The sequence below is a fragment of the Corylus avellana genome, chromosome ca8 (assembly GCF_901000735.1).
Source record: "Corylus avellana chromosome ca8, CavTom2PMs-1.0".
Taxonomy (NCBI): domain Eukaryota; kingdom Viridiplantae; phylum Streptophyta; class Magnoliopsida; order Fagales; family Betulaceae; genus Corylus; species Corylus avellana.
The window spans coordinates 7,331,296-7,383,996 of record NC_081548.1 but is presented as its reverse complement, the minus strand read 5'-3'; the positions used below and the strand labels follow the sequence as shown (position 1 = coordinate 7,383,996).

The following is a 52,701-nucleotide window of genomic DNA, read 5'->3' as shown; positions in this document are numbered from 1 at the left end:
GGAGACATGAAAACTTGATGTTTTACACCGAATTGATGGAGACCTTCTCTGAAGGGAAGGGCATCGAAAACCTTGATGGAGGCGCTGGCGGAAAAACGAAGAGACTCGCCTCCGTGGTCGTCCGAGACCCAAGTCTTGCCACCTTAGGTTTTCCGGCAGCAAACACTCGAGGAGCTACTCCCCGAAAATCTCGTCTTGACAAAGGCAAGGGCAAAATGGTTGAACAGCCTAAGCAGAAGAATATCCCTCTTCAAACCGGCGGGGCCTTAAAAATACGTGGTGGTCCAGCCCCACCTATGGTCCCTCAGTTTCGGACTACTAGCCCCCTAAAAATGGATGCCAAGGCCAAAAATCCTAGCACTCCTCCTCGGCCAGCCAGAGTTTTGAGGTTGGTTGACGAGCCTGAGGACCTCGAGGTCCCTCAACCGAGAAAAAAGAAATCGAAGAAGGTGGCTGAAGTAAAAGCGCAAGACCAACTTGCTAACTTTCTTGCTGCTAGGAGAAAGGCGGGTCCTGAGCCCGTGGTGAGATCTGCTGCGGAAGTCGAGGCCTTCCTTGCAAACGAGCCCATCTCAGCTCGGCCGCTGAACGCTACACCTCTCGGCTCAGCGGGAGCTGTTGCAGGTAATGCTATCCCCATTGGGTCCCTGTTGTTCCAACCTCTTGGTTCGAACATCCAATATATTTTGGATGACATAGAGCTAGAAGAGAATTTCGAGGCCTCAGTAGGGATGGTACAGGAGGGAACCAAGGAGCATACCGTCGCGGCCGCAGAGGAAGGAGTAAGGCCGTTATCACCCATCGCTGAAGGTGAGCGTATGGTTCAGGCTCCGAAGCCTGTCGAGGCCTGTCAGCCGACACCTTCAAATGCCGAAAAGGCCTCTGCTGCCAAGATGGCTCCTGGTGCTGAGAAGGCCTCTGCAGCTAAGGCTCCTGCGGCGGAGACCTCCTCTTCTTCCGAGGCTCTTGTGAGACCGGAAGGTGTGGATTGGACAGTCGGCAGACCCCTTGCTACGTTCGGTGGCGACCTGAGGGGCAATCCTTTCCAGGCACTAGTGGATTTGATTCCTCATAAGGGTCTCATTATGGAACGTGACACCACTGCTCAAGGCATGACTGAGAAGATGCTCTTCTACCAACTTGTCGTAAGTTCTCTGATTTTTGCCTTGATTTGCTTTTCCTTCCCTACACAGGCTAACTGAATTTTTGTTGCAGAGTTTCATGAAGTCGTTGATACTGTACTGTTATTTTCGGAAGACGGCACAGGGCTCGGCTACTGAGACAAGTCGCCTTAAAGACAAGGTCACTGAACTGGAAGCCAAGAATGCAGAACTAACGAAAATTATTGTGGCGCAAGACGAGGAGCTGCTAATCTCGGGTCAGGAGCAGTCTAAATTGCTGGGCGAGACTTCCAGGCCGCCGCGGCTCGGGCGAAGGCTGAATCAAAGGTTAATAATCTACTGACTGAAATTGAAAGCCTCCGAGCTGAAGTGAACCGCCTGCAAGAGGATAACTCTATTATTAAGGAGGACTTCAATCAGCTGGAAGAAACATATGCAGGGGTCTCGGACCAGCTAAAATTGGCTCAAGATGAGGTCTCGGATTTGAAGGCTTTGGTGACCAAGCCAAATGAAGCCAAAGTGGTAGCCGAGGAAAAGCTCAAATTCTTTAAGGGAAAGTACGCCCAAGGAAGGGCTCAGCTAAAGGAAGCTAAAACCCGAGTTGCCGATTATTTACGTCAGCTGTCCTTTGCCTTATGGGTTCGGAATTCTGCCTGGGCCGACGGGCTCATCCTTGGCTTCGAAACTTTTCGAGCATGGGCTAAGGACTCGACTCGGAGGATAGATCTTGACAAGGTGAAAGTCGAGGACATCCCCTGTTCGGATGCAACTATGGCACAACTGGTAAACCTAGGCCAAGAACAAATGCCTGATGCAGCAGGAATAAAAAATGTTTCTACAATCCTTTTTTGGATCGACAGCACCAAGGCACCGAGTCCGATCCTGATGATGCCCGCTCTACCGAGGCCGACACTGCCGAGTCTGCATCTGCCGAAGCCCCTGATGTTACTCCCGTTTTTGCTCCCAAGGCAAAATGATGTATCATTTTTTAATGGTTCCTTGTATATATTTCAAGTTTCTTTTTTAATGAAATGAGTTTTCGTGTTTATACGAATCTTGAGATAATAACTTTTTTATTGCTTATGGTAGTCAGAAATTTTATAATTATATTTCTCCAAGTTAGGTCTCGGAGATTTCGACTTATCCTTTAGCTGTACTACCCCGAGTTTGGTCTCGGAGATTTTGATTGTTACCCCGAGTTAGGCCTCAGGGAATTTAATTGCTACCTCGAGTTAAGTCTCGGGGAGTTTGGTTGCTACCCCGAGTTAGGTCTCGGGGAGTTTGGCTGCCACCTCGAGTTAAGTCTCGGGGAGTTTGATTAGGTTTTTTGATCTATCCTCATACTTGCCCATAGTTATGCTATTCCGAGTTAGGTCTCGGGTAGTTCTATTAGGTTTTTCGAGTCTGGGTTATGTTATGTTAAGAGAATGCTCCTTTCGGTTGCATCATTTTAGGGCTCGGAAGAGCCTTTTCAGCCGTCTTCTCCGAGACTAATAATTTAATTTGTACATATGAACTTTATATGCTGCATAACTCCGAGATACTTTTATTCATGAAAATAATGAAATGACAAATAAATCACATATCACTGCATTTAGACATAGTACTTTTTAAGGTGCTCAGCGTTCCAAGGCCTCGGAAGAGCCTTACCTTTGGAATCTTCCAAGTGGTATGCTCCTGCTCGTTTGCACTCAACCACCTTATAAGGTCCTTCCCAATTAGGAGCCAGTTTTCCCTCAGCTGGGTCCTTGGTTGAGAGAGTAGCTTTACGTAGGACCATATCTCCAACTTTGAAGCTTCGAGGCTTGACCTTTTTGTTGAAATACCGAGTCACTCTTGCCTGATATGCTGCCATAGCCACCTGGGCTTGATCCCACTTCTCTTGTAGCAAGTCCAAGTGCAGCTGTAAAGCCTCGTTATTAATCTCGGATTGGAAGGTCTCTACACGATAGCTGCCTGAGCCTACCTCGGCTGGAATGACTGCCTCAGTTCCGAATGCTAAGGCATATGGTGTCTCTTCGGTTGGAATTCTCTTGGTTGTTCGGTATGCCCATAATACTTCTGGAAGGTCTTCTGCCCAGTTTCCTTTCCGATCATCCAGCTTCTTCTTCAAGATCTTGAAAATTGTTTTGTTGGTAGCCTCTACCTGCCCATTTGCTTGGGAGTGCCCTGGAGACGAGTAATAGTTCCTTATTCGCAGCTGGGCGCACCAGGCCCGGAATGAGTCGCAGTCACACTGCTTGCCATTATCTGTGATAAAAGCATGGGGAATGCCATACCGGCATATGACGTTCTTCCATAAAAATCGCTATATTGCCTTAGCTGTGATATTCACTAAGGCTTCAACCTCTACCCACTTGGTGAAATAATCCACAGCAACAACGGCAAACCGTAGACCTCCCCTGCTCCGAGGCAATAGTCCAACTATATCTACCCCCTTTTGAGAGAAGGGCCAAGGTGAAGAGATTGCACTCAGGTCTTCAGGAGGTTGATGAGTTATATTAGCGAACCGCTGGCACTTGTCACAATTTCTGACTAATCCTGCCGAGTCCCGATTCATGTTGTGCCAATAGAAACCCGCTCAGACTACTTTATGTGCCAGAATTCTGGCTCCAGAATGGCTTCCACAAATCCCTTCATGGATTTCGCTAAGGATATAATTTCCTTATTCCTTCGAAACACACTTTAAGAGTGGCAACATGAAACCCCGCTTGTATAGGATTTCATTTACCATTGTAAACCTTTATGCTCTTACCTTCAACCAGGTAGCCAGCCTTTTATCTGAGGGAAGTACTCCTCTTTCCAGGTATTCCACGATTTCTAGTTGCCAATCAGGTATGGTCTCGGCTATCGAGACCGACACCGTCTTGGTAACTGATGATTGTGGAAAAATTTGGATAGGAGTCTCGGCTTCAATCTCTCCAGTGGCTGTTGAGGCTATTCGGGCCAACTGGTCTGCTCTCTCATTTTCTGGCCTCGGAATTTTCACAATGCTAAACTTATTGAATAAACTTTTCATTTCTTGCACTTTAGTTAAGTATAACTTCATTTTTTCTCCTTTGGCTTCAAATTCACCTCGGATGTGCCCCACGACCACCTGGGAGTCACTCCGCATTTTCACAAATTTGTCTCCCATTTCGAGAGCTAAATCGAGTCCTGCTAGGACCGCCTCGTACTCGGCCTCGTTATTTGTGGTTTTAAATTTTAACTTCAAGGAACTACACAATTTTTCTCCATCGGGAGTAATCATTACTATCCTAGCTCCACCATGCTTCTTCGTAGATGATCCATCCACATAAATTACCCAAGTCTCATCACCCGGCCAACTGGTAACTTCTGGCAGATTAGTGAATTCTGCCAGAAAATTAGCCAGTGTCTGGCCCTTTAGAGAACTTCGACGGAGAAATTCAATGTCGAACTCTCCCAGCTCAATCGCCCAGTTAGCTAATCTTCCTGACAGATCTAGCTTTCTTAGTACTTTCTTCAAAGGGTATTCAGTTAACACCCTGATAATATGAGCTTGGAAATAAGGTCGGAGTTTTCTGGATGCTATGACCAAGGCAAAAGCCAATTTCTCCATCTGACGATATCTTTCTTCAGCGCCTCTCAAAGCTCTACTTATGAAGTATACAGGCTTTTGAATTCCTTCTTCTTCTCGGATTAATGCAGCGCTGATAGCCGTTGGAGATACAGCTAAATACAAATACAGTACTTCTTCGGGTATTGTCTGGCTTAGCAAAGGCGGGCTCACCAGATACTCTTTTAGCTGCTCGAAGGCTTCTTCACATTCGTCCGTCCATTCAAAAGCCTTTCGCAAGACTTTAAAAAATGGAAGACATTTATCGGTTGATCGTGAAACAAACCGATTTAGTGCCGCTATTATCCCTGTCAATTGCTGAAGCTGCTTCAAGTTTCTTGGAGACTGCATATCCAAGACAGCTTGTATCTTCTCAGGATTGGCTTCTATTCCTCGGCTTGATACCATGTAACCGAGGAACTTTTCTGATGAGACTCCAAACGCACACTTTGAGGGATTCAACTTCATCCCGTATTTCTTCAAGGTTGTAAACGTCTCTTGCAAATCGAGTACATGGTCCTGCGGTAGCACACTCTTGACTAGCATGTCATCGACGTACACCTCCATACTGCGTCCGATCTGGTCTTGGAACATCTTGTTTACCAGCCTTTGGTATGTTGCTCTTGCATTCTTCAAACCGAAGGGCATGACTTTATAACAGTACAGGCCTCGGTCAGTTATGAACGCAGTTTTCTCACGATCTTCTGGATGCATGTATATCTGGTTGTAACCAGAGAAAGCGTTCATGAAGCTGAGTAAGCCATACCCAGCTGTTGAGTCCATCAATACATCGATGCGGGGTAGTGGAAAGCTATCTTTCGGACAAGCTTTGTTGAGGTCGGTAAAATCCACGCACATCTTCCATTTCCCATTGGATTTTTTAACCAATACTACATTGGCTAACCAATCAGGATAATATACTTCTTCAATGAAACGAGCCTTGAGAAGCTTCTCCACCTCCTCAGATATAGCCATATTCCGTTCAGGAGCAAATTTCCTTATCTTTTGTTTCACCGGTTTCACACTCGGATCCACATTTAGTTGGTGGAGGATGTTTTCAGGAGCGATTCCTGGCATATCCTCATGGGTCCATGCGAAGACTTCTAAGTTTCCCCACAGGAAGATGACGAGAACGTCTCGAATTATGGGATTGAGCTGTGTCCCAATTTTCAAAACCTTGTCTTCTGCAACTATCACATCTTCCAAAGGTTCAGTTGGCTCTCCCTTCAGATCATTCCTACTATTACCACCTACTGTACCAACGACAATAGGAGTCGGATCTGAGACCCTCTTGAGAGACGTATTGTAACATCTTCTCGCCTGGGTTTGATCTCCCTTCACTTCTCCGACTCCTTCTTCTATCGGGAACTTCATCGTTAGGTGGTACGTCGAAGTTATGGCCTTCAACTTATTCAAAGCGGGTCTACCAAGGATGACATTGTAGGCACTTGGTCGGTCAATAACCAGGAAATCTACCATGACGGTCTTTTGTTTGGACGCCGTTCCTGCCATTACAGGGAGTGAAATAAGGCCAATCGGCTGGACTTGCTCTCCTGTAAATCCAACTAGGGGAGAGCTAAACAGTTCGATCCTCTCACAATCAATACCCATTTGCTTAAAGACTGGCCAATATAAAACATCAGCCGAGCTCCCATTGTCCACCAAAATTCGATGGATCATGTGATTAGCCACCGTCACTGTTACAACTAGCGGGTCATCATGTGGCTGCATTACCCCCCTAGCATCTTCTTCGGAGAAAGAAAGGACCACTGAATCCTTTTTTGCAACTTTGGAGGGTCTTTGTACTGTAAAGACTTCCTCGGCCTGCGTTTTTCTAGCGTAGGCTTTTCTGGCCGAGTTAGACTGTCCTCCACTAGCTATTCCCCCAGCGATGGTGTGGATTTCACCTACCACTCCTTGATCCCTAGAGGGTCTCGGATCTTTTCTGGGACCATCATCCCGATCACGTCTCGGCTCTCGTCCCCCTTCAGCTCGGTTTGCATCCAACAGGAGGGGCTGCTGGTGAACTGGGTCTCGATTCCTTTCTCATGCTAGGAATCTTACTAACCTTCCATTTCTAATGAAAGTTTTGATTTCCTGTCGCAAGGTTATACAGTCTTCCGTTAAATGCCCGTGATCATTATGGTACTCACAGAACTTCGTCCGATCTCGCTTCCTCGGATCACCCCGCAACTTACTCGGCCACCTGAAAGATGGGTCTCTTCTGATCTCCATAAACACTTCGTTGACCCTAGTATTCAAAGGTGTGAACGTTCGATCTTCACGTCGCCAGGGTTCTATCTTTGGGAATGATGGTACAGCCTTCTTCACTACTTTCTTCTGAAACTTCTCTTCCTTCGGAGCAGATGCTATAGGTAGCTCCTTTTTGGCGTCCTCCTTTTCTTGGTCTTCTTCCTCCTGACCTTTCGTGAGAGCCTTAATCATTTCCTCCTGATTAATATACTCCTCCGTCTTGGCTATAAACTCGGGAAGAGTTATCTCTGTCGAATTCTTTGATACTTCAGCCATTAGAGGCCCGTTTGGCCTGACTCCGTGCCATAATGCGGATAATACCGTTTGATCCCCCGGGTTATCTACCAACAATTTTTCTTTATTGAACCTATGCATGAAATCTTTCAGGCTTTCTTCTTTCCCTTGACGCAATGACAGTAAACAAGCCGAGTGCTTCCTCCTCTTCTTGGTAGCCAAGAATTGGCTTAAAAAGAGGCATCCAAGTTCTTTGAAACTGTTTATTGACTTGGCAAGCAATCTGGCGAACCAGTCCTGAGCGACTCCTTCCAAAGTGAGAGGAAAGATCCTGCATGCTATTTCATCTGGAAACCTATGAAGGGAAAAGTGAACACGAACGCTTTCCATATGTTAAGAAGGGTCGCCACTACCGTTGAACTCCTTGACGCGAGGCATCTTGAAGTTGTCAGGTGAAGGGAAACCTAACACTATATCGGTGAAAGGCAGGTCGGTGTTATCCATAAACCCCACAGCAAGGGTTTTTTCATCCTTTGCAGCCAACTTGCGAGTTAGCTCTTCGTACTTCTTCTTCAGATCTTCCATGTCAGCACTCATCTGGCCTTCATTCCGGTCGTGGAATTGTTCCCGTCGAGGCCTCGTATGATGAGACCTTTCTGGGTTCTGCTGCTCATGATGCTCCTCATTCTGGACAGTAGTATGATGGCTAGCTTGGACTGAACTTGCTTCTTCATCGCGATGCGAACCTGCAGTTCGCTTCCCATCGCAAATCTCCCTTCATCTTTCCCTCTCACACCGTTCTCCACGCCTTCTTGCTCGGTCTTGGTCCCTCTGGCTATTACGGCCCTCAGCGGCTGTGAGCCTTACAGCCAGGTCTTCATTCTGCTTCTTCAGAGCCTTCATGGATTCAGACATCTGCTTCATGAATTCGGCTAGGTCGGATGGTGGCGGTGCGTTGGAGGCTATAGCAGTGGAACGGGTAGTCACCATTTTGGATTAGTAGAGAACTGATGAAAATCGAAGTTCCCACAGACGGCGCCAAACTGTTGATGCACAGTTTTCCAAATGATGACGTGGCACGCCTGCCGAGCTTGAGTTGACCAACACACGAACTATTTGACTGCACAACAAATAAGAAAGAAGGATCGAAGTGACCGGGGGTGAGCCGGCGGGAACACTCCGATGCCTAAGTCAGAATGAGAAAGAGAAAGGATATTGTCAACAACTACGGAGCTCAGATAACGAGAGTTGTGATTACCTTTGCTTTGATAATATGACTTATATTTATAGGCAAGGGGAGAATTTGATTTCCCACACATTCAGGAATCTTATCCCTTGATATCGGCTGATCAAACATTTGAATGAGAGACATGTTTGTTAGTTGCTCCATGATTTCAGTGGCTTGAGATCAGAGAATCAGCTTTGTAATCTTTTAGGCCATGCTAAATTAGAGCGTCCGCGTAGGACTCAATCGCTTTTGTGATCTTAGATATCAACTGACATATCTTCATTGATATATGCAGGATCTAGATTGTAAACAGATATGATAACAAGATTACTTATTTATTAAAAGTAGCATCTTTCAAGATATCGGAGTTATCCCCTTTACCGAGACTTGCGTGTCCTGAGTTAATCTCAGACTTTATGGTCTCGGCTAGAGGGGGTCTCAGATTTCATGGTCTCAGACTCGCGGTCTCGGACTCTCGGACTCGGATAAGCAGGTCTCAGATTCATGGTCTTGGATAAGCAGGTCTCGGGTTTGGGCCTTTTCAGGCTGGGCCTGGGGACTGCTGAATAAATAGTGGGCTAGTCCATGACCCAACAGAATACAAAAAAAAACAAAAAATGGTTAAAGGTGTGGATGGCCGGCCGGCCATAGCAGGCACTATGGTGTTGTGCCAACCCCAGTGCCATTGGGGGTGGCCAAGACCACCCCCTGTAAGACTCCGGGTAGCCGCGCCACCCCTAGAGGGCCTCGCCTATCCACCACTAGGCCCTCCAAGGGTGGCACAACCACCCACAAGATTTTTATTTTATTTCATTCTATTTTGTTTTTTGTTTTTTGTTTTTTAATTTGTAAGTTTGATAGAAAAAAAAATTTAAGAAAAAAAAAGTGGTCTTTTTGGAAAACCTTGTCAATTCTCTCAAGAATAGCTATTTCTCTATATAAGAGATTAGTTATTTTCATGGAAGTAACTATTCATTGGAATAGGACCCTACCAAAGAAAATTATTATTATTCCATAAGAATAACCATTCTATTCCATGAGTCTATTCCGCAAACCAAATGAAGCCTTAGAGTTTTATTGAATAAATTGTGCTCACTAATCACTCACTAAAAAAAATTGGGAAAACTTTATAAAACTCGCATGAACTTTCACTCGTTTTGACATTACTCCCAAAGTTTAAAAACTCTCAATTAAGGGTATCGACTTTCAATTTTTCTCAATCACCCCATTCTATTAGGATTTTTTATTAAATTTTATCAAAATTTTCAAAATGCCCATATATATATATAGTAAAAAATATTTAAAAAGAATTTTTTTTTTATAAAAAATAAAAATAAAAATAAAAAGTAAAGAAAAAACCTAGATCTTTATAATTTTTTTATAGAATGGTTTTGGAAGTTTTTTTTTTTTAATAATAATAATAACACAGCTATCGTCGAGCTCCGTAACTTGAGCTTGTAACCAAGTAGTGGGACATTAAAAGTGGGTGGAGGTATTGGGTGGACTCGGGTGAGGGTGCTCTGGTGTCCAAATGGTTTGTTGACATTCGTGAAGTCATTGGTGGCACGCACACCCCAACGCTTGGGTCAAAGGCCCCCATCCACTCTGGGTTGGGTAGCTTCTCTTTTTTTTGACATGTCCACACAAGATGGGGAAGGAGGACTCAAACTAAAGATCTCCACTTCATTAGATGTGATCCCAGCTAATTGAGCTACCTCTTAAGACCCATGGGTAGGGTAGCTATCCTTCAGGCTTATTCAAATAAAGACCACCGATTGGTGTGGCCTGCTAATGAATTGATACCCATCCCAACGTGCTGCCTGGGTTTCCCCCCGGTACTAACAACCACTTTTTGAGATGAATCGGATTTATTTGTTTATAGTTTAGAGAGTTTTTTATTTGTTAATGCAAAAATGGGAAAAATGTTTCCTACTAGCAGATATCTCGGCAACCAAACACCTTTTTGTTTTTTTGCTTTCTTCAACTTTCTTCCCTATGTGACCGAGACAACACCATTCAGGCGGTATTGCCGTTGAAATGGATAAAATAAAAAATAAAATAAAAAAAACACCGAGATAAATGCTTTTTTTGTCCATGTAATTTGGGTTTTTGACAAATAGGTTCTTGAGTTTTAAAAAATTATTAACACTCTTTGGGATAAGAAAAAACAACAAATTAGTTTAAGTTGTTAAAAAAGTAGACGGAATCCATTAATGTTACACATCAACACAAATCATGAGCAACCAAAATGAGTAGTTTGATCACCCTCAAATATGCTCAGAGAAGATGGTCAAACCACTCCCAAGGCCATAGGATAGCTCAACCACCCCTACCATTTAGCATATTAATGGATTTTGCCGACTTTTCTAATGGTTGAATTAATTTGTTCATTTTTGCTTAGCTTAGTAAATGATTAATCACTTTTTAAAACCCATGGATTTATTTGTCAAAAACTTCGAAAAAAAACCTTTACCAAAAATGTATCTTAAAAAAATGAGAGAAGGTGATGTGACACGATTGTCCAAAATCCTAAAAACAGACATGTGCTGATCCATTTAAAAAAAGAAAGAAAAAAAAATCGAAGCAATTAATCTCATTTCTGTATATTTCACTTTAAATAAAAATGAGTAATTTCATGGTCAGAATTAAATATTATTGTATCACCATGTAATAAATATGTTAGCACGCTATTAAAAAAAAAAAAAGTAATGACATCATTTACACCGCCACTATATTATGAAAACCAGTGTTTTATCCGCTCACTTTCTTTCATGTTGCATCCCGCTAGCCTTGCCAACTGGTGTTTTTGACTTTGGAGGAAAAACGCTTAATGGCACACCATAACATGGAAAACCAGCGGCTACCCTATCATTTTCAATTTTCATTTGTGTTTGGGACTTCAAAAGAAGATTCACTCAAAATATCAGATTTTCCTTCATGAGGGGGCATCTTAGCTTGTGAACTAAACGAAAACATTGATTGAACAAAAGCATTCTTTGCATGTTGTTGCAAGTACACCACACTAGGGTTAATATCTTACAAAATAGAGGACAGAAGGCATTTTAACACGTCACCTATAAATCATACTCTGCACAAATCGCATTTCCTAGTGTTCTTACACCCAATTATTCCCAATTTTTGGAACCCTGGCTAATTGGGACCTAATCTCAGAAGCTGGAAAAATACAAAAAATAAAATAAAATAAAATCTTAGAAGCTGTAAAAAACAAAAAAAAAGGGAAAAAAGAGATCCTGCCTAGTTGTCAATTTCATAACTTACATATGCTGCCTTAGCCGTGGCACTATCCTCAATTTCCTAGGCTAGTTTACAGTTAAATATACAGTACAAGAGGAGAATCTGGAATCATTTACCCCTAACCCTACTCCTGCCCCTCCTATTGTATCCGCTCATTTTCTTTCCCCGTCGGTTCTCAACAATCCTGCTAGTCTGGTCTTCCACAGTGTGTTTTGAATTTGGCTGAGAGAGGTCCTCTGATAACTCTTCATATTGCATATTAGAACTGTCCGGACGGCCCTCCGCTACGCTATCGACATTTGGGACCTCCATAGAAGATTCTGTCAAAAGCTCACAGGTTTCTTCCATAAGGACATCTGCTGCAGCTATCGTATCATGGCTGGAACTATTGGGATTGTGTTCCGCATCACCCGGCACAGGATTTTGTTCTGTATCCCGTCCTGCAAGCAAGCTGAACAAGAGAAAGCCCGTTTTAGTAAAAATGGTTTAAAATAATGTAGCATTAGAAAAGAATGGGCCAACCACGCTTTCACCTGTATCCTGAAGAAGGGAAACCATTAGCAGCAATAGCACCTCCTGTTCCAGCAATTTCTTTTGATGTTAAGCATTCAATGTCATGTAATGCTGAATCTGAAATTGCATTCAGCAGTAGGAGAATTAACAGCAAGGAACACAAATTGACTAATTTTACAAAAGCACAACCCCATGTCAGGTGAATAAACAAATAAAGATATTAAGTACACCAGGAAATCAAAATCTACATGGGAGTCATTCAGAAACACTCTGATCTAACCAAGGAATCTAGGAAGGAGAAACTACACTAGACCGAGCAAACATAATCTAACTGACCTTTCCCACCCCGTTCAAAATGTGAAAAATAAGACACCAGCTAAAACAAACACTCAATATATTGTCAAGTCAGATTCAATAATCAGAGTCCAAGATTTATAAACAATATTCAGTATCTAGTGTTATAGCCTCAGTTCAAACTACATGTGACTAGTTAAACAAACATGTAGAACTAATTATTTATCCAGAAAAGAGAAAGATTAGATTCAAACCTTCTATTCTACCCACAACATCAGGACCCTTTCGACGTTGCACAAAAGCCATTGCTTTATGTTCAGCTAGCACTAAAAAGGCTACTCCTAGTATAAGAGGTATAATTATTCCAAGTGCTTCAGCTGGAATAGCTATGTACGGCTTAGATTTTATTCATTAATGATCTGACCTGGTCGACCCAAGCATGATATTTCACTAATGATCTGGCCCGGTCGACCCAATCATGATATTTCACTAATGATCTGGCCTGGTCAACCCAATCATGATATTAACGATGGGACCTTTTCTCAAAAAAACTCCAGATCCTTAGAAGAGTTGAAGATAGTGCAACATTGAATCCTCTTATGTTACTTTGAATGGAATCTTAGCCTGCCTTGCTTTCTTTACTCCATAAGGGCATAAACGAAGTCAGGGATTTGCTTCTATTAATCCAGAATAGGATTGTAAGTGAATAGAGCAGCTCGTGAACAAGCTTGGCTTAGAATCGGTTCATTTATTAAATGAATAGAGCTTGAATAGATTTTCAGGCTCATTTACTAAATGAGCTGAACATGCCAAAGCTCAGCTTGAGTCAGATTAGGCTCACGAACAAAGCTTATATATATATTATCAGTATAGTTATGTTAATATTATAATTTATATCTCTAATAGACTAGCAGTATAGTAAATATTTTTTTTAGAATATTAATGTGTCATATATTCAATTAGTTTAGTTGGATCCCAAGTATCCTCTTTCCCATAGGTAACCCATATTATATACCCATTTCACTTGTTGAACAATGCTAGTATCTTCCTTCATCAACCTCTTTGAAATCAAAGGTTGCAGAAATGAACACCTCGGAATAATTCTCTTCTCCAAGCTAAGCAGTAAAAGATTAGGATTCTTGGAAATTAGTGAAGGCTTCATCTTCAGTTTGCTCACAAAGAAACCCATCAATTTCTTGATCTTCTTCTCTGAAGCAATCATACACATGGTTTGCCCTTTAAATGCTTGATAGATCTCATCCTTTAACAAACCAAAACTTCTATAGGCTTCCACCTTTTGTTCCCACTGTTTTACTCATTACTGCCAAAGAACAGAAGGCTACACCAAAAGCGGCTTATTTGGATCAAAACCCAATTTCATAGGTTCACTAACAATCTCACGAAACCAACAGCGACTTCGGTAGCAACAATTTGGGTTGAGAGAAAACATTATGTAGCAATTACAGGTCAGCGCCCATCAGTGGGCAGGACCTCAATTGTTTACAGACAATCCATATCAGAAGCTCCCCACTCACAAAAAATGAGAACCCAAATATGAAATGGGTATTCTTGTCTTTGTTGAGAATTCTTGTTCTGTCTGTTGCATAGGAGTGTTGTGTATGCCTGTTTCTGTACTGTTTTCTCAACGAGTGTCTGTGAGTTCGTGTTGGTGTTAGTAGTGGTGGTGTTGAGAGAGGTTAATTGCATCTCTAGTTGGTAAGGGACAGACTTAGGTGGTCGCTGGTCAGTGTATGGCACTGTTAATCGATCCATGGATTCCCTTTCCTTCTACAAAAGGAATTTAGGAAGCATTTAAAGAAAAACGCAGACTCCCATCTATTATCTCACTCTCTCTGCACTGCGGCCATGCCTCCCCTGCACCGCAATGCTCCCCAATTTAAGTCTCCAAACACAATTGCTTGACAGTGAAGAGCAATTGGACTTGAGAGTTGAGGGTGCTCATTAGGAGTCCCACACAAGAGAAAAAGATTAAAAATCCCCACAAGTGAACACTTACAAAACAGCAAGGTGCTTTCTTTTTCTTTTTGAGTCCCGCATCAATAAGAGACCACAAGAGAATGTCTATAAAGAGGGAGGCTAATAGGGGATTTGAAAAGGAGTTGCTGAAGCGTTCAAATCACGCTGAGCTCACTCCCATTAATATTAACATTGCTTATGAATAAAATATATTTGTTCTTTTTTTTATTTTTTTTTTTCTAAAACCATCAAATTTTATGGTTTAGAATCAGAATTTATTAAAACAATTAGTCAAGCTTGGCTCGGGCTCAAGCTTAACTCGTTTGAATTTTTCTTTCGAGTTCGAGCTCAAGCTCATATAAACATTCAACAAGCCAAGTTCAAACAGGCCAACCTCGGCTCGGCTCAGCTTAATTACAGTCATTAGTCCAGAAAATAGACATACTATATCAACAAACTAAAGCATGCAACCCCAGGACGAATCTACAGTATGAAGCAAATAAGCCACATAGTTCAGAAAATCAAGAATGAGAAAAACAAGTACAATAATCTGCAAAGTTAGAGAAAAAGAGAAGGGCGTTAGTAGAGATCCGGGCTCATTCTCTCGCAATCCTCTAAGCTTTGAGCATTCCTTTCTCTCTGAATGCACCACATTGAGAATTAAGGAATTACATCCCAAACAATATGAATATCATTCCAACCAACCCTTCTTTTTCAACATGGCATAACCCACCATACTCCAAACATTTGAAATACCATATTTCACAAATCTCTCACGACATCACAATGAAGAAGAAGATCCGGGGTTTTCCCGCTCTTTTTACACACACCACCAATCCATCACTAGGATGTGATGCTTGCGGAGATTGACTAAAGTGAGAACTTTTCCTAGGGATGCTATCCAAGTGAAAAAAGCAAACCCCAATTAGACCTCCAAATGCTCTTCCAAAGGAGGAGTCAATAGTGGGAAGAACTTTGTAAAAAGATTTAACCTCAAAAGTTCTTTTTGAGGGCATCCCAACATAGCTTATCATCTCCTCCCCAACCCACCCTAGCCGAATACAAGACATTGAAGAAAGAGGAGATTGAGTCCACCTCCCAATCATGCACCAACTTGATGAAACTAATGTCCCAATGAACCACATTATTACTAACAACCCTAAGGTCAACCACTGGAGCATCCCTATTCCTAGCAAAACAAAATAATGAAAGGATTCCTTCAAAGGACGATATTTACACCACAAATCATACTAGAACCAAGTACGAGAGCATCACCCGCCTCAACACTAGCATAACTAGAGAAGGTGTCCCACCCCCTCCTAATTTGTTTCCAAAGACTCACCCCATAGGGTCCAGTGACAGTTTTTGTGCACCATCCACCCACCAAACTCCCCATATATATATCCACTAACTGCGCCAAAACGCCTCTCTCCACAGATAACCTCCCTAGCCACTTTCCCAATAGAACCTGATTAAATGTGGTCAAACTCCTAATCCCCAGACCTCCAACCTAAATAGGAGTACAAACCTTCCAACTAACAAGATGGAGTTTTGACTCATTATCCAAACCACTGCACAAAAACTCCCTCAGTAATTTTTCTAACCAATTAGCAACACCAATTGGGATAGAGAAGAGGGAAAGGAAATATATGGGAAGGTTGGAGAGTGTGGTCTTAATAACGTTACTTGACCACTTGTCTCTCGACCGCTCTTAGCCAAGTAAACTCTTTTTCTTCTAGCTAATATTCTCTCCATGTTCTCAATGAGAGTATCCCAAATAAATTTAGCCTTTGACGAAGCACCTAACAGGAGACCCAAATCTTTCATCGGCAAAGACGAGACTCTGTAACCCAAAATACGAGCCAGCCCACTCACATTCAGCACATTACCCACAAGAACCAATTCAGATTTAGCCAGATTAATCTTCCACCCTGAAGCAGCTTCAAAACAAAGGAGAACACATCTCAGGTATCAAACATGGTATGGAGCAACCCGACAGACAATGAAGGTAGACCCCTAGAACTATTGAAGAAACCACTAGGCGTACCTTAATCAGAATGGAGAACCGAACTGTGGACATGCGGTGCGCGATCCACTTATGCCATTTCCCCCCAAAGCCACATCTCCTTAACACGTAAAGCGAAAGGTCCCAGCAAACGTGATCATAAGCCTTCTCTAAATCAAATTTACACAAAACTCCCGTCTTGCCTAATTTGATATGGCTATTTTCAAGAGAATTTCAGGAAAAATAATTTTGATTTCTATAAAACAATTTTTGGAAAAGGAAAATTTACCAACAAGCCAAACATAGTAAATTTTGTAAGCTAAACAGCTACAAGACTTTACTTTTTCTTGTCAAAGCTTATATGCAAGCCCCCAAACCAACAGCTAGACCATGAAGGAAAATAAAAAGGGGAGCAAAAAGAAGATGATATTCGTGACCCATGCAACTTTTGATTGGGAGACGAAACTCATTATGCAGAAACCGATATTCGTGACTCATATAAAATCAGTGTAACTGCATCAATCATTTATATTCGTGACCCATATAAAATCAGCGTAGCTGCATCAATCATTTATAATAAATAGGTACCTCAATAAGTAAATGAGAGACGAAACTCATCATGCAGAAACTGATATTCATACAAATAAATGGAAGTCATTTAATGAAATCGGCAGAACTTATTAAGACATTGGGGCTTAAGTAGAAATTATTCAACATTTGCTTCAGGAAAGAAGTGCATGTATAATAAATACAATGATACATAAATAACAAAGCAAAAGAACATATAACTCCCTGTACCCTATTCATTTCAGAAAATTTCAGAAAAATTAAAATTAAAAAGACAGTAAACAGCTCATAGGTCTAGCACAAAAAGAAGAGCTATAAAGCTAGAACTGTATGATATTAAGCACAAGTTCTGCACATCGTCAACACATAATGTAAAGACAATTTTATTTGTTTTTATTCTACCTTTCCTATAGGATGTAAACATACAATTTAAAGAGATTTCTATTTTAATTTTATTCTATCTTTCCTGGTTAAATGTTAGCATATATGTGGCGTTAGGTTCGGGGAGTTTAGTATTCCCCCTCATGTGAACTAGGATTCTCGGAAATGTGACTAAACCAGCATTTAAAAAAGATCATCTGATAGGATTCCCTGGAATATAAGATTCTCATGTTTGGTTTACTCCTAGACATCCTGTAGGATTTATTTATGTTTCCCTATTGTTATGTTTCTTTCTTTAAGTGCATAAAGTTTTTTGATACAAAAGTACTAAAAATTACATCGAAGAAAAACTCTATATAAACCGTGATTTTTGTCTTATTTTCCAATATATAAACTGTTTATACTGTTTGATTTATTTTCGTTATTTTTCATCAATGACTAATAAAACTTGTCCATTTCTTTATTTTTCATCAATAATTAAATATAACATGATCATTTCGTTTTTGTAGGATAAAATAGTTCCTCACTTTTATATACATTTTTTTATTTCTTTTCTTTATTTTTCATCTATATCCAAATAAAACCTGTTCATTTCCTTTTTTTTGTGAAATAAAATAGTTCCTTACTTTTTTATACATGATCACAATCAAACCCATAAAAGTAGCATTAAAAAATAATCATAACAAAATTCTCGCAAAGAACTTTTCTTGTATAACCACGACAATATCCAATAAAAAAAGAAAACCAAATAGTAGCATCAAAAAGTTAAAACGTTTTGTAAGATTGGGGATTGAGAATGCGAGAGAATGTTTAGCACGCGCACAAGGTGTTTACAGCAACTTATTAATAATAAATATGGGGATTTTCGTCCTTCAGAAGAAAAAAAAAATTCTCAACATCGAGGGAATGTGAATTCCCATCTATTTAGAAGCAAAAGGCAATTAGGTTGGGAATCCTGATTCTATGCAACCAAACAGGGTACTCTTAGGATTCCTGGGAATCTTAAAAAATTACACCCATCCAAACACCAGAGTAATGTAAAGACAATCTCTAGTCTTTTTTTTTTTTTTTTTTTCTTTCCTGCAAGGCAATTGATTGGTCTAGAAGTCTCACCTTGTATGGTTCCTCCCACCATAGAGTTACGTTGCTCATTTGTCACAATAGCATCTTTTTTTCCATCAACATTGACAGGACCAGCATCACTATGATACACAGCAACATAAAGTTACAAAACCAGAAATGACAATTACCTTACCAAGAAAAAGAAAGGGGGTGGGGGGGTGGGGGTATTAAAGAGAGTATCTATATTAAAAAGCTTCCAAACCACATAGGTATAGCATTTGTCCTAGGCCCTTGTATGCTAAGCTACAGTAGCAACAAGCAAGATTCTTGCTAGAAAATGCAACTCTAATTAATATGACGCCATTCCATTTTTCATTTGAATTAGTAAGATCCTTCATAAGGAGGCCATATTTATTTTGAGACAATATAAAGGAAGTATTGATGCACTTTTAGAAGCTGATATATATATATCCACTTCATGTAATATAGATTTTGTCTAAGGGGGGTGGCTAAAAGTTCTTCATATCTCTGCAGGTAGAATTCAAGGGGTCCTGCTTTGTCTAGACATACAAGGTGAGTAATTTAAGATTTAAGACAAGATATAGGAGTTTGGCTCATGGGGCTACTGCTGGATTTAAGGGTCTCCACTTTCCCCCATCTTCGCTTTACAAATCAACTTATTTTGTTGTGTGAAAGCCTCTCACATTCAGATTGACGATCTCCCTTCCCTACAAATGACTTTAGCTAATACTCACGAAGCCAAAATTTTTGGTATGTTGAGTGAAAAAGAACATACTACTACAATTATAAAGCATCATGCATTAACTATGAAGTCAAACTCATGGCATATACATTACAATTTTAAAGCTTAAAATGTAAGACCGTATATGAAAAAAAATTACAATTAAAAAATAATGGATGGCAGCAGCTTCCTAAGAATAATAACCACAAACCAAAACACCCAACTAACCAGTGTGATACGGTATTCATATCTTCTGATGATTGAATTCCTTCTCCCTGGCTCACCATCCCTTCTGTGCCATCCCGTGAGCCTACATTAGATGGTTTTTAATTAGTTAGGGAAAAAAAAGCTCACATTAAGGATGAAAGAGAATCAACACACTTTGTACTCATGCATATGAACTATCTGACGGATCATATCAAGGCAACAAGTACAACAAAACAAGACAAAAAGCTTGTAAAATCATCCAAAACAGAATGAAAGTGTTAGCATGCTTGTGAACCTGATTGCATTGTTGGTGCACTTCCAATTAGTTTAGGCTTTTGGGTTGGAAATTCTAACATGTAACAGCCTGGTTGTTCATGAGGTTGGTTCAAGTATTCGTGACCCCCATTCTTTAATTTCAGTTTTCATCTCAGTGTTTGTTTGTGTATCTGCAGGCATATTGAAGGCCTGCATGCGGTTCAATGAATAGGTGGGCCTGACGTGAGGGGGCATGTTTTGGTGTTGGCGACCTTGACATACATTGCTCGCCGACTTCCTATTAACTTAAACTTTTGGTTTGAAAGCTTTAACAAAAAGCAAATATGTTCCTCACAGTTGTCAATAAAAGCCAAATAGATAGCAAATGATCACAAATTGCAATACGTTTGTACAAAGAAAAATTTCATACTGAAAGCAACCACTCACCAAGATGGAACCACTCAGAATTGATTAGTCCATGAAAAGGTCCTCTAACATCCTCTATATCATTTTTAGTAAAATACAAAACGTATGCAATTTCAGGTTTTACATGCTTTAATTGGTGGATAACATCCTGTATTACAGCCTGAGGAGAAGCCTCACTGAAAACTTAGTCAAAGATAGCCACTATCGATAGCTATTTTAAGGTTCCAAACATGTCAATCTCCCACAAGGATATATCCATTTGGAATAAGACATCAAGTGGTTCTACTTCATTTATCTACAATCGCCTATTTACTGGAACAGAACTGGGAACCACACCCTACTACAACTACAACCAAAAATTTGGGCGTTGAGAGGAGGAGGGGTTGGGTTTACAATTACTGCCTCCAATCTATAATTTAAAATGGTAAGAAAATCCAGGAATCAATGAATAATCAGTACTGCCTCAGACAATCATGCAATGATATAACAATCTTACATGCATGGACTTAAGGGTATTCACAGAAAACTTAAGATCCTTAGAGGTCCAATTGTTTCTTTCAATCTTCAATTTAATAGGTACTAGCTCTAAAGGAGTTTGGAATGGAGATAAAGCCAACTTTGAATTCTCCAGAACCTTCCAGCTTTATCCAGCTAAGGCATCAATCTTTTTTTTTTTCTTTATTTCTTTTAGACTAAATAAATAGTAGTGAGCAGGATGGGGCTTTTGTTTGGGAGTGTCTTTCGGGGGTGACGATAAAAGATTTAGGGATCTTTTGTCGGATATTGAAAAGGATTGGCTTATTGAAGATGGGGCTTCTGTTTCACATACTAAGGGGAAGAGGGAGCTCAAAAATTTGGAATGCTCCATTAAATTTGACGCTAGAGGCAGTGGCCCTAGTCCGAGCCTAGATAGGACTATGTTGCGAGTCTAGGGTTTCTTTGGGGGGCTAGAGGCTTTGGCTCTAGTCAGGTTATAGGGTTTCTATGGGTTTGAGGTTTCTCTTTTGGGGTACTTATCAAAAAGGATTCTCTCTTCAGGGTCTCTTGTGGGCTAGCTTTGCTTTTCCCGTATATACTTTTTGTATACTTAGGGTGGCCTTACGTTTTTTTTATAAATTCTTGTTACTTATAAATAAACAAATAGTAGTGAGCAGCGTTCTCTCTCTCTACCCTAGCCGTGGAGCGCGTAGGTGCATCACGCTAGGGCTTTGCTACATTTTACCATATCGGAGCTCGGCCAGCTTCAGGGTACGAGATTTTGTCAAGTTGGAGCGTTTACAAGCAGTTATAGTTTAGATCTTGAAAGTGGTTTTGCTTATGGGGGTCAAGTTGCTTCTCTTCTCTGGCGATGGTGCGATTATCTTCTAAGGAGGCCACGTGAGGTGGGATATGGAGTAATGGAGAGCAATTTCTTCGTGAAGGACAAATCTTTCTCCTTTTTAGAGGAAAAAGGTAAGCCAAAGCTCCAACTAGAGGAAAGGAGAAAAGGCTATGATGGGATTGTCTCCTTGGGCCAACGGTGTGTCGCTTGGTTGATCGTGACGGTAGAAGAGGTGCTGCAGAGTTCTGAAGGCGAGGAGTTCATCAAAACCATTCGGGAGGCTTCAAATGTCATCACTATCCAAAGGCATGGTAATAGGGCCAGTCACTTTTTGGAGCTAGTGGCTTAAGTTGTGGGGTGCCAGAGAGGGTTTATTTGCTGCCGAAAATTCGTGAATGGTGGGGATAGAGTATATTCTTTGGGGAACTGAGCAAAGTAATGGCATTCTTTGAAGCCATGAGAGAGCTTCCACTTTCTATTGACTCTCCTTCAGATGGGATGAAGAATGAGAAGAATCCAGGTCCAAGGCCGAGGGTGCTTCTTGAGCCATCGGGGGAGGAGGAACCTCCGAAGACATGGGATTATCCTGTGGGTAAGAACTGAGCTGTTTCAAATTCGTGTGGTGGTGCAGTCAATGGAGTTGGGCCTACTCATGCCGCAGATGTTTCATCACGTGATGCTACAATTGAGGGTAGAGTTGTGCAAAGCAAAAAGGAGGATCTGTTTTCTCTCCTTTGGGCGTGGAAGGGCAGTTTCAAGAAGGTGCTAGGAGATTTGGACCAGGTGATGGCCTCAATTTTGGTTGGGCAGGTGAAGGTTGGGTTGGGTCGTAAGCCCGTAGGGCGCAAGAAGGGTCCTTGGGCCTTTAGGCGAGCGCAAAAGTCCAAACTCCAGTTTTATTCCAAAGGGCCTCTTAAGCCCAATTCCAATATTAAGTCCAGGTTCGACCCAGTTCCAAGACGTCAGAGACTTCGATGAAGGATATGCCGGATGTTCCTCCAACGGTTAGTCTAGTCCCATGGAGGTTGAAGACTTTGATGAAGGATGTGATGAAGGCTCCTCCGATGGTTGGTTTAGTCCCGAAGATTTCGGCAAGGGTCTCTACTGGATCTACTCCGATGAGTTCTAGTGTCGCCGATGTTTCTTGGACAACAAGCTCGTCGTCAGCGCTCACTTAGATAATTCCGATCAGATTTTGACATTTTATACAACAAAGGCTCAACCCAGGGATGGAGGGAACCATAAACCGGTGAAGAGTCTTCTTCGGCGTGGCTTTCTCAACCCTCTGTCCCTACCAGTTTCTATGAGTCCCAAGCAAGGAAGCTTCAGGTATGCCCTCCACCCCATCCACTCCAACGGTTTGGGTCTCTGGTGTAGTCTTGAATAATGGGTTGGCTCAAGGAGGGCTTCCTAGGACGGAGGATTCGCCAAGTGTTGTGGTTGAAGGGCCTCGGGCTTGGTCCAATCCCAAAAGTAGCCGATTGGATTCAGTCCATCTTCAGAGTTGGTGGATAGTGAAGAGGACGACATAGATTTCTGCGGTGGGGAAGACGGAGATTTTCCTTACCATTTGGGTGATTTCCCTCTGCCACTCATTTGGACTGGGCTTTGATGGGGGATCCATGTGGGGGAATTCCCCAAGTGTTGTGGTTGAAGGGCTTCAGGCTTGGTCCAATCCCAAAAGTGGCCGGTTGGATTCAATTCATCTTCAAAGTTGGTGGATAGTGAAGAGGACGACAAAGATTTCTGGGGTGGGGAAGACGGAGATTTTCCTTACCATTTGGGTGATTTCCCATCTGCCACTCATTTGGACTGGGCTTTGATGGGGATTCCATGTGGGGGGATCGATGTCACCTTAAAGGCTACCCCTCGAAAGGTGAAGGGTAGATTTGTGGGTTTTCTTGTTGTATCGGTTTCTTCTACTCCTTTTGGAGCCTCTTGTGTATACTGCTTGTGTACTTAGGAATGCCTTATGCTTTTTAATAAACAATACATTACTCATAAAATTTATAATCAATCTTTCTTATCTCCACTGAAACCTCTAATAGCTCCCAGCCATATGAGTCTATAGAGAGTTTATTGATACACATCCAATAGAACAAGCACATTCTTCCAATTCAACTTACTACATTAGAACTTTTCTCCAATCTGCTTCCTCCACCTATAAGCTGCTCATACCTATAGGCTTTCCAAAAACCAGCAGATAACTTCTTTTTTTTTTTTTTTTTGGGATGATTAATGTGAATATTATTGAAAAAGTGCAGAGAGGCGCAACCCTAATGCAAAGATATATACAAGAGAAACCCCTACGGAATATACAAAGAGCACATATTCAAGAACTCTTCTATAGTCGGGACAACAATACGGTGGTGAGCCAACGCCTACAAGTGTAGCATAGAGATCATATTCTTCCTCATCCCATCCACCGAACACTCCTTATCCTCAAACGTTCGGGCATTCCTCTCCCACCAAATACACCAAGTGATGCACAAAGGAACCATCCTCCAAATGACTTTAGAGATATCCCTACCCCCCCACCCGATTCCAGCAAGCAAGCAAGTCGAGGAAACTTTACGCCATGACCCACTCAATACCGAACAAAGTAATGACATAGTTCCATAACCAAGTAGCCACTTCACAATGAATCAACAAATAATCTAAGGATTCCCCATTCTTCTTACACATACAACACCATTCCACTACCACAACACTTTTTTTATTTCCCCTAAAATCATAAAGTAATTTTTGCATGTAGGATCCTAACTGTATAAAGATTCTAAAATCCTAAGGGCTATCTCAGCTCAACTGATTTCAAATCTCCATACTGCCAGATAGAGTACTCATACTTCCAATTAACAAATTATGGTGTGCTGTGTAAAAATCAATTACTGATAAGAGGTAGTGTTTCACTTGTAGCCTATAAAAATTAACAAAAAGATAAAATGAATAAACACAGTTTAACAGCAATTTGTAACAAATAAATTAACAGAAGTACTAGCAAAGAGTCATTATGTTGCTTTGAGGCAAAACTTAAATGATCGTGATAGAAGATTACAAAGATCACCTTCTTTTTCCTCAATGATCCGAGTGGCTTCCAAATCCTTAACAACAAAATGGTAAACTATGTTAGATATTCTACAACTTGACCCTTATTAGCCTTGAACTATAGAAAACAATTCTAACATTTGGTATCCACTAGTTGCAACAAATTTGGAAAAATGAATATGAACAAATGAATTAAATTTCTTGTATGAGCCTAAGAAATGAACATGCATCCAAGTAATAAATAACAATTTAAACTACTAATCCACTGCTCAGGTACCTGATTTTGTTCAGAAGCAATTACAGCTGGATTAGGTGACAAAGCCTCCTTCTGCATCCCATCTTGTGTTGTCAAAACTGAAGGGGCAGAAAATGACATTCCCATGTCTTAGACTAATTTAATTTCTTTATGTTCTCCAAACTTAAGATAATTTTGACAATTAGGCAATCTATTCTGTGATTTATGACAGTAAATTACTGGAATAAGCCAAATAATTTCCTTCCAACCAGTAATTAAACGCATACCAGGGAAGCCATGGGATGTCGTTCGTTCTATGGCCAAGTTCAAAGATGCATCTACTGGTTGTGTAGAGGTCAGCATTTTATCTCCCATACTATCATCTAGTTTTTCAGTCACTAAAGAATTAGGGCTACTTTTATGTTCTAAAGAAAATGCAGACCGATCAATTTTGGAGGAAGGCAGCGTCCTTAGCATCTCCTCTGTTGCCTTTGATCGCACTCTTCGTATTTCCTCCTGGATATTCCATGAGCCAGTGCCTGGAGATTCCCTTTTCAGCTGCATTCAATTTTAAGCACATGAACCACAATAAATTGAATCAGCAGAACGCAGAAAAGATAATACATCTAAATATCATTTTCTTTCTTGTGTTTTTTTTCCTTCTTTTAATCTATTAGGACTACAAACACAAGGGGAAAACTAGCACAAGATTGTTCCTTCTTACCAAAAAGTATGATGCCATTGTTCCCATGAATATATGTGATTTAACTTACCATTAACTCTAAAGTGCAAGGATGATTACCAGATAAAGAAAGAAAACAGAATAATTTGCTTCCTTTCTTTCATAGATGCTTTACAAGTAGAAAAATTAAAGGAGCAATTCCAGCTTAAAGGATGAACTCCATTTTGCAGACAAATATATATATATACTCTAAAAGCCAACAGGGCATTCTCAACCTAAAGCTCACCCACAAATCTATGTATAAACACGCATATAGATGTATGTACATACTCATGTATGCTTGGCGTGAGTTTTGGTATTCATAAGTTCATTTAATGAATATGCTCTCGTCAGTGCATGTAAGCGTGTCCCGACATTCCTAGACTGTCAGTTGGCTTCTTAGGCATCGACCTTAGTTTTTTTCTTTTCTTTTTGGTGTTCTACAATGCGTTTATCTAGACAGTTCATAGTGGAAGCTAAATGGTTTGAATTCACAATGGAAGAGGGGTTTTAACATTTCGCGTTTTGAGAGTAAGGGCATTGAGCAATCGGTATCCATGGGTAGAGTCTTGCTACCATGGAGTAGTTGCTTAAAGCACAGGCCTCGAAGGAGTTACAAAGTCCTCCAAAGCGGGTTCTAAAGCTTTTATTGTCCAGAGGTGTGTGCAAACAAATTCGGACGTTATTTGGCAGTTAAGATATATGCTGGTGGTGGTCAGAGGAACTTCGTGGTTGTTTCTAAAGGTAGAATTTTTCAGACATCCTTCAGTGATGACAGAAAGCTCCTCCGCCTCACTTGAACGAGGTTCCATCAGCGCCAGCGTTGATCAGCCACATTTCTCACTTTCCTGACCCATAATTTAATAAATTCCCCCTTTAAATTACAATCCATCACCCTGGCAGAATTCATTCATAAACTGGGCATATATTTTTTGTAAAGTGTCCACATACTTTCATCATGGAACAAGACCTAGTTTTCACATTGAGAGCATGTTTCTATTATTATCAATTTAAATACCAAAGTCTTAATACTACCCATCATAACAAAAGGAATAGAAGAATCAGCATCAAACACTATAATATACAGAAAATAATTTTGCAAAGGCACCTTCAAAGAGGATGTAGATTTCCCACCAACAGAAAATGGAGTTTCTTCCTTGTAAAGCTGTATCCCTATTGGGGATGGATATTTACATTCAACATGGTTTTCAGAAGGAGAGGCCCATGGAGGACGTCCCTGCATGTACGTTCTGGCCATATCCACTGGTGAACCAACTTCAACTTCAGTAAACTGCATCATTAAGAATCAGTTTTGAGATGCAACCAATAGGGCATTATGCCTACATAAACAAGCTTTTTATGTTTCAATAATTGTACTCCAGTGCCTTTTCTTAGAAAAAAAATTTTAAAAACAAAAAAATTCTAAATCACCAAGATGGTAAATATCAAGAAAAATTGACATATCTAACAATTTTCTAATGTAAACTCCTGGAGGCATCAGCAGTCATAATTGATACATTTTTAGCCTTTAGATTCAATATTTTTCTATGTTTTTAAAGAGCAGGCATAGACATTTATAACCTTCAATTAAAGCATCATTACTTACATCAATGAGAGCTTTCTCTACAAGAAAAAATAGACAAATTATTGTGACATATATAGGCCCATGAATAATACAATTGCTAAACCCGCCCCCGGATTAGAAAAGAAAAAAAAAAAAACTACTACTCTTAACCCCCCTTAACTTTCAACTCCATTGTAATGTCCCCCAAACTAAAACAAGTTCAATTGACCCCTTAACTACTTGCCCCTTTTCACTTGGCCCTTTGACGTTCAAAATCGCAATGAACAAGACAAAGGCATGCCCTCGGTATAGAAAGTGAAACATTCTTTCTTTTCATTCGGCAAGCAGGAAGAGTGAAAGTCAAGTTTAGAGAAAAGCACTTCCACTGTAATGGGTTACAGGTACATGGAACTGGGATTGACTTAGAGAAAACGGATTGTGCCAGTACAGGGCTCGATAGGTAGCCTAAGTAGAATATCTCCTTTGTGTTTGGAGATGGCGAACACTAAAACCCATAATAAGGAGATAGGGTACAACACGAGAGAAATTGACTAGGGGGATGATGAGTACATCACCTATTTCCCTTCCTAAGGGCCATTGGCAAATCAAGATCCAGAAGATTGGAAGGCAAATGCATCATAGGACATCAAATGTCTATTATACCCACCAATGAGATGTATAAAAATACCAATATGCCCTTAGATTAAAAAATCTCTGGCCGTGACCCACGGCTGGTTGTGGGTCTCCAGCGTCTCCTCTTCCATGGAGACCAACAGTTGGGTCTACTTGCCATTTCTTCGTGGAGTTGTATTATTTCCATTTTGCGTCACGAGCAATGTTCCATCGGATTTCACAAAAATTTCTCAATAAATAGAGCTAAGTGAAAGGAGCAAGTAGTTTGGGAGGTCAATTAGAACCTTTTTTTTTAGTTTGGGAGAACATTGCAATTAAGGTGAAAGTTTTTTTTTATATAAATAATTCATTTAATTGAAAAGAGCAGAAGGGCGCAACCCTAGTACACAAGAGGTGAAAGTTTACGGAGATAAGTATTGTTTCCCCAAAAAAAAAAAAAAATGAACCACTGCCTAAGGTGGACAACAAACACCCACCTCACATAAATTAAGCCCACTTATTCTAGGCACTCTTGCAAAATGTCCTTGTGTGTCTCAGTAGTTGAAAATGAGCAAGGGTTTCTCTAGACAACTCAAGGACAAAAAAGCCACACTGGCAACCAAATGGAATGAGATATAAGCAAGAAAAAACTACAAGGAAATAAGTTACTTGGATAAGTAGGCTTACTCAACTTAAAACGTACTGAAATTGACAAGACGATGAAGTTATAATTAATACATTTACCAGAAAGCACCAAGCAAGTAAAAAGAAGGTAAAGAATTGATGACCACTATAGACAAGCTAAAACTCTGATAAAACTAGGGTGGACAGATATAGCTTTCAAAAATGCACTCATATTAAAAACAACAGAATAGTCAATACAAATCAAACTACTAAGAGAACACTGATGGAGGGTTAAAATGAATAAATTATGTGGAAATTCTGGAAAACAAAGAACAAATCAATCCAAGGATTCCCCAGAGAACCACAAGTACAGTAAAGTCCAGAAAGCTTAGTAGAAGTTGTATGAGGTATATAAAAGATATAGACTTGTAGAGAGGAACCCTTGAATCTGCAATATTAAAGAGTGACAATAGAAATCCCCAAGATGCAACTAGTCAATTCATATCATGTAAAAGTTAAAACTACAATCATATATTCCTGATCAAGGCACCAAGATCCAACACAATATAACAGCAATATATGTGTGTGCACAAACACACACGCACACACCCCACTTAAGAGACCATAGGAATGAGAGTTACTAACCGGTGACACCATAATAGAATTTAAAGTGCAGGTTCCATGATCCAACTCTGACTTTGAATTTGTCAACTTCTTCTCCTTTAACCATTTTTTTGCCTCCATAATGGCGGTACTGCAGAGATCAGGCATGTCCGTATCTGAAATATAATTAACACCCTAAGTCATACATGGGTATTCAGCAAGTTAATTTTTTAGCTTTGTACGAAATAACACTGCCAACTTTTCTGTTGAGTATCTCACTCAGTCTCCCATCCTCTGCAACTTCAGTAGAGGGCCAATCCACAACTCTTGATTTAATAATCATTATTAATCGATTGCATTCTTCCCTGGTCAAAGGTGAGAACCCCAAACTTGAAGTCAATTAAGTAAGAAAGATAAAAAAAATAAAAAAATGAATAATCCACAGAACATAATGTTACATGTCAATACCGACATAGCAGAACTACTCCTACCATTTCATGAACACATGGTTCAGGATAATGGCAGTTTAAGGTTGTCAACAAACTGGTGTTCCCTCTATATGTATATGCATAAGTAATTTAATCTAATTAGAAAAGTGCAAAGGAACCCTAACACACATGAAGTATACAAGAGAACCCCCTATTCAAGAGAAAAAGAAGAACAACAAAGTTTAAAAACTCAGAAAAAATAATAAGTAGGCAAATTGGAAATTGTGTTTTTTTTTTTACTTATCAAAGTCAGTCTACCTCCCTTAGATAAATAAAGCATTTTCCATCCAGCCAACAAACATTCCATTTTATCAAATATGTTTTCCAAATAGGTGTAGCCTTGTAAGACGCACCCAATCGCAAACCCACGTTCTTCATCGGCAAAAAAGGTCAACCCTTAGAAAAATATTCATTCATCAACCTTTCAGCCTCAATTACAGGTCGTCACTTTACAATAAAATCCATCTCCCAGATACCATCCAAAAGATCTTTTCTTTTTCTTCCCTACAGTCCCAGACACCTCCTCATGGCTCATTCCATTATCTAAGTCTGATTTCAAGGCTTCCAACTTTCAAGCCAGTACATTGCTAAGAAATACTTGAAAATTATATGACAATCATCATGTTTTCCCCTGCTCGACAAAATCTTTTGATTTTAACCACATTTTCAAATTTAAAATACCTACTACCACCAGCGGATACAGTACAATCCAAAATCAAAGGAAAATGATCTGACAGGATCCATTTTTTTTTTTTTTTTGATAGGCAATATCAATGTATTAAAAGTGCAAGGGGCGCAGTCCATATACATAGGAAGTATACAAAAGAGCCCACATAGACAAGCTTTTAGACTAAAAATGCAGCACATAAATCTAGGAATTCCGCAAGCGTTGAGACTTGAGAAGAATGCCACAATACTTTCCATGAGAAAAGTGTTTGGAGCACCCTTTTCTTCAACTCTATAAGTCCAAGTTCTCGATCCTCAAAACTCCGTACATTCCTTTCTCTCCATAAGCACCACATTACACACAAATGAGTCATTCTCCAGATTTGCAGAACTGTACAATTACCCCTTTGTCCTCTCCAACTTCCCAAGCTTAAAGATGACTTCCCAATGCTTTTTAGTATTGCTCGTGAGAAGGATGCTTCGGTGGCAGCCAACGTGGAGTTACTTGGCGGAGCTTATCAGTGGAATGTAATCTTTTGCAGAGAGGCTCACAATTGGGAGGTAGAAGTCGTTGCTTCCTTTTTCCAAAAGTTGCAGTCAGTCTCAATTCGAATGGGGAGCAAAGACAAATTGTGGTGGATTCCCTCCAAAAAAGGAATGTTTAAGGTCAAAGATTTTTCTGGAGCCCTATCCAAAGTGGAAGGTAACGGTTTTCCGTGGAAGTGTGTGTGGAGGACCAAAGCTCCCCCAAGGGAAGCTTTCTTTGTGTGGTCGGCAGCGCTTGGAAAAATTCTTACTCTAGATAATCTAAGGAAGAGGCAGGTGATTGTCATTAATAGATGCTGCATGTGCAAGAAAGATGGAGAGTTGGTAGATCACTTCCTCATTGCGAGGTTGCCCACGCTCTGTGGAGCAACATCCTTAGCAGGCTTGGTCTGTCTTGGGTCATGCCTAGTTGTGTTTTGGACTTGTGCGCTTGCTGGTGCTCCACTGGAAGGACTAGGAGTGTGGTGGTTTGGAAAATGGTGCCTATTTGTATTTTTTGGACGATTTGGCGGGAGAGAATCAACAGGTATTTCAAGGATTTGGAAAGCTCTATGGATGAAATTTTACCTCCTTGTTTTATTCCTTGTATTTGTGGACTGTGGCATACCTTTCCCCTATGTCTCTTAGCTATGCGGATTTTCTTTCCCGCTTCTCTTTTTTCTAGTTAGGTGCTCCTCTTGTATATATCCAATGTACTTTTGGGGCACCTTACGCTTTTTAATAAAATATTCTTATTACTTATCAAAAAAAAAATATTAAATTATTCAGGATAAAACATGAGCAGTGCCAAAAATCATGAGTACTTACAAACACACATGCACAGGCACTACATACATCAATGTGGCTCTTGCGATTCTTCCACCCTCACAATTACCTTTAAGGGGCGCCTCTTTTAATCCCACAACTAATAACAATTTCCTCCCATATTCTTAGGTATGATGTAAGATATTAAAATTTCAACTACAGCTTAAAGCCAAATACAACTACATACAATATCACCTTTGATCCCCTTAATCATAAATTGATGCGGAAGATTTAGTCTCATATTGTTGCATAAGTACACTGAAGTCCAAGATTCCAAGTGTAGGAGAGAATCATATGTATTTGGAAGGGTCAAAAAGATCTACTATTAGAGTAGTCAAACCGTTAAGAGATGCTATACTATTTTTTGCCATAAATTTTGGGTTCAAAAAACAAGGATATATTTAAAAATGCCTTAAACTACGTATAAATTACAAGCATAGAGTAGATGCTTTTGAAAAAAGAAATCGATAATTCTTTAGGTGAACCTTTTGTATACTTCCTAATGAAAATTCATAAGTGATTGAGACAGGGAATAACCAACTAGAAATCTAAACTTTAAAAAATTTAAAAATAAAAAATAAAAAAGGAAAATCTTAATTACCTTGAGAAGGTCTCCTGCATAAGTAACTGTTCAATTAGACACTTTGTCTCACTCTTGCCAAGTGGGGTCTGGGGCTCCTTCCTAAAGTACTTGATCATCTCTGATGACCCATCCTTCTGATACAAGAATACAAATCACTCAAATGTCTGAAAAAAAAAAACATATTCACCCTTTGTCCTAAATTATTGTCCCACTTGAAAATGTAGAAGTTCGAAGGAAACCAGTAATACATGAGCTTCGCCTGCCTCAAATATTACCCTTTACTTTTACCTTGAAAAGTGAAAATGCAATCGTATTCCCTTCTAAGAAATACAATTAACAAAGGTTATCATAGGAACTGTAAAAAAATAATTCTTACATTTTCTGATAATGACCAAATATTTTGAGACAGCCACAAAAGGAAATGTAGACTATTTATTTAGGAACAGAGGGAGTAGTTGTCTTAATATAGAGCATGATAAAAGGAAAGTAAAGTGTTTGTGTGGTCCAAAAGAGTGTTTTAAGAATACCCGTTATCAAGGTAAACTTTCTGGAAGATATTAGCATCAGCAGAGCTAAACCCAGATTAGAAGTCGATAGGAAAACATGTCAAGAGCAATCTACTAAAAGAAGTCAGCAAAAGCATCAGTCACAGATTTTTTATATTAGCGCTGAATAGATAATTATGTTTAATATAAACATATCAGTTAATGCATTTTTAAGTACACAATACAACCAAAAAAAAAAAAAAAAAAAGAGAGAGATCCTCATTTTAATTTTCCAACAAAAATTATTTTTCTATAGCTCTGATAACAAGTCATATCTTTCCTAAATTGGATGAATGAGGAATTTAGACAGGTATAGACAAAAGATCTGCAAGGTTCAATTGCGTCTTCTAGCAAGCTCATGCTATTTCAATGCACACCAATCAGATTCTCGATCTACTTGGGGTTCATTTAGGTTTGCGATTTCAAAAAATATGATTAAAAATAGCGATTCTAAAATGTACAATTCTTTTGATAAGTAATAATGCATTAAGAGCGCAGAGGGGCGCAACCCTAGTACAAAGGAAGTATACAAGAGAGCGACTAAGTAGGGGAGAAAGAAGAAGAGAACATAAAGAGAAAATCAGAAAAATCAATCACTAAAGGAGCAAGCCATCCTGCTGTCCAAGTGAATAAAGTGTACAAAAAGAAGTGAATAAGGTCCTCTAGGTTCCTCGACAAATCCTCAAAGCATCTCGCATTCCTTTCCTTCCAAAGGCACCATAGGAGACACAAGGGGGCCATCTTCCAAACCACCGCACTACTAGTTCTACCTCCCGCCCACCAACTGGCAAACATCTCCATGACACTTCTAGGCATAACCCAACTCAAGTTAAAGCGAGAGAAGATGACCTCCCACAACTTGCGCGCGACCCCACAATGAAGGAAGAGATGATCCACAGACTCCCCATCCGCCTTACACATGCAACAACGATTAATCACAACAATACCTCTCTTCCGAACATTATCCAGTGTGAGAGATTTCCCAAGAGCGGCCGACCAAGCAAAAAACGCCACTCGCAAAGGAGCCTTAGTACGCCAAATCCTTCTCCAAGGGAACTGGTTAGGCTCCTTAAGGGCAAGCCTCCTGTAGAAAGTGCGGACCTCAAACTTCCCTTTCCTAGAAGGAATCCACCACATCCGGTCAACCCCTTCCCCCCGGATCGGAGACGAATACAAGAGCGAGAAGAAAGAGGTAAGGCCATCTCCTCCCAATCATGGATGCTACGGGTAAAAGTGACGTTCCAGTGCACCATCCCATTTATGCACTCCCGGATATCCGCAATGGAGGCATCCTTGTTGCGGGCTATATTAAAAAGGCCCGGAAAAGCATCTTTGAGGGGCGTCTCGCCACACCAACAATCCTCCCAAAATTTGACCTTCCCCCCCAAACCGGGAACTAATCTGAAGTGGCACCGAAACGACCTCCAAACCCCACAAATGTATTTCCATAGCCCCACCCCATGCGTTCCACGAGGAACATTTGAACGCCAACCACCCCAAACCACCCCATACTTAGCCACCAAGATACTTCTCCACCAAGCTTCTTCTTCATTTGCAAATCTCCATAGCCATTTCCCCAAGAGAGCTTGGTTGAAAAGGCGCAAGCTCCGAATCCCTAGACCTCCCTCAGAAATCGGAGAACAAACCTCGTGCCAACTGACCAAATGGAATTTGGGTTCATCCTTGAAACCTCCCCATAAAAAATCCCGTTGAATCTTCTCAATACGATTCGCCACGGAGATAGGGATGGGAAACAAGGACAGAAGATAGGTGGGCAAGTTGGATAAGGTGCTCTTGATGAGAGTGAGCCTCGCCCCCTTGGACAAATAAGAACGCTTCCACGAGGCCAACCTTCTAGCAATTTTCTCCACCATATCATCCCAAACAGCCACCTGCTTGAAGGAAGCCCCTAGCGGAAGACCCAAATACTTCAAGGGAAGTGAGCTAGTGCCACAACCCAAGACGCCGGCCAGCTCATCCGTCTCAACTGAATCTCCAACTGGGACCAAAACAGACTTGGCCCGATTAATCTTTAGCCCGGAAACCGCCTCAAAGCCTATGCTGAGGGCTTTAATAAATCTAACATGTTCCGGATCTGCCCCACAAAACACCAAAGTATCATCAGCAAAAAGAAGATGGGAGATCGACACCCGCTCATGCTCCCTGGCACCCACATAGAACCCATTGATGAAGCCCCTACTGATGGAGGCATTAATCATCCTACTGAAAGCCTCCATGACCAAGATGAACAAAAAAGGCGAGAGAGGGTCACCTTGTCTAACCCCACGCGAGCTCACAAAGAAACCGGAGGGCGAACCATTGATCAACACCGAGAACCGCACGGACGAGATGCAATGCTCAATCCAAGAGCACCATTTGTCGCCGAATCCACACCTTCTTAATAAATAGAGTAGAAACTTCCAATTCATATGATCGTAAGCCTTCTCCATATCCAACTTACACAAGAGGCCGGGGTCCCTGGATCTGAGACGGCTGTCCAGGCATTCATTGGCAATAAGCACCGAATCCAAAATGTGTCTACCTTTGACAAAAGCATTTTGCGGCTTGGATATGACCCGGTTCATGACTCCCCGCATTCTGTTGGCTAAGACCTTCGCAATGATCTTATAAATCCCTCCCACAAGACTAATAGGACGGAAGTCCTTCAAATCGGAAGCCCCATGTGACTTCGGAATGAGAGCAATGAAAGTAGCATTGAGACTTTTTTCGAATTTACCTCGATCATAGAACTCCCCAAAAACAGCCATGACGTCCTTTTTGATCACCTCCCAACAATCCTGAAAGAAAGCCATAGAGAAACCATCCGGGCCTGGAGCCTTGTCCCTATCCATTTTTTTGATCACCTCCCACACCTCCCTCTCCTCAAAAGAAACTTCAAGGCTAGAAGACTCTTCCTCCTCCAACCTATCGAATTGAAGATTGTCCAACCTTGGTCTCCAACTTAGGGTCTCTGTGAATAGAGTCTCATAAAAGCGAGTAATATGATTACTAATAGCCTCTTGATTAGAGGTAGTAGTTCCATGAATGTTCAATGACTCAATATAGTTCTGTCTACGGTTGGCATTAGCGATCCGATGGAAGAATTTAGTACACTTGTCACCCTCTTTCAACCAACGGATTCTTGATTTTTGTCTCCAACTAATTTCTTCTTGAAGGAGAGAGATTTCTAACTCCCTAGCGAGCACCTTTTTCTTCTCAATCTCTTCCGCGGATAACCCTCTTTCTTCCTCCACCCTATCCATAGCTTTGAGATCTTCCATACGATCCTTAATCCGAACCCCCACATTGCCAAAGTCTTGCGCATTCCATCTCCTTAAATCCCACTTTAGAGCTTGCAACTTCTTTGAAAGGATGAAACTCGGAGTACCCTGAAAATGATACAAGTCCCACCAGCTGCACACTTTGTCCACAAAACCCTCCACTTTAAGCCACATATTCTCAAACTTGAAAGGCCTTTTACCTCCCTCATGAGAGCTACAATCCAAAATGTACAATTTGAATACACAATTTTTAAAAACACAGTCAAGTGTTTGGTAAAATTGCGATTTGGCCTTTAAATAGCAGTTTAGCTTTTAAAATAATGCATTTCTAAAAACACATCTCTTGCCTGAGATTCAAAAACGCAGTTTTTTTTTTTTTTTTTTTTTTTACGTTTTCAAACTGCAATTTTTGAGTGTAGCTAAAAGGCTTGAGAAAGTCCAAAGAGATTTCTTATGGGGAGGGATGGGAGACGAGCCTAAGCTGCATCTTGTAAATTGGAATCAAGTCTGTCGTCCCCTACGATACGGTGGATTGGCATTTGAAAGTTGCATCAGTTTAATCAAGCTCTTTTGGGTAAATGGCTTTGGAGATATGCGAATGAGAGTGAGGCTTTTTGGTATAAGGTTATCAAAGCTAAGTATGAAGACCAGGATGGTGGGTGGTGGACGAAGGACGTTTCGGGTTCTCATGGTGTGGGTTTATGGAAGCATATTCGACAAGGTTGGACCTTTTTTGCCAAAGGTATACGGTTTGAGGTGGGGGTGGGTTCGAAAGTTCGTTTCTGGCATGATACTTGGTGTGGGGAAACCTCTTTGAAGCATGCCTTCCCGTCCTTGTTCAATATCGCTAGACATAAAGAAGCTTGGGTGAAGGATAACTTTATTTGGAGGAATGGGGTTGTCAAGTGGAATGTCATTTTTGTGCGTCCCGTACAGGATTGGGAGATGGATTTGATTTCTCCTTTCTTGGATCGGTTGTACTCTTGCAAGATTTCCATAGGTACTGTGGATCGGATTCGTTGGTCATCGTCTAAGAAGGGCAAGTTCAAGGTTAAGTTGCTCTTCAAGGCCTTGTCCAATTTTGACCATGAGGTGTTTCCTTGGAAGAGCATTTGGCGTACTAAGGTGCCTTTGCGAGTGCCTTTTTCGGGTGGACCGCGGCCCTAGGCAAAATTTTGACTCACGACACTCTGCGTAACAGGAACCTAGTGGTAGTAGAGTGGTATTGTATGTGTAAGAAGACTGGAGAGTCAGTCGATCATCTTCTTCTCCACTGTGAGATCGCAAGTGTTCTTTGGCATACTATTTTTGATCAGTTTGGGTTGCATTGGGTCATGCCTTGCAGGGTGAGGGACTTGTTCGATTGCTGGTGGTCGGGAGGACGTTCTTGAAGCGCGGTAGTGTGGAAGATGATCCCTCTGTGTCTTATGTGGTGTATTTGGAATGAAAGAAACGCTAGATGCTTTGAGAACTCCACTAGGACTATAGAGGAACTGACTCATCTTTTCTTCTTTACTCTTTACTCCTGGACGGCCGCTTGGCTAACTCCTATAGAGATTAGTTTCTCTAATTTCCTATTTCATTTCTCTCCTTCTTAGGCCCTCTCTTTTTATACTTCTCGTGTATGTGGGTTGCGCCCCTCTACGCTTTTGAATATACCATTATTACTTATCAAAAAAAAAAAAAAAAGGCACTCCCAAATAATACACTTTCTGTGATTTGGTTTATAATCTTTTGGTCTACAAAATCGCAATCCCAAACACAATATTAATACATCCCCTCTCTGTATTTCAAACCCCGCTTCTTCCAAAGGCTGGAAACAAAATTTCCAATTTCAGCCTTTGTAAGTGTTTCCATCTGAAATGAGAATTTGCTATCAAAATTTAGCATAATGCCCTTAATATTGGGCTGGTATAACCATATAAAATAAGTTTGCAAAGGCCATGGAAAGGAGGAGTCCAAAGAGAGAGGATTATTTCTTGGAGCAAACTTCATGGGAATAGCAAATAGACCATACTGTTTATGGCCTTCATATAGTCTTGTATCCAATCTAAAATTGTCTGGAGTTACAACTGAGTTTTTGTTGCAAAGGGGAAAAATACAACTTGTCTGACCCAAGCGTTCATTAGCAAAACAGCTCAGCAACTGCTGGAAGAACTACAATAGTTGACTCTCTTTGCATCCTTACTGATTTGTTAACACAAATATACTTATGATTATGTATAAACATCAAAATATTGGGTATACAGGTCAGTCATATACCTATGGTAAAATCAACCAATTCTCAAAACAAAAAAACTATTGCTCTAACACAGAAAAATAATGCAGTTACCTGTGTCAATCCATTAGCCCTCCGAGTAGAGATATCATCATCATCATTCTCAATATCATCCTCTGCAAAAGAAATTAAAAGCAATCCTATAAAAAGGATCAGAAAGGAAAAACCAATTCTTCTTCTTGCCTAACTGAAGTAGAATAACTGCTAAAAATTTATTCCTAATTATTAAAAGAGATATATGAGACATGGATTGATTCATATCAAAAGAATATGCTTCAATCTTGTTGACAAAGTCACATAGCTGAAAACAGAAAAGCTAAAGGGCCTCAAAAATTAGAGTCACTTATGCCTCTTATTGTAAATATCCACAGGAACCAAAGAAGCCCTAAATGAAAACAGCTAACATCTCATAAAGCAACTGTAAATGTTTAATCTAGTTAGTTGGTATGGGATGACAATAAGTGGAAATAAAATCTATATAATATTTATCTCAATCATTGATGAACTAAATTGAAATATTTAGTTTTTCTATGCAATTGGACAACTCAGCAGCAATACGACCCAATTAACTACTGCACTGTACATCTATCAAAATTTTAAAAATGTTGACAGAGCAACTAAAAGGTTCTAGGGAAAATAGTGTCAATAATGACGCAAGAGTTTATTGGACAAGCAAACATGCCTCAGACAGTCAGACTAAAAATATTTTCCAACATCAATGGAATCAAGATAAACTCAAAAAAAAAAAAAAATCATCTCGCCCTCCAATTTTAACACGCTAGGTATAAGACTGAATGTCAAAAAAATTTGCTTCTCCCCAAAATTCAGAAAAATGCAGAAAATTGTACGTCATTGTCCATGTATAAAGGAATTTGGACATAACGCTCTTAAGCTCTACCACCGATATCTCGCAATCTTCAAAGCTTATTACATTCCACTCTCTCCAAATGTACCACATTAAGCACAAATAAGCTATTCTCCAAACTTCTAAGACATTACGGCTTCCAAGCTAACCTCTCCAAGTTGCCAACAACTTTGTTTCCCTTATAATCATGAACCATTATACATCAAAAAGACAAAAATCAAAACCCATAATTCTCTTGCCACTTCACAATGAAGAAGAAGATGATCTATCGGCTCCCCACTTTTCTTGCACATACAACACCAATCCACCACCATGACATTCCTCTTCCTCAAATTATCCAAAGTCAAGATCTTCCTTAGTGCCACCGTCCACCCAAAGGGCACCACTCTCGAAGTCGTCCACCCAAAGGGCACCACTCTCGAAGTCGAAGGGACCTTAACTCTCCAAATACTCTTCCAAGAAAATGGGGAATCAGCAGGAATAGACAACACATGATAAAAAGGAGCTTACTTCAAACTTCCGCTTTTTGAAGGGAATCCAACATATTTTATCCTCACTGCCTTGTCTTAGAGTACAAAAGATTAAAAAAGAAATGACCAAGTCCACCTCCCAATCATACATTGGTCTGATAAAAGATATATTCCACTACAAAACTCCATTAAAGAGCGGCATATGATCTGCCACCCATGCCTCCTTACACCGTGCAATACTAAACAGTTCCGAAAAAGTTGCCTTCAGGGCCGGTCACCACACCACAAATCATGCCAAAACTTGATCTTGGACCCATCTCCAACCTTAACCTAATCTGAAAGGCCCCACTGCCTCCATAGAACACCAACCTCCCCTTGTGCTATCATATTTGATTTCCATCACCAATCTCCACAAAGCATCCCTCTCTGTAGCATAACGCCATAACCATTTTTCCAATAGAGCTTGGTAAAACTGAATCAAACTTCTTACCCCCAAACCACCTGATAGCATTGAAAACAAATCTTCGACCAATTGACTAAACGAAACTTAAACTCGTCCCCAATTCTACCCTACAAAAAAGCCCATCTAAATTTTTTCAATCTATCCACCCTAATATATTTCCACACTCCCACTCTGAAAGGCCCCACTACCTCCTTAGAACACCAACCTCCCCTTGTGCTATCATATTTGATTTCCATCACCAATCTCCACAAAGCATCCCTCGCCATAGCATAACGCCATAACCATTTTTCCAATAGAGCTTGGTCAAACTGAATCAAACTTCTTACCCCCAAACCATCTGATAGCATCGAAGAACAAATCTTTGACCAATTAACTAAATGAAACTTAAAACTTGTACCCAATTCCACCCTTCATCGGCAAAGATGCCACACTACAACCAAAGAATACTAGCCAAACCTTCTACATCTCCAACAGGAACTAACTCTGATTTAGATAAATTAATCTTCAACCTAGAAACCACTTCAAAATATAAGAATAGACAATGAAGATGACAAAGTTGTTCATGATTTTCCATACAAAAAATCAAAGTATCATCCACAAGATGGGACACTAGAAACTCGTTATTATTTCTCGACCCCACTGAAAAACCTGATAAGAGCCCCTTGTCTGCTATAGCGGAACATGATCTATTACAAGTTCACCGGTATCCATGACACCAGACTCTCTTTGGGCATGCAGAGCAACATCCTAAACTTCCACCAAGTGGCCTGCCAAGAAGTAGACTATTCTGCCAGCACTTTTTCTCGAAGCAACCAATCACTAACCCTTTGCATCTCACAGTTCAAAACTACACTCCAAGAACTGATCGAGTGACCCTAACTACACCCACCCATCATCCAAATCACTACACCTTTTGCCTTGTTTCATTTCAATGAAAACATAATCTTTCTCCACCTTTGTTTATCTTCATGTTCTGCAATTGCTATTCATCATCAAACAAAATTACATACTAGTACGCTTTTATCTCACCACAAACACTACAGAAACCATCATCAATTCTCCAGAGACTATACCTAACGAAACTGAGACAAGGGGTGGAAGTCTCGAGTAAGTTTATTTATCTCTAAGGTTGCTCCTCATGCAATATCTGCTGATATAATTTCTTTCCTATTATTCTGGAAACAACAGATAATGAACTGTCCATATTTTTTATGAATCAAACCCTTCAAAAACACGCACTGTCAATTTTGTTCTCAATCTAAATAAAGTCATAATCACCAAATGTTTCCACTTCCCCAGCTTCCTACTACATTTCACCAACCCAGGCAGAAGCAAACCTGGACCACAAAAGGACAGGGCATCTTTCAGCTCAGTCATAGAAGCAACCATCCCTTGATTGTTTCCATACTAGATAGGAGAGAAATTGACCATTACGCATCCAAAATATGCTCAGCTCTTCGGTTTTACTTTCTACCCCTAATATTCGCCAAATATTTCAAAAATTAAAATGCCCCAACCGCATTTCCTCCAACATTTTCCTCAACTTCTAAACACATAACCATAAAACAATAATAATTCAAAATAAACTGCTTCCACTACCTGTTTTCATGACCTTAACCATGACCTAAAAACCTAGAATTTTATCAGCCTCTCCCCCAAAACACTCCCTATCAAATTTCCTGCCCAATACACGAAATTACGGTAGATAAAAAGCACATACCTGAACCTGAATCGCCACCGGACGACGAGGCAGAAGAGGAAGAGGAAGAGGACGAGGTCTCGGAAGAGAAAACAGTGGAGAGTAGCTTCCCGGCGCCACTAACAATGATGCGAGAAGGCGAGTAGAGGAGCCTGGAGAGCCAACTAGGGTTTTCGGGACCATCCTGACTCGCCAATCTTGGCCGCTCGTACGGAGTCCTCGGCCCCACCGCCCGCCTAGCTCGCACCATTTTCCCTCCCGATCGGGGCTCCACGGCTCGCCGAGATCTGAAAATTGTTGCCATAGTTACCAGTAGAGAAAGAGAGAGAAAAAAAAAAAAAGTTAGTTGCAGACGTTGAGGAGCACAGAAACTTTTTCCGTCTCTGTCGTGTTTTCAGGGAGAGAAAAGTGGGACACAGAGGCTGCGGATTTATAGAGAAATGATAAGCTGTTGAGGCTCGTAGGCGTAGCGGTTATCTTGGTTTAAACTTAAAACACAGATTATTTCATGTCCTTGCGCACGTTAATTTTGAAAACGAAAAAAGAAAAAGAAATACCCAATCAAGATTTGCACATTGTACACCTACTCTGTCACTATCCGGATATTAGTTTTTATTTTCTTTTTGGCAGGAAAGAAGAAAATATTACACTCTTGTTTTTTTATGAATAAAAATATTCCACACTTTACTTTCTGGAAAGGTGCTTTCGAATGTTTTAGATAGTGAAAAATTACACTTATTACCCTTGATTTTTCATTATTTTTGTAATTATTTTTTAAAATTTAAAAAAAAAAAAAAAAAAAAAAAAAAGTTAGTTTAGGGTTACCATTTTTAGAAGCTTACAATGTCAACCATTCCCAACTAATGATGTAAAATTTCCAAAATAACCTTATCCAAATTCAGTATATTTTTGTAATTTTATAAACATCTTATGAGTATTTTGAGAATTTCATTGTTAAATTACGGGTGAGATCAAACTCTCTTTTTAATAAGTGAGGTCCAACACATAAAATATTTAATTTAAATTAGAGCTGAATTGACGTAGTCAAGGGTCGATCGTAGGACCTTTGGCTCTGATACCATGTTAAATTACCAGTTTTTCCAAAAATTTAAGTTAATAGAAAGAGGTAAATTTATTCATTTAAGTTATGATTTGAAGTGAAACGCACACATGAGTCTTCTCTCTAGGTTTTCTCTTCGAGAGAATCTGAGGTGAAGGTGTAGTCTTTCTCCGGTTGCGGGTGCAAGTGATAGTGGGCAAGAAGGGGAGTAATGGCAGAAGGGTTAGAGGAACTATATGGTAAACTCCCTTACGGGAGGAGAAGCAATTGGCATATCAATCACAAAGGGGGAGATTGAAGAAGGGAGAGAAATCGGGGTACGCTATTTGGTGGGGAAGATTGGTGCTGAATGAAAGGTCAACAAAGAAGCTTTTCAATCCATGCTCACGCAACTATGGACGATAAGGGGTTCAGTGGTTTTTCAAGAAGTTCAAGATAACGTCTGACTGTTCGAATTAAGTGATGGGGGAGACAAAAGGCGAATTTTGGAGGGTTGCCCATGGTCTTCTGACAAATAGATTCTGGTTTTGAACGAGTTTGACGGTAACATGCCGCCATCGCAGATGCAGTTTACTCACTCACCTTTCTACGTCCAAGTGCATGACATGCCTCAGCTATGCACGACAAAAACAATGGCTACCAAAATTGGAGAGTCCATGGGGGAGTTGGAGGATGCTGACATTGTAGAGAACGGAGCAGGCTGGTTAGGTGTAACATCTCCAACCCGTTAAGGCTGAGTTTGCCACTTTTTCTTCTTTTACAACAAAAACTTTTACAAAGATCTATAAGGTCTATCAGAGTACTTGATTTTAAAGGATACGATCAATGTATAAAACATTGTTCAAGAGATTTTATTACAAGCGAAATTAGGCAACATTAAACTTTAGTTGCAGAATATCATATTATTACAATAACTGATATGAAAAGACTTTAAAAGTTAATAATTATTCCCGCCCCCATTCCGGCCTCCTATTCTAGTGTCCTTTCTACCTGAAAACAAGAAATAAAACTGAATGAGCCCAAAGGGGCCCCAGCAAGTAAAATCCACAACCATAAATAATTTTACTCCTTGTTCTCAGTTTTGAAAATCATTTTCACAAATAAATATACCTCCAGCCATAATAATACATGTATGTACGGTTGCATCTCTCGTAGCATATACGTACTATTACATCTAGTAATAGATCATCGTCATAAATCATCTTTATAAATCATCATCATAATGCATCATTATAAATCATCATAGTATATCATCGTTGTAAATCATCATAGTATATCGTCATTATAAATCATCATAATATATCATCGTTAAAATTATATTATCATTTTCTCATATTAGGGCCCATGTACACTATTACATTACCCCTGTGTACGAGGGTTGCGGGTCCTTGTGACCATGGCACTGAACTGAGGCCTCAGCCATGCCCGACCGTCAATTAACTCTTTTCTTGGTGCACTCAACGGTCATGTTGATGGAATACCACCTTCTAGCATAGTCTCCTTCAGTGGTTTCGCCACCATCCGAGTATCGGTACCGAACTCCTCTCATCCTTACTTATCTTGGGGCCAAAAATACTCTCATCCATACATGTGCCCTCATTTCATAAACATTTATCTCATCTCTTGTACTTTTCGTTGTACTTCTTTTGATACATCTTAGGGCAACATGTAGGAGGGTTTATCATCATTCTTCTTTCTTATAATCATCATCATTTCTCAACTTTCTTTTCTCAAAATGGAAACTTTTCCAAATATAAACTTGTTGTACTTAGAAAGCGTTTAAAGGAATAAAAACTTTCTAAATAATTCTTTTAGAAATCTTTCATGCATGCAACATATCTCCATGACAGGTAAATAAAATAATCATTTACAATTTGATACAAGAATGTATAAATAGCATGACATGAAGTAATTTTAGAAGGGGTAGTGAATTTACTTACTTCTAGACTGAAGCTAAAAAGTGGTATGAAGGATCTAGTTGCTCCTATCTTACTAACACCACTAGTATATCTTCTGAAACTAATTTCTCAAGTCTGTTCTCTCTCGTGTTCTTTCTTTCTTGCAACACTTTGTCTCGCCCTTTCTCTCTCTGTTTCGTGTAAACACTTTCAGAAAGAAGAAAGACCGAGTAGAAAACGGAAGAAGGAAGAATATGTGGAAGAGAAGGGAGAGGAGTGCTGAAATTTGTGAAGGGGAAGAGCTCTATTTATAGGAAAAAAAAACAAATACTATTCTACCTTCCATTTTACTATTCCATCTACCAACACTATTATACCTACATTTATCCATTTACAATTCTACCCTCATTTTACTATTTCATCTACCAACACTATTATACCTACATTTATCCATCTACAATTCTACCCTCATTTTACTATTTCATCTACCAACACTATTATACCTACATTTACCCATCTACAATTCTACCCTCCTTCTACCAATACAATTATACATACCATTGACTATTCTACATTCCCTTAATATTCTAGCTACCAATACAATTCTTCTTACCATTTACTATCTTATTATTTCACCAATTACCATTCTCTAATTATCACTCTCTATAACACCATAAATTTCCCAAAAAAAATCATTGGCTAAAATTGACATTAAAATAACATCATCATCAAAATAATCTATAACTTTGAAAATTCTGGGGCGCTACAATAGGTGCCTGCAAATCCAGGTGAAGCTTGATCTCAGGCAGCATTTGGAAAGAGGTCAAGCTTTACTTCTTATGGGCAAATCGCACTAGGTGACGTTAAAGTATGAGAAATTACCGCTTTTATGTTTCCACTATGGTTGAATAATCCATGGTGCAAAAGGATGTCCAATTAAACCATTCTCGGGGAATAAAGCATGGGAAGAAGAGAAAAACTAGCTGGTGTGGCTGAGGACGGAGGTGCCAAGGAGGACTTACAGTGGTGGCTTTGAAGAAGGATTCACGCAGACAAGGGATGCGCCGACTGGCGGGAGCGAGAATAACGAGACCAATTCAGCTTTGGTAAGAAACGAAAACCGTAGCTGGGAAAATCAATTTCGAATGGAAGACAGCTGTGAGGGATCAAGTTCTTCCCTTAAGGAGAATGATCTAGGCGTGAATTCAGGGCAGCTGTGGGATTCGCACAATAAGTCAAGAAGGGAGTTTAATGACGCGATGAATTTGGCCCTTAACGCCAAGTGGAAAGAGGGCAGGAAGGGAATGTCAAAAGGAGCGGACACTTGCACTAGGGAGGGGTCAAGTATTACCGAAACATTGGTGAGCCCAAGAGGGAATGGATTTTTAATTAATGGTGGTGAGGGAGATGGGCCACAGTCCACAAAAATAGGAGGAGGGGATTTGGAGGGCTTAAAAGATGGTGGGTCTAGAAAGATGATTCTAGGAAAATATCAGATGGGAAGGACACAGGATGAGATAGAGGCAGAAATGTTAGCCGGCGAGTGGTATGTGGAGGAAGACAGAATGTTGACTGATAGCATGCACGTAGAGGGGAAATTATCAAAGGGCTGCAATTCGTTATGTGGCTGGAAGCGCAAGGCCCGAGCGAAGGGAGATAAGGGTTGTACCAACATGGCTATCAGAATTGGGCAGAGGAAGAGGAAAGAATTTTTGCAGTAGTCAACAATGGGGCTGGGAGACCAAAATAAAAAAAATAAAAAATAAAAGAAGAAAGGGAGAGAAGGGATAGAAGGTGGTGCAAGAGGTTTTGGCGGAGGCTGATAATCATCCCCGCTGCTCACAGTGAAACTCTTAAGTTGGAATTGCCAAGGGCTTGGGAACCCCCGAGCAATTTGTGACCTTTGCCAAATGGAAAAGGAGAAGCAACCCACCTTTATGCTTCTTATTGAAACCATAAGAAGAAAGAAATGGATGAAATGGCTGAGGGTAAAACTCGGATTTGCTGGATTATTTGTGGTGGAACCTATGGGCAGAAATGGAGGTTTAGCTATTTTGTGGAAGGAGGTAGAACAGTTGGAAATCCATAATTTTTCAAGAACACACATAAACACTGAATTAGCCCATCTGTTTGTGCAATGTGTTTTACAAGATTATTTCCAAAGTTTTAGCCAACAGAATGAAGTAGATTTTAACTACTATGATTTCTCCTAATTAAAGTGCTTTCATTCCAGGGAGACTTATAATAGACAACATTCTAATTGCTTTTGAGGCGCTTTATTCAATGGATGCAAAAATGAAAGGCAAGCAAGGGTACATGGCCCTTAAACTAGATATAAGCAAAGCCTATGACAATGTGGAATGGGATTTCCTAGAGGCAATGTTGAGGAAGTTAGGGTTTGCTGATCGGTGGGTGGCTTTGGTTATGACTTGTGTACGAACTGTCTCATACTCGATGCTTATCAATGGGCAACTGTATGGGAAAATTAACCCCTCAAGGGGAGTACGGCAAGGAGATCCTCTCTCTCCCCATTTCTTTATTTTGTGTGCCGAAGGACTCACAACTTTGCTCAACAGGGCAGAAAGGGAAAGGAGAAAGGGGGATGGGTTTCCGTGATCTAGAAAGTTTCAATATGGCTTTGCTTGCGAAACAAGGATGGAGGCTAACCCAATCTCCAGAGTCTTTTGTGGCTAAAATATTTAAGGAGAAATATTTCCTAAATGGCAATTTCTTGGATTCATCTTTGGGAAATAAACCATCATACGCTTGGCATATCATTTGGAATGCAAAGAAATATCTACAAGCTAGGATGATGTGGAGGGTGGGAGACGGAAGAACAATTAATATTTGGAATGATAGCTGGCTGCATTCCCCACTACTTCTGTGGTACAAGCTCCAATAAGGATCATAAACAGAGAGGCCACAGTGAGTCCACTTATAGATGAATCGAAAAGATGGTGGAACATCCCTATGGTTGAGGAAATTTTCAATGGGGAGGACGTGGAAAAGAGTTGTGAGATAGCTTTGTGTCCAACTCGGCAAGAGGACAAACTGGTATGGGCGGGCAACAAAAGTGGTGACTTCACTGTTCGTAGTGCTTACCACATGATGAAGAAGGAGAAGCAAATGGCAGTGGGGACAAGTTCAAACTCACAATCTATGAAAACGTTCTGGATGAGTGTATGGAGTCTAAAGGTTTCGAGGGTGGTGAAAACTTTTATTTGGCAGGCTTGCAGCAATATTCTCCCCACAAGGAGAATCTTCACATGAGGCACGTTATTGATGATCCAATTTGCCCACTATGCGAATCCTCGGTAAAGACAGTTGGGCACGTGTTGTGGAGTTGCCCAGCAGCGAGGGACGCGTGGTATGAGTGCAGTATCAAGATATCAAAGTGCTCAAGTGTAGAGGACACATTCACAAATATTCTCGAAATGTTGTTCGAGAGGATAGGGGCGGAGGAGATTGATTTGGTGGTAGGAGTGGCACGACACATTTGGTTAAGAAGAAACAAATATGTCTTCGGTGAAGGGTTTGAAGCACCTGGCGCCCTTCTTCAGCGTGCCAAAGACCAGCAGGAGGCATCGTGCAAGGCAAATCAGAGTGGGCATGAGCAACATCAAGTACCCAATACTACCTGTCGAGCAAGATAGAAGAAGGCACGGGAGGGAATTGTTAAAATCAACTGGGATGCTAGTATTGACAAACAAAGGAGGATGATGGGTGTAGGTATTATAGCAAGGGATCGTGGTGGAAGGTTTTTGGCGGCAAAGTGCATGAACCGTCCTCGGATCTCTGACCTTGCAGTAGCTAAAGCCTTTGCAGCTTGGGCGGCAGTGTAGTTTGGCATGCAGAAGGGCTATCCTAACATTACTCTTGAGGGTGATTCTTTGGAGGTGGTTAATGCTTTTCGGAAAGAAGAGAGTTACTAGAACAAGTATGGTCATTTGGTGGATGATGCAAAGATTTTTCTTCAGCAAATTCAGAAATGATGGATCTAGAACGTTAAGAGAGATGCGAATGAAGTGGCTCACCGATTAGCTAAGATGGCCCAGACTATCACTGATGATACTAGTTGAGTAGAGTTTATACCCCGATGCATTAGGGATATTGTACTTTCTGATCAAAGAGTTTTGGAATATTAATATATTGGAATCCCATTTCAAAAAAAAAAAAAAATCACTCATCAACCATTTGATTTAATGCTAAATTTTGACATAAGGGTTAATATTGCAAACTTCTAAAAGATGATAACCCTAAATTGATATTTTTTAAAGTTTAAGAATATGATTGAAAAGGTAATGAAAGATAATAGGTGGTAAATAAAGTTTTCCCTTTAGATAATCTATATCGAAAAATTGGAAAAATAATCATTTATACATCATGAAGCATTGCACGATTGAAGGGCACATGTAAAATAAGAAAATTGTTATTGAAATCATATTGGCATTCAAAAATTAAGGAACCTTTAATATTTAAGTGAATTAAAAAGGTGGAATAGGGAGAGAATTTTTGAATCACCGAGGTTGTACCTTTTCAAGATGGTGAATCTTTTTATGTAAGACTCTTTGAATGTGGTTTTCGCTGGATGTTTATTGATTATTTACCACGTGATGGACTTGTTTAAATGAAATCTTTAGTTATTTATCTCCATGTCAATATCAAAACAAGGCTAACTAAGGAAATTGTTTGTTTATCCATATTTTTCTTAGATTGAACACTATTATCTCATACTTTCTGCTTGTATTAATTATGCTATCACATTTCATTATTTATCTCTTTCTTTATTATTTTTTTTTTCTTCTAAACAAGAGTATCAATTGCATATTCATTCCACAAATAATTTATTGTATTGGTTATCTACTGAAAAAACTTTTGCAGGGGTTGTTGTTGCCTTGCCCAGTACCTGAAAACTTGCATTGTTTAATTATTGCAGTTTGTCATTATGGGTACAAGTGAAGCCTTAGCATTGAAGAAGGTCTTGGTCAAACTCTCCTCAGAATGACTAGAAGCCACTCATGGTATGAGATCATGTGGGCTATCGCACAATGCTATGCCGAGGTCTCACAAGCGTGGGGCACCAAACTTGATGAAGTATCAAATAGTGAAGAGGCAATGGATTGAGCGTAGTTTGGCTTCAGAGTGTTCCGCCACTTTGAAACAAGAGAGGACTCATCTAGCTGGTTGGGTTTTCAACCAACCTACGTCCAGAAAGGCATGCTTCATAGAACACTTGTCAGTGTCCCAAATGAGCAATTCAGATCTAGATTCTAATGGTGAGTAACTATTTTTATTTTACCATAAATATGTCATATTTTCTAGTATTTTTCCACGATCTAATTAATGGCTTGCTACTGGTGATGATGCGTAGGGGCTACAAATGGTTTGGACAATGCAAACTCATGCCTTAGTTCTCAACACACACATGCTGCCACAGATGTTGTTGCTCCCCAAGGATGTCCAGCTTCTGATATACAACAATCACCAAAGAAGGCTCTCCATGCGACAATGATGAAAAACCTGTAAGACCCGAGAAAATGATTACGTTTCTTACTAGTAGCCTCATAGTAATTTGTGTTAATAAGTAGAATAAATAATGCATGGAATAATTTACAATAATAAATATAATAATAAAAATATTTGTGAGATAATAATATAATAACAATATTATTTAATGACGATATACTTATGTAATATAAGTTTTAAGTGATAAAGAGTTTAACAAATAATAATGTTAGTGTGACAATCGATTAATATATAAAATAGGTTAATAGTATTAGAAGAATAAAGTTTAATAATAAGTTATAGTGTGCTAAATGATTAATGGTAATGATATATAAGTTCTGGTTAGAATAAATAAAAGTAGTGTGGGGAATTAAAGAGAACAAAAAAGATAGAATTAATATGAGATGGGGTAATATAGCAATTTATAAAATATGATGCTTTAAAATAGAAAGATAATCGTATCCCATGCCACATGTCAAGCTGCCATTGGCGATTGGAGATACCTTATTTCCTTAGTTTTAAAAGAAAAATGCAAAAAGGCAAGCCTTTTTGGTGGGCCCCACGTGCAGCAGCCCCCTTCCCCATTTCCTTTCCTTTCTTCTTTCTTCCTCCTCTCATCTCACGCACATCACTCTTATTTCTCCCTCTTCCTCCTTTCTTTCATCTTCTCCCTTTCCTCTCTACACACACACACACACATGGCGAAGAGAGAGAGTGAACGACGGTGAGATTGAGAGAGAGAAGCTGCTGCCGTGAAAAGAAGAAGAAGATGAAGAAGAAGAAGAAGAAAGAAAAAGAACAAAAGTGAAATTTCCGACCCGAGAAAATGACTTAAGTTTATTACTGGTAGCATCATAGTAATTTGTGTTAATTATTAGAATAAAAAATGCATGGAATAATTTAGAATAATAAATATAATAATAATAATATTTGTGAGATAATAATGTGATAACAATATTATTTAATGATGATATACTTATGTAATATAAATTTTAAGTGAGAAAGAGTTTAACTAATAATGATGTTAGTGTGACAATCGATTAATATATAAAATATGTTAATAATATTAGAAGAATAAAGTTTAAAAATAAGTTATAGAGTGGTAAATGATTAATGATAATGATATATAAGTTGTGGTTAGAATAAATAATAGTAGTGTGGGGAATTAAAGAGAACAAAAAAGATTGAATTAATATAAGGTATGTTAATATAGCAATTTATAAAAGATGAGGCTCTAAAATAGAAAGAGAATCTTATCACATGCCACATGTCAAGCGGCCATTGGCAATTGGAGATACCTTATCTCCTTAGTTTTAAAATAAAAATGCAAAAAGGCAAGCCATTTTGGTGGGCCCCACGTACAGCAGCCCCCTTCCCCATTTCCTTTCTTTTCATCTTTCTTATTCCTCACATCTCACGCACATCACTCTTATTTCTCCCCCTTCCTCCTTTCTTTCATCTTCTCCCTTTCTTCTCTACACACACACGCACACATGGCCGAGAGAGAGAGTGAACGACGGTGATATTGAGAGAGAGGAGCTGCTGCCGTGAGAAGAAGAAGAAGAAGAAGAAAGAAAACGAGAAAGAAAAAGAAAGAAAGTGATGAACAAAAGTGGAATTTCCGACCCGAGAAAATGATTAAGTTTATTGCTAGTAGCTTCATAGTAATTTGTGTTAATTAGTAGAATAAATAATGCATGAAATAATTTAGAATAATAAATATAATAATAATAATAATATTTATGAGATAATAATATAATAACAATATTATTGAATGATGAAATACTTATGTAATATAAGTTTTAAGTAACAAAAAGTTTAACTAAAAATGATGCTAGTGTGACAATCGAGTAATATATAAAATAGGTTCATAGTATTAGAAGAATAAAGTTTAATAATAAGTTATAGTGTGGTAAATGATTAATGGTAATGATATATAAGTTGTGGTTAGAATAAATAAAAGTAGTGTGTGGAATTAAAGAGAACAAAAAATATATAATGAATATGAGGTGCGGTAATATAGCAATTTATAAAAGATGAGGCTTTAAAATAGAAAGAGAATCTTATCACATGCCACATGTTAAGCTACCATTGGCAATTGGAGATACCTTATCTCCTTAGTTTTAAAAGAAAAATGCAAAAGACAAGCCTTTTTGGTGGGCCCCTCGTGTAGCAGCCCCCTTCCCCATTTCCTTTCCTTTCTTCTTTCTTCCTCCTCTCATCTCACGCACATCACTCTTATTTCTCCCTCTTCCTCCTTTCTTTCATCTTCTCCCTTTCTTCTCTACACACACACGAACACATGGCCAAGACAGAGAGTGAACGGCGGTGAGATTGAGAGAGAAGAGCTGCTGCCGTGAGAAGATGAAGAAGAAAGAAAACGAAAAAGAAAAAGAACGAAAGTGATGAACAAAAGTGGAATTTCTGTCCCGAGAAAATGATTAAGTTTTTTGCAAGTAGCCTCATAGTAATTTGTGTTAATTAGTAGAATAAATAATGCATGGAATAATTTAGAATAATAAATATAATAATAATAATAATAATAATAATAATAATAATAATAATATTTGTGAGATAATAATATAATAACAATATTATTGAATGATGATATACTTATGTAATATAAGTTTTAAGTGACAAAGAGTTTAACTAGTAATGATGTTAGTGTGACAATCGATTAATACATAAAATAGGTTAATAGTATTAGAAGAATAAAGTTTAATAATAA

The 52,701-nt window shown here is 39.7% G+C and overlaps 2 protein-coding genes across 3 annotated transcripts; both read right to left on the bottom strand.

Moving 5' to 3' along the window:
- Positions 1–3,864: 3,864 nt before the first annotated feature.
- On the bottom strand, positions 3,865–7,575 carry LOC132190804 (uncharacterized). Its single transcript, XM_059605842.1, has 2 exons — positions 6,813–7,575; positions 3,865–6,725 (listed from the first exon to the last, which is right to left on the bottom strand). The coding sequence occupies exons 1-2, from the start codon at positions 7,573–7,575 to the stop codon at positions 3,865–3,867; spliced, it is 3,624 nt and encodes a 1,207-aa protein (XP_059461825.1).
- Positions 7,576–11,392: 3,817 nt separating this feature from the next.
- Positions 11,393–41,958, bottom strand: LOC132191138 (protein KAKU4). 2 transcript variants are annotated; one of them, XM_059606153.1, is made up of 13 exons: positions 41,532–41,958; positions 38,068–38,129; positions 31,928–32,043; positions 29,102–29,187; positions 28,865–28,998; positions 26,528–26,710; positions 24,986–25,256; positions 24,741–24,817; positions 24,483–24,519; positions 19,438–19,519; positions 18,519–18,607; positions 12,202–12,244; positions 11,393–12,119 (listed from the first exon to the last, which is right to left on the bottom strand). In XM_059606153.1, exons 1-13 carry the CDS (start codon positions 41,812–41,814, stop codon positions 11,777–11,779), a joined length of 1,806 nt encoding a protein of 601 aa, XP_059462136.1. In that variant the 5' UTR covers positions 41,815–41,958; the 3' UTR covers positions 11,393–11,776. The 2 variants fall into 2 exon arrangements, with proteins under 2 accessions (XP_059462136.1, XP_059462135.1); XM_059606152.1 differs by having other exon boundaries at positions 12,202–12,298; positions 41,532–41,956.
- Positions 41,959–52,701: the final 10,743 nt, after the last annotated feature.

What these genes read in the sequence shown, in the direction of transcription:
- LOC132190804 (XM_059605842.1), bottom strand. Translation starts at nt 7,575, where the DNA reads ATGGAAAGCGTTCGTGTTCACTTTTCCCTTCATAGGTTTCCAGATGAA. An exon ending in CGGGCATTTAACGGAAGACT is followed by an intron (nt 6,726 to 6,812) that starts GTATAACCTTGC and finishes ATCGAGACCCAG; the next exon opens with TTCACCAGCAGCCCCTCCTG.
- LOC132191138 (XM_059606152.1), bottom strand. Translation starts at nt 41,814, where the DNA reads ATGGCAACAATTTTCAGATCTCGGCGAGCCGTGGAGCCCCGATCGGGA. An exon ending in TTGCTTCTGAACAAAATCAG is followed by an intron (nt 24,520 to 24,740) that starts GTACCTGAGCAG and finishes TTTGTTGTTAAG; the next exon opens with GATTTGGAAGCCACTCGGAT. An exon ending in GATCATTGAGGAAAAAGAAG is followed by an intron (nt 19,520 to 24,482) that starts GTGATCTTTGTA and finishes CATCTAATGTAG; the next exon opens with GCTCACGGGATGGCACAGAA.